A 72,089-nucleotide genomic window follows, 5' to 3' on the forward strand; every position below is an offset into this window, starting at 1 on the left:
TTGTTATCGGTGTCTGAGATATGGCAGGAGTCTTGGCACACATTGAGTTTGTGAGTGGTACTACAGTTATGACAGTGATTTTTGTTGTTTCTGAGTATATTGATATGTTACAGGAGATATCGAGGTTACCTCTAAGGAGATATGTTACAGGAGATATCGGTGTGATACTAGGTACTGCACCTGTATCAAAGGTACCTTATCGGATGGCACCAGCTGAACTTCAGGAGTTGAAGGTTCAGATTGAGGGTTTACTTAAGCAGGGATTCATTAGATCCTATACTTCTCTTTGGGGCGCACCGGTATTGTTTGTAAAGAAGAAGGATAGTTCACTTCAGTTGTGTGTGTATTATCAGTAGTTGAACAAGGTGACCATCAAGAATAGGTATCCCTTGCCTAGGACTGATGACTTATTTGATCAGCTTAGAGAAACTACAATGTTCTCTAAGATCGATTTGAGATCCGGTTATCACCAGTTGAGGGTGAAGGAACAACATATCCTAAGACTGCTTTCAAGACCAGGTATGAACATTATGAGTTTGTTGTCATGCCTTTTGGTCTAACCAATGCATTTGCTGCTTTTATGGATTTGGATTTGATGAACCGTATGTTCATCCGTACTTGGATCAGTATGTGGTAGTATTCATGGATGATATCTTGATTTACTCCAAGTCTTTGGAGGATCATGATAAGCATCTGCGGATTGTACTACAGGTTCTTAGAGATGCTAAGCTGTATGCTAAGTTCGAGAAGTGTGAGTTTTGGTAGTAGGAGATCAATTTCTTGGTCATGTAGTTTCGAAGAATGGAGTGTCTATGGATCATTCTAAGGTTGAAGCAGTGATGAGTTGGAGTTGCCCCACTATTGTTACATAGATTCGTAGTTTTCTTGGTTTGGCTGGGTATTATCGGTGATTCATTAAGAGGTTATCTAGTATTGCTTCTACTTTGACCGGGTTGACCAGGAAGGATATGTTCAGTTTTTGTGGACTGAAGAATGCGATAAGGAATTCAATGAGCTGAAAACTAGATTGACTACCGCTCCAGTGTTGACTATTCCCACTAGTGGTGGTGGTTTAATCATTTATAGTGATGCATCTCATCAAGGTTTGGGGTGTGTGTTGATGCAGCATGGCGGCGTTGTTGCGTATCACTCTAGACAGTTGAAGATTCATGAGAGAAACTACCCCACTCTTGATTTGGAGCTGGCTACTGTAGTTTTTTCCTTAAAGATTTGGAGGCATTACTTGTATGGTGAGAAGTTCGAACTTTTTTCTGATCATAAGAGTTTGAAGTATTTATTCTCTCAAAAGGAGTTAAACATGAGATAGAGAAGATGGATGGAGCTCATAAAGGACTATGAATTCTCCTTAGAGTATCATCCAGGAAAGGCCAATGTAGTGGTGGATGCTTTGAGCAGGAGATCGAGGGGTATAGCTGCTTCTACAATGGTTCAGGAGTGGCTTATGTTGGAGACTAGATCTGAGTTTGACCTTGAACCATCAGGAGGGGAGCAGAGGATCTTCCTTGGTAGTATTTCTGTGCAGCCTACTTTGATTTCCAAGATTATTTAGGGTCAAGTGTAGGATGATTCCTCATGTGTAAAGTTGATAGAGTTAGCTGCAGAGGTGAGTGATGGTCCTTCTGAGTGGGCTGTTGGATCAGATGGTAGGTTAAGATTAAGATCGAGATTGTATGTTCCGGATGGTGATGATCTCAAGGGGGCAGATTATTCAGGAAGCACATTGATCTAGGTATACTGTATATTCAGGGGACACCAAGATGTATAGGGATCTATGAAGGCAGTTCTAGTGGAATAGGATGAAGAGAGATGTAGCAGAGTAAGTGTCACAGTGTCTTACCCGTCAGCAGGTGAAGGCAGAGCATTAGAGACCTGCAGGTATGTTGAAGCCATTACCTATCCCTATGTGGAAGTGGGAGCAGATCTTTATGGATTTTGTGACTGGATTACGGAGGTCCAAGCAAAGTCATGATTCAGTGTGGGTGATTGTTGATTGTTGACCGTTTGACGAAATTGGCACACTTTCTCCCTATGTTGACAACATACTCCGTAGATGCTTTGTGCAAGTTGTATGTCAAGGAGATAGTGAGACTTCATGGAGTGCCAGTATCGATTGTTTCTGATCAGGATGCTCAATTTACTTTGAATTTCTGAGGTGCTTTCCAGAAAGCCATGGGAACTACCTTAAATATGATTACAGCTTTTCATTAGTAAACTGATGGGCAGACTGACATAGTGAATCAGGTGATGGAAGATATGTTGAGAGCTTGTGTCTTGAACTTCAAGGGAAGTTGGGAGGATCATCTGTCGTTGATTGAGTTCACCTACAACAACAGTTATCACTCCACTATCGCCATGACACCATATGAGGCTCTTTATGGTAGGCCATGTAGATCTCCTATTTGTTGGGCAGAAGTTAGGGATGGAGAATTCTTGGTCCTGAGATTATTCAGGAGACTACCGAGAAGATCTCTATTATCCGAGATAGGATCCCAACGGCACAGAGTAGACAGAAGAGTTATACTGATTTGAAGAGGAGACAGGTAGTGTTTGAGGTTGGTGACCATGTGTTCTTGAAAGTCTCACCCATGAAGGGTGCGGTGAGATTTGGCAAGAATGGAAAGTTAGCACCGAGGTATGTTGGGCCTTTTGAGATTTTAGAGAAGGTTGGAGATTTGGCGTTACATTCTAGTATGTCTGGTGTGCCAAATGTCTTCCATGTGTCCATACTGAAGAAGTATATCCAGGATGAATTACATGTGATAGATCACAGTACTATCAAGGTGAACCTATTTGTATCTTGGATGGATCGACAAAGAGGCTTCGAATGAAAGAAGTTGACTTGGTCAAGGTATTGTGGAGTCACCATGATGAGGGTGATGCATCATGGGAGTTAGAGTCGGACATAAGGATTAGGTATCCACAACTTTTTGTTGACTAGTGTACTAGAATTTCAGAACAAAAATCCTTTAAGGAGGGTATAGATTGTAATGACCTGGATTTTCGTATTAATTTCTTGTATTTTTCTAGAAATTAATAAAGGTTCCAGTTGGTACAAATTATTGTTTCGGTGCCTTGTTCTTATGTTAATCGAGAAATAGAAATTATTTCGGGCAATTATTCACTCGGAATGCTTCGATTCAAGGGTTGACTTTTTATACATTACGATTTTGTGAAAACTTCCTTCAGGGAAATCGTAGAGCGCGTCGATACGAGTTCGTGGACATACGGAACACGAAAATCAAAGTTCGTATAAAGAAGTTATGGCCAATGAAAAAGTTTTCAATTTTGGATAAATAGAAAAATTTAGAAATTTTTTCAGAAAACCCTAAATTTCCAAAAAGGAAATCCGGATCCGAATTTTCTCTCCTGAGCCACCACAGACCTGTTTTCCTTTTTCGCCGTAGCTTCACCGTCCAGCAAGCCATCGGTCTCATTCAAACCACCTCTTCATCCTCTTTAAGTCTGTGGTGGTGGTGCCTGGACGACGCAGCAAGGGTGGCGGCGCGTTTTCCATTCATAGTGATTTCTCGGTCCTCCAGCTACATCTAGCCATGCCACTAGTCGCATTCGAAAGCACAGGAGACGTACATCAATCCTTCTAAGTGGCTTGAATCGATTTGCAGTGAGGAAGGAGAATGGATCAAAAATCCAATTTCAGGTTTTTTTTTTATTTCTTGATTTTTCGAGGTAATTTCCGCCCAAATGGCTTACAATCTGACTTCAGTGTAGTTGTGAAAGTTGTTGTACATATTGTTGTGAAGATTTTGGCATAGGTTTCATGACCCAGTTTGGGGGTTGCCGGCGGTGGCGCATGGCGGCTCGTCCGGCCAGTTTTTGGGTGTCTGTTTCCATGGTTGTCATCTACTCGTCGATACGAGCATGTTGATATATTATGGGGTCAAGTTGTGACCATTTGAAGGATGCTAGATTTTGGCGTAGTTTCGGTTTTCCCGGTTTGCGATCCACAAGGATCCGACCGTTAGATCGTCTTATAATTTTGATAAATTGATCCTAGAAGTGTTCTAGAGACCTTGGAGGTCTCGGATGAAGTTTTGTTTCGATTGACGAAATCTTCAGTTTTTGGTTCAAATGCTCGGTTCAAATAGTAACCGCTTTCGTTTTTTAATCGTGTGCTAAGTTGAGACCTTATTTTACTTAGGTGATTGACAGAGTGTGTCCTATAATTTATCTCGACTGTAAGAGAAGATTTAGCGGGGATTAGAGGTGAATAAATCTTAGAGAGTTCATTTATGAATGGAGTTCCTTTATTATTCGGAATTATTTGTTTAATTGTGAATTTTTTTTTGAAAATAAATATTTGTTTTAAATTATATGAATTTGATGATCTATGATTCATAGGTAAGTTGAAATGAAATTTTATTATAAAAATAATTTTTCTCGTGTTTTCCGATTGTGAACTATAGTTGGTATTAGTGACATTCCTGAGTGGATGACTGTGTGTGTGTGTGTGTATACGTGAAATATATATCTTGATGGTGTGACATTGTGTGAAGTATAATAATTGTGATTTTATTCAGATTATTGTTTTGAGCATTTACTCTTTTCGGGAATGCAATATATCATGCAATCGTTGAATTATATTGTGTTGAAAGAGTACCTTGAGTTGGTTGTAATATTTTGAGTCATGTGGGACTTTTCAAATGTTTTTTGTCTGAGAGCCTATTGTCACATTGGTGATCAAGGCAAGAAAACCGGGAACCATGCCTTTGGCTGGGTGAGTGGTTACGATCAGTTAGAGGCTTGGGGAATAACTTTATGTTATCGTTCTCATGAGTACATGTTTATAAAAGAGAGTTTTGTGTGTTTCTTCTTTTACTGTCCATGAGGGACTTGGGTTCTTACTAAATTGTGGAGTTGATTTGGTTGCTTAATTTATTCATGAGTTGTGGAATTGTTGTTAAGTATGCGCGTGTTGTTTGTGTCTTTTCAATTAAGTTTACTCATACGAGCTTAAAAAATTTATCCGGTTTGTTATTGCAATCCGGTGCACTATTCTATGATGTAGGGTTATTCTTGCAGGTCAGGACAACCACAGTTGAGACCGCAGCGTTAGGTTCATGACCTATTTTGTTATCGTACTGCTGTATATAGTATGCTCTTAGTGAGCGTTTACATTTGTATTTTGATACTTTCGAGTTATGTAAATACTTGGTGATGTAATATTTGACTCTAGTGATTGAATCTGTATTGACATGTGTGGACTCGGTTTATTTTGTTACTTAGTTTAAATGAAAAAAAATTCTAAGCATTTTGGTGATTTGTTGAGTTATCGCATTAATTTCATATTTGAATTTCTTTTATTCGAAATTCGAGGTGTGAGAAATCGGTTGCCCAGGTCCTATTATATGTTCCTTTTTTAGATTACATTTGAGAATTGTGTGTGTGTGTGTGTGTTATGTTGGAAGAGAAAGGGAAAATGATTTTTCTTTCTCCCTGATGAAGTAATTAACAGTGAATAACATATGTTAAAATAAAAAATCTCAAATATGTTATTATGCTATTATCTTGATGTGGTCTTGTATTAACCCTTAGATTATTTGGATGAAGAAGATTTTATGAAATTTACAAACTTCACGATCTTCTCATTTTAGAAGAATTGGATTCTTTACAAATTATGTTTAATAATTATTCCTATATGAGTCTATGAGGTGAAAGTAAATATTGTTCATAATTATGACGTATGGGGTTTAACACACACATACATATGAAGCAATAGTGGAAGAACTAGTTTGGGGGCATTCAGCACCTCCTTTCGTTTCATTAGTTGATTACTTGTTTTTCTTAGGGGAATCAACAGGCATTCAACAGTCTCCTAGTCCTCTCTTAATCTTTCTAAGTACTATTTCTTCTAAATAATTGTAACCATATAATTGTTCTCTTCATATTTCAAGTATTATTCCTTCTAAATAATTTTAACCATATTATGAAATAAACGTTTTCTTACCCTATTGCAGGTTCCTTACAACAATAAATTAACAAGTTACGCTCACATTAGTCAATGAGTGTTGGCAGGAATGACAAGACACTTATTTGAATAAAATTTCCACTCAAGTTTAAACCCCAACATTCACAAGTCTCTCATTGATAGATTACTGTGTACTGGGATTCTGCGGGACTCATGTGATTGGGTCGTACATGACTCATGTGGCACTTGTAAATAGGTCAGCTTCTAAAGAGTTTGGATCATCATGAGGCCCAACCGCTTGATGTCTGTGGAGTTTCAAGTCGGAAAACCTTAGGCCAACAAAGTCTAACTGCTCTTAAGCGGTAATTGGTGCTAAACCCAGATTTTAGTTAGATTCATGCGGACCACGAGTGGTTCAAAATGTTTTTAGGCTTGTGGGTTGCCTCCCCATTCAAGTACCATTTGTTCTAAATAATAATAATAATAATAATAATAAAGTTACGCTCGCATTAGACATTCTACCAACCCTAAAATATTCTACTGACTTTTCTACATATCTAAATTCATGTGCCACTGAAATCTAATGCCATCAAATCTTGATCAGTGCCGGAAAGAGCAGATAGTTGTGTGCATGTGTGCCAATCAGTTTTCGTCGATGAATTTGCTTAGTCGGCTTCAAATCTTCTGAATTTGCCAATCAGTTGTCTCCCTATCAAATTTCGACACGTGGCATTTGTTGTCTCCTCAGCATAACCACCTCTAACCAGCCTACTAACCCCGTGTGTATCTCTAACCCAACAACTCACCCCAAGTTGGCCATCGTAGATACCTCCTAAGTTCTTTGTTCTCAAGAGAGAGAAAACAGATCTGAACCCAGTTCCCTCCCCCTCCTCTCTAGCCCTGATCTTCATCCTTCCGGATCTAGATCGATGGTTTGAGGGTAGGGGTGTGGCTCTTCTTTCCAGGCGTTGTCCCTGTTTTCCCGTTGTTTTTTCGTTTTCTTTGCGTGGAGTTCTCCCTAACTAATCCTAGTCCGAGGAGGTTGAGATGAGGAGTGGCGTTGCCGGCGGAAGGTCGGGGGCGGTGGCCCGACCAGATTGGATGGGCGGAGCGTTGGGCGATCTGTCGTCGTCGGCGGACGTGTTGAAGCTGGGCAGGACTTGGCTTGCAGATTTTGGGTGTTTCCAGTTCAACACTATATACTTAATTATCAACTTATTTTCACATTGATGTACTGGCCGGGAATATATAAGCAACTGACAAGGAATACTCAATTTATAATTTTTTTTTTCCAGTACCAATTTTCTTCAAGATTTTGGATATTTTTCGGTTTGTTTGATATTTTCTACTTCTGTAGGAATACAAGTTACAATTTATTCATTGAAATTTTTTGTTTTGAGCTAGTGTGTTTAGATCCCTTTGTAGTAGTATTAATCTAGATGGAACCAAAATCCCTTTTGTGACTTTGGATATCTCTCACAGACTCTCACGGAGTGGTTACTTCAGTTGGAGCAATTAACTCCCTGAAGACAAATGGCCATGGTTTCAATCCCAGCATTCTCAGCTGTACAGTCAGTCGCTATACCCAGAGATTATCATTCCTTTGCGATTGTGAACTTGGCATTGGCTCTATTCAACTTGAAAAACCCAAAGATTCCAAAATTTCTGAAAACCCAGAAACCCCAGGCTAAAAACCAGTTGGGTTAGAGATACACACGGGGTTAGTAGGCTGGTATGGAGTGGTAAGGCTGAGGAGACAACCAAATGCCACGTGTCAAAATTTAATAGGGAAACAGGGAAGAGGATAGGAAAATGGGGACAGAAGATTTGAAGCCCTCTCTGACGTACTAACTGATAGAACAATCCTCATTTCCACAACACCACAAATTAGCCTTTCTCATCTTTCTTGTCTACGCCTCTTAAATTCGTCACCACAAACGTCATTTTGAGTTTTTGACTCTCCGCTCTCTCACCCCTTCTACTTATATAAACTCTTGACATGCTCCTCCCATCTCCAAGTTACATCTTACATCTCCCAACATCAAGAACTTCCTCATCTCCAAGCTCAATCCATAACTCGTACAATTTTTGCACCAAACATCCCTACACGTATATACTTCTAGTCGCAACAACTCCACTCTGCACTACGCGCCTCCGCAACGCAACCACCACCATGACGCAACACCGCTTCCTTCTCATCACATTCCCCGCTCAAGGCCACATCAATCCTTCCATGCAATTCGCAAAGCGTCTCATCAGCACCACGGGCGCGGACGTGACCTTTTTCACGGCCACATCTGCGCTTCGCCGCATAGGCAATGGCTCGTGCACTCCTCGTGGCCTGACTTTTGCTCCCTTCTCTGACGGCTATGACGACGGGTTTAAGCCCGGGGACGACATAGATCTCTACATGTCCGAGCTAAGGAGCCGTGGCTCGCGAGCTCTCGCGGATATCGTGGTGTCTAGTGCGAACGAGGGCCGCCCTTACACTTGCATGGTGTACACCATACTACTCCCTTGGGTGGCGGTAGTGGCGAGTGAACTTCACCTCCAGGCTGCGCTCGTTTGGATTCAGCCCGCCGCAGTGTTCGACATATACTACTATTATTTTAACGGCTACAAAGACCTCATCAGAAACAGTGCCACGGCTAATAACAGTGACCCTTCCCATGCAGTAGAATTACCAGGACTGCCACTAGTGCTGAAGAGCCGTGACCTGCCCTCCTTCATGGTGGATTCGAATCCGTACAATTTCGCTCTCCCATTGATCGAAGAACAGTTCGAACTGCTACGAAAAGAAAGCAAGCCAACCATCCTGGTGAACACGTTCGATGCACTTGAGCCGGAGGCGTTAAAAGCAATTGACGAGTTCAACTTGATCGGAATCGGGCCATTAATGCCATCTGCTTTCTTGGACGGCAAGGATCCATCCGATAAATCATTCGGAGGCGATCTATTCGAGAATTCAAAGAACTCAGCGTACCTAGAATGGTTGAACTCGAAGCCGAAAGAATCCGTCATCTACGTCTCGTTTGGGAGCATTTCCGTGCTGTCCAAGATTCAAATGGAGGAAATTGCAGAAGGGTTGTTGAAATCTGGTCGTCCATTTCTGTGGGTGATTAGAGAAAACCAAAAGAACGGAGAAGGTAAGGAAGAGAAAGAAGAAGACAAACTGAGTTGCAGAGAGGAACTAGAAGAGCTTGGGATGATAGTCCCGTGGTGTAGTCAAGTGGAGGTTCTGTCAAATACTTCATTGGGTTGTTTTGTGACACATTGCGGCTGGAATTCAAGCTTGGAGAGTTTGGTTTCTGGGGTACCAGTGGTAGCTTTTCCTCAGTGGACAGACCAAGGCACAAATGCCAAGTTGATAGAGGACACTTGGAAGACAGGAGTGAGGGTAGCACCGAATGAGGAGGGTCTTGTTGTGGGTGAGGAGCTTAAGAGGTGTTTGGATCTGGTGATGGAAAGTGAAGAGATGAGGAGGAATGCTAAGAAATGGAAGGATCTGGCAAGAGAGGCTGTGAGTGAAGGAGGGTCTTCTGACAAGAATTTGAAGGTCTTTTTGGATCAGATTGGAGATGGTTGTTTTCTAGCCTAGAAAGATTGATGCATGTACGTTGACAAGGAAAAGCTATATGATTGCTTAGTGTACCTTTTTTTGTTCACCACACACCACACCCCCCCGCCGCCCCCAATTTATTTTATTTCCTTTAGTCAGGTGTATGAAAGAATAGTTTGCTAGAAAATGTAAACTAACATTTTCTTGGAGAAAAATGTAAACTAACATTTTCTTGGAGAAAAATGTAGTCGTGATGATAAAATAAATGTAAACTTTTTCTGAAAGTGAATTACTGGAGAGGAGTTTGAAATAAATAACTTGTTTTTGCAATATGAAAGTGTACCTTTGGTCTCTGTTGTCGCCACTTTGCACATAAGTTTTCAATGGATTGATAGGCAGTTTTGGCAAGATTCATTGCACATTAAGAATTCTTCCCAAACACTTCTTTGATTGCGCAATCAACGTACATAGATTTTCATATCTTTAGATGACAATTCCCATATATAAGTCCAAGTACGATGTTTAGACCATAATTTTTTCTAAATATATCATTATTTCTAGATAGTTACACATTCTTAACTTTTTAATAGGCATCTCTATTTTTAACATTTTAAATCAAATTTCATGAGTAGATGAAATGATTAAAAGAGACATATATAGAAGGTTAGAAAAAAAATTCAAACAAAATACACTATCGATCTCTTCTCTGCATTTGTCTTCCCAACATTAACTTTGCAACACATGAACCTCACCATCACAAACCCCGCTATATTTGTATATGCCTAAAGAAAAGATCCACATGAAATGGTTATTTGTATATGACAAATAAAAGATCCACATGAAATGATTATTTTTATTCAAAATGTGAAGATCGATGAGATAATTATTCAATTCCTAAATTATTATTCACCTCTACCATGTGAACACAGATGGAGCATTTCTACATTCAGCAACTCATGCAGGGGTGGGAGGTGTCTTGCGGAATGAAAAGGGTGTTCATTGCTGGATTTGCTTATCATAAAGAGTATCCACTTCTGCAATGCATGTGGAACTTCTTGCAATTAAACATGGGCTAGAATTGTTGCAAGCCATGACAGTAACGAATGTTATTGTTCAAAGTGATTGTCTCTTGGCTATAAAGGTTATTTGTGAGGAACGTGAGAATTTCACAACTCTAGGCAACTTAGTGGACGATATCAAGGCTCTTCTTCATCAGTTGCCTTCGATTGGGATACAACATGCTTATTGAACCTCCAATAGAGTAGCCCACAGGTTTGCAATAAGTTATGATTTTGATGCTAATGCCCATACTGAATGGTTGTCAAACGCTCCAGAGTTTGTTTTGGATGCCTCATTTACGACTGTAATCATATGCTTCAATAATAAAAGTTTTTTTTTCCTCAAAAAAAAAAAAAAATCTATCTCCTTCCAATCTAATCCTACATTTCCATCAATCTCCAACCAGCAAAGTCAACAAACAAGATAAATGTTATAAACCTTTTATCCAAATTTCAAAACGCATCTAAATAAAAGATTTTATTTGGGTCACGTGTTGCTATCTTAGGTCTTCGATCATGCTGTGTAAAGCAACTTTGATATTTGACACGAGGTCGGTTGACTATGGTGCTAAATTGATTGATGATGGATGTTGGTTTATGAGAATTGAGGGTAGTTTAGATATTTTTGGGTTGTGTATTTAGTAAAATGCTAGAAGAAAAGATTGCATATGTGGTGTATTAAGTAAGGGATGTGTATTAAGTTATTAGGGGTGTGTATTTAAAACTACTCTTTTAGATAAGGGAAAGATTGTAAATTCTACCATATGTCTAGCGTAACATGTAGCTTTCCTCAAAATTGCTAAACCTAAAAGCTATTGATCCTAATACTTAAAGTTATTGGCCAAACCTAAAAGCTGTTGACGAAAAGAGCTACTGACCCCAATATAGAGACCTGCTGACCCATTGACCAACCCGTTAGGCCAAACTTGGACTATTAAGAACTCCACGAAAATTACACTAGCTGTTTAATATTAACTCAAATTTAGCCTTTTGGTTCATTTCAGTGTTACATTTGTATCGTGCCTTACCATATGTAAATGCAATTAAGATGGCCACGAACGATCACTGTCTTTCACGACCTGACCCAACACTTCGACAACGGACTAGCTATTCTCAGTCTTTTCACCTAGACAGACAGACAGACCATAACCCTAGCACTCCTCGATCTCTTATCTCTATCTCTATTAATAAAGCGAGCAGCCGTTTACTGTTCATATTGGGAAGCTTTCGAACTTCCGAAATTGACCTTGGTTTGGCTAACGTGAAAGACATTAGCAAAGTAAACGCAGAAAGCATGCAGAAAAAAAAGGAGAGGAGGCGGATAGATCAAGGAGGGTCTTGATCTGGGTTGTGCCGACAGGAGGAAAGAAGATATAGAGGAGGGAAAGGAAAAGAAGATGAAGAGGAAGAGTCTGGATTTGGATTCGCTTTGATCGAAATTACCCGACACAAGGTAGGGTTGAGAAATTATGGGTTTTGGGTATTGGAGATTGATGATTAAGGTTTTTGATGGGAGAGATTATTACGTGAAAGAGTGATTGAGGAGCGAAAAAAACCGAAAATCTTTCAAGGATTCGCTTAAGGAGCTTGAAGCTAATATTCAGTTTGCCAATACTTTGTAAGACTCTTTTTAGTCTTTTCTTTTGCTCAATCTTCATCCATAGTTCATTTTTCTCAGTTACATGGATTGATTCTGGGTGATACCCAAGTTTGTTTGTTTGTCAAGATTTTGATGGAATTTGGTCATCTTGGGAATTTGATCTGTCTAATTTTGCTTTCGAAATTTAAGTTTTCTATCTCATTTCTTGTGCTATGCAAGATTAGCTTTATAGCTTGTACATGTTGAACGTCTGGGTATATAGTTGTGTAAATGATTATGCTCTAAACCCACAATTCACAATTGCTTACGACTTGTATACTGAATTCTATAAAGGAGTGAAACGTTGATTTGTGCTGATAGAACAGAGTATTAGAATGGTTTGAGGAATGAAGTTTACTTTAGCCACAAACAAACATGCTATGATTTTGTATTAGAATTCATATCAAATTACAATCTCAATAAAAGTATCCTATTTCAATTACAATTTGAAACAGAAATCCATTCTTTTAACATTGCAAAACCCATTCAGAAGCCAAAATCAGAACAGTCATCTAGAGTCGATGTGTGGTAATTTTTTTTTAGTTCTTGCTAATAGTTTTTTCCCAAGTGCTGTGTAAGTGAACTACGACTAAAGTGATCCATGGAATTTGAACCGTTAATCACTTTTTTTGTTGGGGTTATAGGCTGTCCATTTGTTGTATATATGTTGATTCATGATAGGGCTCGTCAACAGGCCGGGCCAGGCCTTATTATATTTTTAAATAATGGCGTGCCGCGATGGGCCGGGATTTATTGTAAATTGAAGGATCTAAGCCCGTCCATATAAAGCGGGCCTTGCGGGCTTTTTTGAGACGGGCCTTGTGGGCTTTATTTATAATAAATATTTAAAGACACTAATTTTTTTATAAATCTATATTTATATATCATACATTCCAAAGAGCAACCTCTATCAATTCAAATAAAATGGGAAAACCGACCGTTGAATGTGATTATTACAATAAATTATGGGTGTGATTAAAAATTTAGTCAATTTCACCATAGTTTCGAACCCGATCGGATTGGTCAACCATAGTCATTTGTATGTTTTCTTGGTTGACCGATGACATAACGACCGCGAAACGTGCTTATTTTTTTACATCACGTTTGTAAATATTTCATCGATGGATGTTCGTGGACATAAGATAAAAATTTCAATTTTAATTACAAAGACATTGGTCTATACCAATTTGCCTCCTGAAGTAGTCTAACTTATACATTGCATTTAAATTGTTGAGGATCATTCTAAAACAAACACAAAGTGAAAAATGAATTTGGAGAAACCAACCGCTCGATGGAGAGGTTGTAATGTTTTATGGTGGTTGTAAAAATTTCAGCCAATTTAGTTTTCGTTTCGAATTCGATCAACTAGGTCAAACTTAGTTACTCTTATAAACCTATATTTATATATCATACACTCCAAAAAGTAACCTCTATCAATTCAAATAAAATGGAAAAACTGACCGTTAGATGAGATTATTATAATAAATTATAAGTGTGGTGAAAAATTTAGCTAATTTCACCATATTTTCTAATCCGATCGAATCAGTCAACCGTTGTCATGACATGTAGAATATATATGCACATATTCAATATAGAAGTATGAGAACGTCCAATTTCACCATAAGCCAAATTACAACAAATTCACACTTACACAAAGAGACACACACACACACACACACATAATGATGATGTGGCACACTGAAGATTTCCAAATTTATGTGCTGGGCCTTCTAGATTCCCGTCAAAGCTGAACTGCCTTCACTTAAATTGCCATAACTCCTTCTAGGAAAGTCAGAATCGCAAACCGTAAAATTCTTCAGAAACTAGACACATGGGGCTTTCTGTGCATATAGGGTACAGCTCCTAATGCTTTCCGAGAAGTTCTCAGTAATTCAGCGAAGTTCAGTTCTAGACATGAACTTGTAAAAGATGTTACAGATTCCAGTCCAAGCAGAACTGCCTTCACTTAAATTGCTATAACTTCTTCTAGAAAAGTCAGAATTGCAAACCGTAAAATTTTTCAGAAAATAGACGCATAGGGCTTTCCGTGAATATAGGGTAAAGCTCCTAATTCCATCCGAGTAGTTCCTAGTAATTCAGTGAAGTTAGGTATTCTGTACAACAGTTTCTGTGTTGCAGATTCTCTTTTGAGCTGAACTGCCTTCACTTAAATTGTCATAACTCTTTCTAGAAAAGTCGGAATCATAAACCGTAAAATTTTTCAGAAACTAGACACATGGGGTTTTCCGTTAATATAGGGTACGACTCTTAATTCCATCCGAGAAGTTCCCAGTAATTTAGCTAAGTTGGGTGTTTTGCACAACAGTTTCTGTGTTGCAGATTTTTATTCAAGCTGAACTGCCTTCACTTAAATTGCCATAACTCCTTCTAGAAAAGTCTGAATCACAAACTGTAAAATTCTTCAGAAACTAGACACACGGGGCTTTCCGTGCATATATGGTATAGCTCCTAATTATATCAGAGCAGTTTCCAGTAATTCAGAGAAATTAGGTGTTCTGCACAAGAGTTTCTGTGTTATTTATATAATAATTTTTGTTGGCAGGCTTTTACAGGTCAGGCCTAACGGGCTTTCACGGGCTGGGCCTATGGGCAGGGTAGGGTTTCAAACCCCTTAACCAAGCCAGGCCCTCTACCCACGGGGCCAGGCCTATGGCGTGCTTTTTGACGGGCTGGGCCTGGCTTTTGGCCCACCGGGCCGGCGGGCCTCCATCGGCCCACTTGATCTGCGGGCTTTTTGATGAGGAGACTGATGGATCTGTGGCCGTTCGAGAAATCCCCGATGCCGCCGACAGAAGACTAAGCAGGTTTATGTTCAAAAACAGCAAGAAAAGCCTGACAATGGGAAGCAAGTGATTGTTGATAGTACTCCTCCTACGAGGGATGATCCTGGAGAGGGTCCATCTTTCGCTAGGAAGTCTCCCCCTCCTAATCCTATTGCAACACAACTATTGGAGAATGGTACTGATGGTAATGTTGTTGAGCATGGAGTGGTCAATATGGAGCCTAGGGTTACTAATGCTCAACGAACAATAGTGAATATTAATAGTGTTGACCGGAATGTGGTAGTCATACATGTACCTGAGATTGAAAATGGAACTGTTTTGGGTTAGACTTTGGCTGAGCCTGAGCAGAGGGAGGTTGGTTGTACATTAACAATAAAAAATTCGGTGGATGAGGGAAGTGACGATGATGCTACAACAAGTGGGACATAAATTTCAGATAGTGAGTCTGCTCACAGATCTCCTTCCCGTGAGGTTGTCTCTTCTGTGCCTATTGAGAGCTGGTATGATGAAGCTGAGCGAGAGAACGCCTTGTTTACTGAAGTTGTCTCAAAGGCTCGCCGTAAGTCAACACCAAAAGCCTGAAAAAAGGAAAGCCGAGAGGCTTACATTCACCGAACGAAGAATATTTCTCAATGAAGATCTTGTATTGGAATTTGAGGGGTATTGCTAATGACCCTACTCAAAATGCTTTAAAGAAGTTTGTGCGAGCTCATAGTCCAGAGATTCTATGTATTTCTGAGCCTTTTGTGGACTTGGCTTCTATTCCAGGTTCCTACTGGCATTCTTTGAATTTGGTTCTTGTTTGTACAAATGATAGAGGTTTGTCTAGACCCAATCTGTGGGTCTTTTGTAAACCATCACTCCAATCATCTATACAAGTGCTCCCAGCTACTGATCAACAGGTCTCCTTCCACGTCTCGTTTGATTCAGTTACTAGTGTGGTCACTGCTGTTTATGCTAAGACCACATTGGTGGAGCGTCGTAGGTTGTGGTTTGATATAGCAGATGTTAAGAGCATATTTGTTATGGGCCTTGGTTAGTTGTTAGAGATTTCAATGCTATTTTAGGTGCCCATGAGAAGAAGGGAGGAGCTCAGGTTTGTAATCGGTCTTGTGAGGAATTTCAGGCAATGTCTGATATTTGTGAGTTAGTCCACATTGATACAAAGGGGGCATAATTTACTTGGGCTCGAAGAAGAGGTCTTCGAGGTAGTGTAGAGTTATGGTTGGACATGTGTCTTGCAAATTTGGAGTGGTTGGATTCATGGTCCCAGTTTGACTGTTGTACACTACCTCGCATTTCCTCATACCATAATCCTTTACTAATGTCTTTCTCAAAAAATTTTGGGGCATGTCAAAGCTTCTTCAGGTTTCGAAAAATGTGGATTGAACACTCTGATTTCAAGAACTTTGTTAAGAATTGTTGGGGTTCAAGTGATACTCATGGTTGTCCTTTATCGGTTTTGCAACATAAGCTTCGAGTTTTACGCAAGGCACTTCGAGCTTGGAATTAGGAGGTTTTCGGTGATATTCATCGTAAAGTAGGTGCTGATCTAAATGAGTTGGCACTCATTCAACAAGAAATTGCAACTTCAGGAGAATATGATGATCAACTTGCCAAAGAAAGTGTACTGCAAGCTAATTTGACGGAGTCGATGCGTATCCAAGAGATGTTTTGGCGGGAAAAGTCAAGGCAGCGTTGGTTAGCTGAGGGGGATAGAAATACATCTTTTTTTCATTCTACGTGTCGTGTTCGTAAGACCCAGTCTTCCATTGCTATGCTAAGGGAGAGTGATCAGGTATTTGATGATTCTATTTCCATTCAAAATCATATTGTTGGTTACTATACTGATCTGTTTGCTCACTGAGCTGATTGCTAAGACTCTGGGCTAGTTTCACGTGTTATACCTTCTCTGGTTACTGTTGAAGAAAATGAATGGCTTATTGCAATGCCTTCCTCAAATGAAAAATTTTCAGTGGTAAAATCTATGGATCCGAATAGTGCACCAGGGCCGGATGGTTTCAATGGGCATTTCTTTATCTCATGTTGGGATATTGTAGATCAGGATGTGATTAAGGCGGTTCAATATTGTTTTCAGTTCAGTATTTTGCCATCTTCCTTCAATTCCAGCATCATCATATTAATTCCAAAAGTGGAGCATGCAGATTCTATTAAGCTGTTTCGGCCCATTGCTTTATCGAACTTTGTCTTCAAGATCATCCCAAAAATCCTCTCCTTACGCCTAACAGAAATTGCTTCTAGAAATCACCAGAAATTGCTTCTAGAAATTGTTGGGGTTATGAATGGCATGTTGCCTTGCTTCGTCAAATTGAATCTTGGTGTCGAAATTTTCTCTGGTCAGGCTCAATTGATAAACGTGATGTTCCTTTGATAGCTTGAAAACTATGTTGCTCTCCTTTCAAGGAGGGAGGTCTAGGGCTCAAGCAGCTTCTTGTTCTAAACCGTTCCCTTCTTCTTAAAAAAGCATGGGAGGTTTTTTCATTTTCCGCATAGGGATGTCGTTTTTAAGGGATCGGTTTTGGAAGAATGGTTGTTTAAGGAAATCGTACACTTCTTCTTCTATTTGGTTCGGTGTTAAACGGTTTTGGAATCATGTGGTAGAGAATGGGCAATGGATGCTTGGTTATAATTCTAAGGTTTCCTTTTGGAGAGATAATTTTGTTGGTCACCCTTTAGTTGATTTTTTTGGTTCTCATGTGGCTTATTCTAAAGACCGGGTTGCAGATTTTCTATTAGATAGGATGTGGAATCTTCCAAATCTTCTTCAATTTCATTTCCCAGGTTTATGTGATATTGTTCGACAAATACCCATTGCAACAGATCCCTAAGTTGTTGATCGTTTAGTTTAAATTCCTTCGTCTTCAGGGGACCTCACGGCTAAGGATGCATATTCTTATTTATGGCCTCATCTCCCTCCATTGGCTGGGAAAATTAATTTGGTCGAAGTTTATTGCTCCTCGTATGTCTTTGTTGGCTTGGAAGGTGTTAAGGGGTCGTGTTCTCTCCGATGATTTTCTTCAAAGACGGGGTGTATCACTTGCTTCTTGTTGTGGTTTATGTCGACAAACTGGTGAGTCAATGAGCCATATTTTTCTTTCTTGCCCCTTTGCTTCTGCAATTTGGCATCACATGGTTAACAAATTTGGCCTCACCGGGTTTCCTAGTTCAGTTCCCGAAACATTAGCTATTAGCTTATATCATGGTTGTAGTGCTCAATGGAAGGAGTTGTGGTATGCTTGCTTTGTCTCAGTTTTGTGGTTCATATGGGGGTCTAGAAATAAAGCAAAGTTTGATGGTCAGGTCACTAGTGTTAATCATACTTGGACCTTAATTTCTGGTCATATAATCTCTTCAAGCAAACTTGCTACTGGGTGCATGCATAATTGATTGGTGCTCAATGCAGACCATGCCGTGAGCCACGCGTAGTTGAGGTTAATTGGCATCCTCCCTCATATGGTTGTATAAAGCTTAATACTAATGGGGCATGGAAGAGTAGCTCTAGTAAGGCTGGCTATGGTGGAGTGTTTCGTGATTATAGAGGTCAGGTGGTTGGTGCTTTCTGTTCAAATTTAGAGATGCCGAGTTCGGTTGCCGCTGAAGTAATTGCTGTTATTCAAGTTATTGAATTGGCTTGGGTGAGGGAGTGGAAACATATTTGGTTGGAAGTGGATTATGAGATTGTGCTTAACTTCACGCGCTCTCCATCTTTAGTACCTTTGCTTACACCGTATCTCTCAAATGCAGTTTCACTCGTCGCATATCTTTCGTGAAGGTAACCAAGTTGCGGATGCTTTGGCAAATCATGGTGTCAACTGCACATGTTTGGTTTGGTGGGATATACCGCCCCCATTTATTACTTCTTTTTGTAGTCGTGATTGGTTGGGTCTTTCTAATTTTCGTTTCTGTTAGTTGTTTGTCTGTTTGGTTTGTAGAGACGAGGTTGTTTCTGTTGTCCTTCATTTTTCGTGATCTGCTGGGGTAAGGTTTATGTCCCCCCGAGTGGCTATCTTTTTTTTTTTTTTTTCTAATAAATTTCTGTTCATCGAGGTTTACCAAAAAAAAAAAAAAGTTGAGAAAGCATTCACCCGCACTTCCGCACGCGCGATAACGCATTCAGGAAGGCTAGTCCTATTAACAAAAACCACAAATTGGTTCGGCACAGTGTGCTGTCCAGGAGGACATTTCGGGCTTTAGATCTAACTTTGTTGTGGCTGCCTGCTCTCTGTAGCTTCGCCAAGAGCTCATAGTGCAATCGTTCTTACCCACCAATGGCTGTGTATACATGTTCTTGTCGTTTCATTTTTGACAAAATGGCGATACAAAAAGGAGGCAAAATGGCAACAAAAAAACGAAAACATAAACACAAACAAACAAAATGGGGGCTTGTCCAAGAATCAAAATAGCCAATCAGTGAGGACGGGCGTGTTTTTATTTTTATATTTTCTTTGTTAAAGTACTCTCATACTTTGAATTTCACTATTGAAACCCTTTGCATATATGAGCTGATTTAGAGCAGTCAGACTATTCATTGTAATCTGATGCTCAATATCAAACAACCGAAGTCACCCTAATTGGACTATATTCATACACTTGTATGCACGCTTCGTTATTAGTCAGTTCACTCAGTTGTTGTCATTGACTTTTCTCATCTATCTCAAACCATGCCATATGCAACCTATTCCACTCATGTGTGCAATTGCCAATTGATGGATCTTAAGGAGAAAATTTTAGGTGAGACGCTCATGTCATGTTATCACCCTAACTGCACAATATTCATACAAACTTGTATGCGCGCTTCGTTATTAGTCAGTTCACTTAGTTGTTGTCATTAAATTTTCTCATCTATCTCAAATCATATGAAACCTAGTCCACTGGTGCTATTGCCAGTTGATCAATCTTAAGAAACGAGAAAATTTTAGGTGAGACACTCATGTCATGCACGCAATGTTTTAAAAGGCTGAGGCGTAGCCGAGGCGTAGCCGGGAGAGCCTCAGCAAGGAGTTTGCCTTGAGGCGTAAGGCGTAAGCCTTACGTATAAATTATCTGTATTCACGTATAGAACTAGTCTTATATATAGAACATGTATTGTAACCAAATAAACATTATAAATTGTCATCCATTCATAATAAACAAGTACTAAAACCATATGATTCAACAAAATCACCAAACCTAAAATAAATCCCAAGATATAAAGTTGAAAGACCAAAGAACAAGAACAATTATTGAAATCAACTTCAGTAATCAAATTAACTAGAAAGTTTTTTTTTGCATATATGTTTATGGTTGCTCTGGTACTAACCGTACTATAATGCTCGACTGCGCTGGTCAAATGTGGGAACCCCAAAAGCAGTTGTCAAATTTGGGAAGGAAACAAGGGAATAGAGTTGGGTTTTGAGCAAACTACATTAGTAACACTAGTCATGGTTTTAAAAACAGTAAAGGGCAATGTTATTATACCTTGGCTTTGAGGATGGTTCCGTCAGCAAGATGCACCAGCAGGAAGTTCACTTGCAAGGGCTTCCAACAGCAACTTCCTTTTCACACAACGATTTTCATGGTCTCCACTGCCGATCCGAATTCAACACTAAACTCGCCGATCGGATTCTATAACCGAAGCTCCAATTCGCCTCTTTCGATCGATCTGTGCGTGTGTGAGAAACTGAGAATCAGAGACAGACAGAGAAATGAAGGAAAGCAATATGAATGGGAGAGAATGAGACTGAATTCGAATGGGAGCCAAATAAACACAAAACAACCAAAGAAAGCAATGAAAGTTGAGAGAAAAGCAAGATCGTACCTCCTTCTTGTTCCAATTCTTCAAAAAACATATTATTGCTCTTCATGATTAACTTTTCGAGTAAGGGATTGGGTCTTCAGTGTGAAGAGTCGGGAGGAGGCTGTTGAGGGATTTGGGGCTTCGCTCGGGCATAATACGCGACCTAAATGAATATCAACCCTCAAAACACCAAAACGACGTCGTTTTGGTGTGTTTAAAAAAAAAAAAAAAAACTTTCAGGCATACGCGCAGCACGCCTTAAGGCGCGCTTTCTCCGCCTTCCACGCCTCCATCTCCGCCTGCTGCGCCTCAGCGCCTCATCTGGAAAACGGACTCACTTTTCTTCACGCCTCACGCCTTTTGCGCTTGAAGGCGCGCCTGACGCGCGCGTTTTAAAACACTGCATGCACGTCCTACTAATTTTATCTAGAGATATTGAAGTTACCTCCTGCTAGCTAGTTAGTACCTCATTAGCAGGACGGCGGCCTCGCATAAGTTTTTCCCATTTAAGGACAGAAGAGTTCATAAGGCCAGAAATTAGCCTTTCTCTTCTTTAGTTTCCAGCTTTTCAGTTCGTCATCACAAACGTCATTATTTTCCTACAAGTCCCTTACTTAAACTCTTGACATCCTCTTCTCACCTTACATGTTCCAACATTTCGAGTCTCACTTATTCACTCAGCCCACCAATCCATTATTTGTATAGTTAAGACCTATCTACAATACACGAGCCACTTCCCTGCCAACAACCACCACCATGGTTCAACACCGCTTGATTATGATAGCATATCCAGCTCAAGGCCACATCAATCCCTCCCTTCAATTAGCCAAGCGCCTCATCCGCACCACTGGTGCGCATGTAACCTTTGTCATTAGCGTCTCTGCTCACCGCCGCATTGGCAACGGCTCAACTACTCCTAGTGGCTTGACCTTTGCTCCCTTCTCTGATGGGTACGACGACGGGGTTAAGCCTGAAGACGATAGTCAGCATGCCTTTAGTGAGCTCAAGAGTCGCAGCTCGCAAGCGATTGTGAATCTTGTCGAATCTGGTAGGAACGAGGGCCAACCTTACACTTGCATGGTGTACACTTTACTTCTCTCTTGGGTCGCGGAAGTGGCCACTGAGCTTCACCTCCCCAGCGCTCTCGCTTGGATTCAGCCAGCCACAGTCTTCGACATATACTACTATTACTTCAACGGCTACAAAGAAATCATCAGGAACAATACCGGTGCTGGTAACAATGACCCCTCCTTTGCAGTAGAATTACCAGGATTACCGCTATTGTTGAAAAGCCGCGACCTTCCCTCCTTCGTTCTGGCTTCGAGTCCGTACATATACCGGTTTGCTATCTCATTGTTCGAAGATCAGTTCGAAAAACTTGGTAAACTACGCAAGCCAATCATACTGGTGAACACGTTCGATGCACTAGAACCCGAAGCCTTAAAAGCAATCGACAAGTACAATTTGATCGGAATCGGGCCTTTAACGCCGTCTGCTTTCTTGGACGACAAGGATTCATCTGATAAATCTTTCGGATGCGATCTTTTCCAGAAATCAAAAGACTCCACCTACATGGAATGGCTGAATTCGAAGCCGGAACAGTCGGTCGTTTACGTCTCGTTTGGGACAATTTCCGTGCTGTCCAAGATTCAAATGGAGGAAATTGCAAAAGGGTTGCTGGATTCTGGACGTCCGTTTCTGTGGGTGATTAGAGAAAACCAAAAGAACGGAGAAAGTAAGGAAGGAAAAGAAGAAGAGGAACTGAGTTATAGAGAGGAACTAGAAGAGCTTGGGGTGATAGTCCCGTGGTGTAGTCAATTGGAGGTTCTGTCAAATCCTTCGTTGGGTTGTTTTGTGACACATTGTGGCTGGAATTCAAGCTTGGAGAGTTTAGTTTCTGGGGTACCGGTGGTGGCATGTCCTCAGTGGTCAGATCAATGCACTAATGCAAAATTGATAGAGGACACGTGGAAGACAGGGGTGAGGGTAGCACCGAATGAGGAGGGTGTTGTTGTGAGTGAGGAGTTGAAGAGGTGTCTGGATTTGGTCATGGGAAGTCAAGAGTTGAGAAGGAATGCTAAGAAGTGGAAGATTTTGGCGAGAGAGGCTGTGAGTGAAGGGGGGTCATCTGACAAGAATCTCAAGGCGTTTTTGGAGGAGATTGAAGAAGTAGATTAATTGCATGGGCAAAGAAAATGTTTGTTTTCGTTTTTTTCCTTTTTCTTTGTTCCTGGTTTTGTGACTCTAAGTCGTTTTCTTTTTCTTGGTTTGCTTTATATTCCCTGAGGATATTATCCATCGATCTTTTCATTTTCGAGTAATTCTTAATATTTTTTAAGTAATAGTCTAAATTCTTGAAAAAGTTGTTATACTTAACATTAGATATACTTTTGATCAAAAAAAAAAAAAACATTAGATATACTACGAAAGAATGTATAGTTCTCATACTTGGGGCTTCCACAACTCAAGTACGAAACCTAAAGTTACACTAACAATCTCTCCTAATTTTGAAACGTCTTACATTTTTCAACATATAATTCATTGAATACATTGCTGAAGCGAACCACCAAAAATGGTAATTGACATAGCTTTTCTTTTATTTTCATGGAATTTTTAATTTTTCCCTATTCAGAAGTATACGCTTAAAATTTAACAAGTTTAAGTCGTGTGTAAGATATATTCATCTGCGTTTCCATAAGTACTATAGTACCATAAGGATCATATGAGTGATTGTTTTTAAAATAGCTCTTAATTGTCTCAAATATTCAACTTATGTAACATGGGCACGTAGTCATCTTTAACCAGGCTGGTCTTAGAAGTTTTGTTTGTAATTTAATTTTCTCCCAATTATAATTTTTTTTTAAGATGAATAATGATTAAAAACATTTTATCATACTTCCCTTGTTTTTTTTTTTTGAATAGGAATTGATTTTATTAATAATCAAGCCATAGAACGCTCACACAGCTTACACAAGTATGTAATCGAGGACCAAGAAAACCTATCTAAGCCTAGCAAAACTCATTAAATACTGAGGGATGCTCGTTGAAAGCAAGCCTAACTAAGCAAGACGATTATATTCAATCTTCAGGAGATATTATGTTTTTACTTACTCATATTGTCAAGCCAATATTGTGACCCATAAATTAGCAGATAAGGGAGTTGTGACTCATAAAATAATACGTTTTCAACGAGGGGGCTGTACCTCTTCTTTTTGTTTCTAATTGATGTAATTTTGAAAAGTAATTCTATTCATACCTCTCATATCGGTCATTGGACCTCCTACACTATTTTTCACCATTAGACTTCCAATTTTACCCAATTTCCTTTACTCTCTACACCTCCCCTTCTTCCTATACCCATGAACCCCAGTCCGTCTCCACTCTCCACCTACACAAACATCATCTCCAGCAACCCAAATACCATCTCAATTGGTTATTATCGCTCAGCTCAAAAAAAAGAAAAAAAGAAAAAGAAAAAGGCAGAAAACATAGCGGCATTGACTGTCTCCACCTACACAAACATCATCTCCAGCAACCCAAACACCATGTCAATGCTTATTATCTCTCAGCTCAGGAAAAAGAAATAAAATAAAAAGGCAGATAACATATAGCAGCATTGGCCGATAGCTTTCTGTACCAATTATCCATAGTGCAATTTTTTGACTCTCAAATTATTAGTTATGGTTGGATCAATTAAGAACAATGTACTTTTGTTTATTTGAATTCAAAGAGACTAATAGCAAAGGGCTTTGCTTCTACACAGTTCGTAAATAATAAGCGCCTGAGATTTGCAAGAAAAAAAATGCAGAACACTAGGGTTGTGGCAAAGGATTCAAATAATTATATGGTCTATTCAATCTATTGTTTGTAAAACTGTTATCAAATATAAAAAAAATTGAGAGGATGGAAGTCGGGTTGTTCCTCACGAACGAGGGAAAGAAGATGATTAAAGAGGTGAAAGAGTTTTATTTTGTTTGTGTTTCTTTGTTTGTAAAAAGGGTAAAATAGGGTTTTAGAATATTCAAAAATTAGTGAAGGTCCAAATGTCAATATATTAGGTATGAATAGAAGCACTCAATTTCGAATTTGGAATGAGTTGATTTCCTAACTTAATAAAAAGCTTCCAATTGGTTCCAAAAAAAAAAACGTGGGGTACTTTTGTTCTTTCTTTGTTGGGTAGGAAAAATATTGAACTCTTTAAATCTTTAATCCATTCAGATCGGAAGAAAACAAAAGGTTTCGATTGCTTATCTTCTTGTCCTCGTCCACTTGCCCTGCCTCAAATGTCATTTTCAAGCCATGAGGAGGATTACGACCAATATCAACTGGTCAGCATCTAACATTCCAATCATTCAGGATTCTACGTACTACCAACTAGTCTGCTTCCAACATGAATGCACTTTCTATTGTTTGAGCCAGCTTCCTGGTGATAACCTACATATGAATTATCATCGATCTCTACAAAAACCAACCATGTGGTCATCAAACAATTATCAAACAAAAGAAAGAGTTCGAACAAGTATCATTATATATATGTTTGATTTAGATGTAACATTTATAAAATGATGAGAGTTATGTTAGGTGAATTACTTTTTTAAGCACCCACTTACATTTCACATTATGTATGTGGGAACTCATCTCACACAATTGTGTATTTAATACATTAGACTCTGTGCTAGCTACATCAACTGCTACATAAAATGATATCTGGTTGATACCTAAAAGAATTGTTTATCTAGCATTGCTCAAAAGTCGAAGACAAATTGTGAGCTAAATAAAGACGAAGATCATGAACTTACAATAGATGAGTCAAGAAGAGAATGATGATCAACATTCTTTGTTAAAAATGAACTCTCTGTTGCTCTTAAACCAATTATTGTCAATAAGATCGTTGGCATCCCTCTTCCAATTACAGAACCTGTTTGACTCCAAAACCAGTTGACTTGCAAACTGTCTCTTTTGCTGATGTGATTGCGCAGGCGTGCCAGCACCGTGGGGTGCAGTCGTCGGGGAGTTCCTTGACCTGACCTCTTGAATCAAGCACTGTGGACGAGGAGAGCACCAACCTCATCACAAGGCTCTTTTATCTGCCTTATGGAAAAGGACTTCTTGCCTTACGGGTAAGGGCTTTGGTTGTGATCTCTCTGCGACACTGAATCGATACTCAAACGTTGTAGGTTGAGCAGAGCAATCACCGGGAAGTTTGGAGAAAGCACGAGTTTTGCTAAAACGTGACTTTAGCTTTGCTGGGTTGCGAGAACGTTACCCTTGCTTCGCTGATAGTATCAGTGGCAGTAGCACTAGTAGTCGGCTCTTAAAGAGACTAGGACTAGCACTACGGTCGCCGGGTTTCAACTAGGTTGAAGGTATGCTCCGGGGAGGCTTTGATAATCTGTGCGATTAGTTGATTTGAGAGTTGTCCTTGATTCGTCCTTGAAACCTGGTATTTATATCTAGGTTTTCGACTGCTCCTTGCCATAGAAGGATTATTGATTGAAGTTTCCTATTCAATCTCTGCTACTTAACTCCAATAAGGGCTCGTTTTCCTTATGGATTACGGAATGGGTGAAGCTATAACCCAAACCCAAGTATGCTTATTTTTGGGCCGCAGGTACCGGCCCGCTATGCTAAATCCACTAAAGGATCTTGCCAAAATTACTTTTGGGCTCAAACAGAACCAATTACAAAACAGCAGGATGAGTATGTCTGGGGACCTTCTTCTAACAGGAAGTTAATTTACTATCAAGTCAGCTATATGGCTGCAGGTTTTTGTTACTAAAAAAAATAATCAAATAAGTTTGATTAATAAACTCCAGAAACTGAATATCTAACAAAAAGTGAAAATGTTTAGCTGGCTATACTCCTCAGAGGTACATTAAAAATTAGGGATAGATCGACTTTCAAGATTTGGACTAATTCAAGATAATTTCTGTCCACTTTGTCAAGAAGACAATGAAACTGCCAATCACTTGTTTGGCTAATGCAAGTTTGCTAAAGAAGTTTGAAATCGTGCTGGTATTGTACCCTCAGTTGACTGGGAAGAAGGCTACCTTATAGTGTTTAAGGAGCTTTTCTACTCCAACCGTTTTGTGATGTGCTGTTTCAAAAAATTATTACCATTTGTTGGCAACTTTGGAAAGCCAAAAATGATGTGGTATTTCGGAATGTCATTGCTAACCCAGGTTCTATTGTTGCAACTGCAGCTACTACAATGAAAAATTCAAATGAACAGCTTATGATCACTAGTGCTTGTTTGCCACTTATAAATGAATTCAAACCTCGTTAAGTGACAGCCTCTATCTAGAGATCATGTTAAGATCAATTTTGATGGCTCAGTTTGCAAAGACTCAGCGTCAAGAGGGATTGTAATTTGAGACTCCCTTGGCAAACCTCTCCTCGCAACCACTAGAAATATGGGAAACACAACTGTACCTATTGCGGAAGCCACTGCTCTTCGCAATAGTCTTCATGATGTTGTGGAGGAAGGTTTTTGAAGATTGTCATGGAAGGCGATTCAAAACTTGTCATTGATGCGGTCTGTGGAATTATCAACCCACCCTGGAGACTACTTAAGATTATTGAAGACATTAAACGATTGGCTTCTCATTTCCATTCGATTTCTTTTAGACACACTTTAAGAGAAGCAAAACTTTGTAGCTGATGCGATAACAAATCTAGGACATAATTCTCCTCATGTTGTAACTTGAACCAATATGGTCCCAAAGGAAGTATCTGCAACCTTATTGTTTGACACTGTAAAACCCCGGTTGTTCTAGAGGTTTTATTTTATAAATTTCTTTTTCTCATCAAAAAAAAAAAAAAAACATTGTTCGCTAAAAATTAGTAAAACTATATCCTCACAGAAAATGGAAATGATTGGTTATTGACTAGTTGGTAGTGGTCGTGGTTCTCATGGACGAGAGAAACAGACTTGTTGAGAAAGATGGGGAATAGATGAGGACAAGCAAAGAAGTATAATAACTTTTTCTCATTTGATTAATGGGCTGAAAAGTTCAGTCGAATAGGTCGAAAGGTTTTTGGTTCTTTAAGGTTTGTAATCAGTGTCGGGGCGAGTAATATAAACTAATTAAGTGGTGCACTTACAAAAAGAATTCATTAAACTTATTGTTGTAAATATTATTATCTATATGGATGTCCATGTAAATACTCATTTGATGTAAACCCTACCTCTATATAAAGGAGGCTAATGAGACTGAATGATAACACTTCTACTTCCTCCCAACTATTCTCTCTTCATCTTCTTCCTACTTTATAACACGTTATCAGCACGTTTTGCTCTATTTTTTTTTTTTTCATTTAACTTTATGATGATCCATGAGGTTTATGGTGCAATTCTATTGCCTTGACCAATAACTTCGATCTATGAGTTTTCTTTTGTCTTTTCTTTGCTCAATTCATAATGTTAATTGTTCTATTTCTATGATCATGATAGAAGAGCATTCATCTCATAGACGCTCGTATCTAGGAATAATTGGGTTTTATGTTTGCGTCAACGTACAAATCCAATATTTGTTTTTCAGTGGGTATCAAATAATGATTGTATCTATCTACTTCTAGTTTTTGGTTTTCTAAACCAAGTCAATGCATGTCCTTTTACGTTTGGTCTTTCAAATTCAACAATCAACATATACAAATATGCATCACTTTATGTTCCAGTGCATTTAATTTATTTAATGCTAATTTCATCTGCACCTCTTCGTCACCTGCATCTGGTAATAACGTTTTCTCTATTGCTTCTCATACGTTCTTATTGGCCATGGCCATGAGAGTGATTATATGCTACTGTTTGTTATCAATCACTATTGATTGCACTAAGGTCTATTATTTCAATTTATTTTATCTTTTTATGGTCTGTCCATATGTATATCAACAACTATACATCAAAGTTTTTGTGATTGAAGAACCAATCCATTGCACAAACGACCACTACCTATGGTACCCAAGCATTGGTGCACTGTGACAATCAACATATCTTTTTTGATTAGATATGTTCATATATTTATGATTAATTGATTCGATTTGTTTATCCGATTCAGGGGCTCTGAATTGCAATCCAACGAGATCGAAACCTGAAGTTTTCTGATCTGATTACCTTATGTTCCTCAAAGCTTCTATAATTATGAAGGCTAGAAGATCTTCCAAGTTATATAATTGAAAACCACATGTTTTCTTAATCCCCAATTGTATGAGGGCCTGAAGTTTCCCCAACTTTTCTGATATTGGGATTCCCTCCTCCATATGATATGTGGTTTTGAAGTTCAATATTGGCAATGGAGGTAGCTATACATCTAGGGCACATTTACTTAGAAGGAAATGAATGATTACGGGGTAAAAACATTCCTGCGTTTACTAACACATAAAGGAATCGGAATGATTCCGGATAAAAGAATTCATGCGTTTACTAACACATGGAGGAATCGGAATGGATGTAGGTCCCACATTCTTATCAGGAATCGATTCCTGAATACTCAGGAATTCGATTACGAAAGGAGGAGATGGGTTTAGGAATCATTCCTCCGGAATCAATAACGATTCCTTTCTTCTCCCATTCCACTTGTCTCCGATTCATGATTATTTTCCATTCCAAGTAAGTAAACGTGCCACTAGCTTGAGGTTCTACATATGATACCCTCGTGCAGTTAGAGGAGAGAGAAAGGATATCATAACCAGACCAGAAGTTCTATGTATTATTCATTTATGGAACCAGAAGTTTCCATCGTTAATATATTTATTTATTTTTTCTTCACCGCAATATTTCTATTTTATTGTATATCTTCATTACAGTACATATTTTTTTTGTTATTTATATGGGCCAGCAGCCCTATGTCTCGAACATATGAATTTCGAATGTAATATTTTTGAACCAGAAGTTCAAAATTTCATAGTAGAACCTGAAGTTCTAACAGTAAAACTCAAACCCGAAGCTTTGAGTATAAAATATAAATTAGTTAAAAGTGAACTTGAAGCTTCACTTTGATTACCTCGAGCCTGAAGTTTTGAGCATCAAATTTATTCGAACTTGAAGTTGAACATACGAAATCTTAGAACCTGCAGTTCTAATAATAAAAAATTCGAACCAGAAGTTTCGAGTGAATTTTCGTATGTCAATTGATACGTTTTCTTCTTCTTATGCTTACCTAAAACTTTCTTATTGTTATCTTATAAGTGTACAAGAAGTTCACTCCACCTTAGAACTTGGAGTTCTAAATTGTGCAGACTCGAGCCATAAGTCTTGAGTGAATATCTAGACAATTTATCATAAAGTTTTAATCTACCTCAAACCTGAAGCTTTGAGGGGATTATTTTGACACCAATTTATAAGTAAGCAGACAACCAACTGTTGGTTATTCATTTAACTAACGAATACAACGAGTATATCCTTTGAATACAGGTATGTAATTTTTTTTTATTAATATCATTTTTTTCCCTTATCATAAGTTTTGAGAAAGTGATCCACTAAACCCAAATTCATGATTGTGAGTTTTGTAATTAAAAGAGATTGGAACATGTAGTTCCTTGATCCTTAATTACATAAGGACCTGAAGTTCCTCAATGATTATACTCCCTAGATGACAATCTAAAGTCCCTCACTTATAAAGTATGATCGTAAAGCTAATCATCTCAGATCTTACATATCTGATTACTGGCTCTAGAAGAGCACATAATATTATTACTAAAGATGTACAATCTCGCACTACCATGGTCTCATTGTATAGTAAGAAAGCCGATTGACATGGCTACACCATGAAATGCCACCAGAAGTGGAACATGATGAGAAAAATCATGAGTCAATGCAAATACTGCCCTAACATTCATACATGTGTGGAAATTGAGAAATGGGGCGTGTCTACAGTACACTATATGGTGGATCTTTCTCAAGCCACTTTCAAAATGGTACTAGTCAAATTAAATTTCATTGACTAATAAGAACATTGAGATCATCACACATCCTTGATGTCTTTTGCTTACAATAAGCAAAGTTGAAAACACTATTGTGTTATTCCACATATTTATTGTAACCTCTAGAGTTTTCATTGAAACTAAATGTTTCTAAATCCGATTATCTAGGAACCTAATGTTCCTTAAGAGGTCGTTATAAATGAAAAAAAATTGAAATCTCAAGTTTCTTGGATCTTCAATTATATGAGGGCCTGAAATCCCTCCTCTTTATGACTACACATTTATATGTGACATAGAACTTGAGGTTCTCCACATGATAAAGTCACTCTATTATTATGGATTATAGTTTTCAACTTGGAAATTTCGAGTATATCATTTCGGCTAGTAGTTCAAAATGAAGTTGGTCCATTCCAATTATCAGTATTCGACAATTAATATATACTGAAGCTATGGTAACACCCATATCAAGAGTTGTAGATCTTGATCTATGGCTCCAAGTTACAATCATGTTACCAAATTTGAAATATTGTTGCATTAATTACCTCCTACATAGTTAGAGAAGACTTTATGCCATCAGATATATACTGTATCAAATTTTCTGCAGTATAGTAAGGCATATGATGTCATGAACCTGAAGTTCCTTGAACCAAATACACTATTTGGGCATGACTGGTTACATCATATTTTGTCTATCATGTTGCATGGAATCACTTACAAGTTTTGATGACTGCTAACCTTATATACCGCATATTTGCGAGTTGTCACTTTAATGAAACAATCCTCCTACAATGAGGGGGAGAAAGATTGTTCCTGAAGAACGATATGAATTGGTGTGAGATATTTATCCACCGTCTCATTTTGACTTCGAGAAAAATCAAAACTAGTGAATTGATAAAAGAAAGTGACAAAATTATATGCTAAATGGAAAGGCATCTGCTTGGGTTAAAGTCCTTGAGACCAACCGTATTAATACAAACAATGTAGACTCCATTTGATTTGTGGGATGCAAATGTATCCAATTGACATGGTTCTCCTGAAGAGAATGTCATTAAACAATATCACAACTCGTAATATGGCTACACATACAGAGGGTGTAGGTACGCCATTAGGAAATGATGTCTTAGTGATACAATAATAAATCAATATGGTTGATGCTAATGGACAAAACATTTTTTTACCTAAAACTTGGTTTGGGTTCGCCACTAGCCAATGAACATCTTCACTCCAATGAAAGTGATAGATTTTTGAATGCATCTTTTGAGCATGGTCATAATAAGACAGTCTTCCCGCCGTTAGGGGGAGGAAATACTACTGTTATTTGAATAACGGCGTGAATTTGTGTGGATTGTATCCACCAGGTCTAAAGTTTTAAACTCCCAAAACATGGAAGATTATACAAGCCCTATAATGCTCTATATGAGATTAAAAGTAAAAATATCCACATTCGCTATATATTTCATCTATGAGAGATGATTGTCCTAGAAGCGACAATGTATGCTCTAGAAGTGGCATGGGTACCCAATATTAATAAGCTTATTATAGCTAATGCATGCATATAAGAATGTGTGGGATCTATGATTGTTGATCATCGATGATAATTTACATTTGGTAGCTACCAAAAATCTTTAAGGGCTGTATGGATGCTATACCACGTTTCACTATGAATGTCGACAAAGTATATTATTGGCCAAATTGGAAAGAGGCAATTCCAATGAAATTGAATAATTGAAACGTGCTAAAATACTTGGACCTTTAACCCTACATGGTACAAAAGGGTATTTATCAAAAGTGAAGATAAATCACTATGACACAATGTCTATTTATCGAGACATGAGATTATGAATATCTTCCCTTATAGGAATGACAATTTTCAATAAGTACAGTGTTACATATAGCTGTTATATTGACGAGAGATTTATGGCACGTTGTCATCATATATTATGAAGATCTAAAAGCAAAATCTCAAAAGTAAAGTGTCATTATAAGCGTATTGCTTATCAATCCTCAAGGGATTCAAATACATGAATGGTTCAAATGCAAATCCATAAAAGGTTGAAAGAGCCTAAAGCTCACTCATGGAATCAAAGAGTCTAAAGCTAGCTCATATGTACTTATTTCGTTCTAGGCAACGAGATCTAAATTGCCTTAATGAGTACTATGACGAGACTACTATCGAATTCGAATTATGATTATAGTGTTGCAATATATTCTAACTTTCGCAAAGTTATGAATTACATAAATCTCTTGAAGAGCTTATATGAGAAATATCAATACATAAAGATATTGATATTTATGGCTAGGTATGCCATGGTGATTTTTCCTATGTTTTAAACTATACAAAGATAAATGTATCCGTTTCTTTATATTGGCTAGCATTGTTAGTATTGCTTTAACTTTGCAGGTATGAAAATTTGTGATGAGCCCCTATATGCAAAGCACACATGGTCTCACTTCAGTGATAGACACATACATGGTACATGTAGCGTATCGCATACATAAATGAGGCTTGCAACAATCAGGGGGAGATTCTCATCAGGGGAGCATCCAGAAGCATGCTACCTAGGACATATGTGCGTTGTGCTCTTTTTGTCCTTCGACCAGGGTTATTTTTGTCCCACTGGGTTTTTGTTACTTGGCAAGGTTTTTAACGAGGCAACAATAAGCGCGTCCAATATCATCATTCATTGGTGGACATTCAAGGGGGAGTGTTGTAAATATTATTATCTATGAGGATGTCCATGTAAATACTCATTAGTTATGTACTTTGATGTAAACCCTACCTCTATATAAAGGAGGCTAATGAGACTAAATGATAACACTTCTACTTCCTCCCAACTATTCTCTCTTCATCTTCTTCCTACTTTATAACACTTATAATATCATAAACAATATATCTTCATCATTCTATTTTGGTCCATCAAAACCCTTAACCGCTTTTCCGTAATAAGAACTCTCACAATTATATGAAGCTAAAATCAAATCTAAACGGGAGCATAGAACCCAGGATGTCCTCACATAGCTCTGTGATTGTTTGTAATTTTGGTTTTAATGAAAATTTTGTTACATGCACTAAATATATGGAAATTTCAAAATCCACAATTAATCTTATGTAAAATCCGGTTTCATAGATACCAGTAAGGTAAAACAATGAAAATTTTAATAATTTTAAATAAATTTAAGCCAATTAGCGAATGGTTATATTATATTTCCATATCAGATAAGTTCAAATTTCAAGACAATTAGAGAATTCCTTTAGAAATTAAAAAGGAACACATGCGCACACGCACACACACATAGCAGGGTCCTTCTAGTGAGAGATCCATTTTTTTGGCCATTTTAAGGGATCGTTTATTATGCCCACTTTTCGGTCATATTTCCACATCTCAACTGTTCAGCTTTTCGGTCTATATGAGTAGATCAGCTCTGCAAATTTTTAGCCAAATTGATAATCATTAAGGTATTCATAATTGCGATTTACAACTATAAGCATAAAAGGTTCAGGTTGAGATTTGGTTCGTCCATTTAATCTAGTTTAATACCATAGCAATCATCGATTTGGCTGAAAATTTGTAGAAGTAATCTATACATTAGAACTTAAAAACCGAACGGTCAAGATGCAGAAATGCGATTAAAAAATAGGTGCCAAGAGATATCTCTTAAAATGGTCGAAAAAGGGTTCCCCTTAGTGGAAGGACCCTCATATATATATATGTGTGTGTGTGTGTGTCAAATATATATCAAATATATACATATATATATATATATGTAAGGCCTTACCTTTATATATATATATATGTGTGTGTGTGTGTGTGTGTGTGTCAAATATATATCAAATATATACATATATATATATATATATATGCGTGTGTGTGTGTGTGTGTGTCAAATATATATCAAATATATACATATATATATATATATATGTGTGTGTGTGTGTGTGTCAAATATATATCAAATATATACATATATATATATATATATACATATTTTTTTTTTATTATTTTTTTTTCAAATTCATTGGTGGTTAGGCTCATATATACGTCATGCATGAACTGAATTGTTGCTAAAATGTTGTAATTCAAGACAAGTTGTTAAAGTGTGTCTGTGTAGTATTTAAATTTTTGTCATCCAAAAATAAATTTATATAAAAATAAAATATTGACACACTTTTGTTAACAAAATAGTCACAAAAACTGCACATATATAACACTATAGTGAACGAGAATCGCATGAGATTACAATCCGTAAAACATCGTCATGCAATCTATATATCCAATAAGAAAAGTCACTCAGAAATAAACATAAACTAATAATTAATTTTCCATGAATATATATGACCAAATGTCAATATAAATATATTCAATTTTATATGCAATCGATTATTTTCGCAGTAGACAGGCATTAATCGCTTTAGGCTAGCAAACAGTTACGTCCAATGTCATCCAAAAATGCCTTGAGATTGTTATCAGAAGATCCACCTTCACTCACAGCCTCCCTTGCCAACTCCTTCCATTTCTTAGCATTGCTAATTGCTTCTCAACTCTTCACTTCCCATGACCAAATCCAGACACCTCTTGAGCTCCTCACCCACAACAACACCCTCCGCATTCGGTGCTACCCTTACCCCTGTTTTCCACATTTCCTCTATCAACTTGGCATTTGTGCCTTGGTCTGTCCACTGGGGAAATGCAACCACTGGTACCCCACAAACCAAACTCTCCAAGCTTGAATTCCCCCCACAATGTGTTACAAAACAACCCAATGAAGGATTCGAAGGAACCTCCACTTGACTACACCACGGGACTATCATCCCAAGCTCGATCTTCTAGTTCCTCTATGCAACTCAGCTCCTCGTCTTCTTTCTCTTCCTTACCTTGTCCACTCTTTTGGTTTTCTGTAATCACCCAAAGAAACGGACGTCCGGAATCCAACAACCCTTTTGCAATTTCCTCCATTTGAATCTTGGACAGCACGGAAATGCTCGCAAACGAGACGTAGACGACAGACATTTCTGGCTTTGAGTTCAGCCATTCCAGGTACGTTAAGTCCTTCGACCTCTGGAAAAGATCGCTTCCGAATGATTTATTGGACGGGTCCTTGCCGTCTAAGAAAGCTGATGGCATTAAAGGTCCGATTCCGATCAAGTTATACTTGTCTAATGCTTTGAACGCCTCAGGTTCTAGTGCATCAAACGTGTTCACTAGTATGATTGGCCTGCTTTCTTGTCTGAGCTTCTCGAACTGTTCTTCGAAAAATTGGACAGTTCCGTTGTACGGATTCGTAGCAACAATGAAGGAAGGAAGGTCGCAGCTCTTCAGCGCTAGCGGTAATTCTACTGCATAAGAAGGGTCGCCATCAGCAGTAGTATTGCTGTTGATGAGGTTGTCCTAGGGAAAATCCCTCGGCATGTCTTTCTTCAATGAAACTTTCTTTGATAGATACTCAACTACTACCGTCGTTGAGGTTGGCGGTAATGAATTTCTCCCTTGGATCGTCGTCTGCTCGTCTGATAAGGAGCAGGCGATACCCGCTCTGATACCAAATGATGTGGGAAGCATGAACACAATAGCAAGAGCCTCCGTCAATTTTCGAAAGCCATATGAGATGAACTAGAATCCACTAGCAATTACCGGCACAACGGTAAGAAACATAGAGGAACCTCTCTAATATTTGATTTTTTTATTTTATTGATAACTTGAATGAAAATTACAATCTAAGATGTAACTTATATAGGCACGTAGCATAAACCTAATACAACCAGAAAACAAAAAGAACAATTTATTATAGACTAAAAGTAGGAAACCTTATTAAATCTCATTAAATAAAAAACAGAAATAGAATACTAGATACTAAAGAATATTACGCAAATATGTATTTAGAATCCCAACTAAGATTTTGTTCGAGAATTCCGATATATCCAAAAAAGTAATTTATGATTAATTCCATCATTAAGAAATCTATTTGAATACAAATTTCCAATATTCAAATCATTCTTCTTAATGTGAAGACATTTCTTTCTTTTCAAGATTCTTTGTTGAAATTGGGTAAAATCTCGTCCTACATCACATTATGTGTAGATTTATACTTCATTTGTAACTTGGTTGATCGTCTTGTTTAACCTTAAGCTGGTTCATCATCCTATTTAACCTTTTCAAGAGCAATTGAGGTAGATATCACAAAGGATATATATAGATTTGACTCTCTGCAGCCTTGCAAACTGTGGTTTGATTCTTGTCACGATACCTTTGTATCCGGAAATTGTAATGCTAATATTTAGAAATAATTTGTTCAAGAAGGATTGTGGTTCATTTATGCAATTCTTCAACAGGCTAACCAGAACTTTGTCTCTTTATTCATATCTTTCACAGTATTTACAAGTTCTGATACAATTGAATGATCTGAATCTACTCCAATGCTCTATACGAACGACCAAATGAGCTCTTTGTCATCACGACAAGCTTGGTCTTCCTAAATTTTGTTTTAACTGATTTGTTTTTCATCTTAAAAACAAAACCAAACTAGCTGGAGAAATCATGTATGCATATATGTTTTGGTTTAAATATGCTTGTCGGACACCGACCACGTCCTTTCTCATCTTTTTTGTCTCAACCATGTCCAAATCGTCATCTCAAACTTCATTTGTTTTCCTCCCAATCCATTATTTAAACTCTTGATATACTATCGCCACTGTTAATGTTTAAGATTGAGCAGTGGCCAAGTCTCGGTTAACGCTGGTCCGATGGGCGAACTGCTACTTATGATATTCTCAGAGCTTCCGCTACCTGTCAAGAAATACAAAGGGCATCAGAGGAAGACCTCGTTGGGCGGTCTTCTCTTCTCCGATGACTAAGTTAGTCAATGTATTTGTGTTGACAAAATAACAGTAGGTAAGTAGTAAATGCGTAATTAATGAGGAGAGAGGAGATAACCTTTTATAGGTGGGGAAGAGGCTGACCTCTTCCATGTTTTCGATGTGGGACCGATATGCTTAAGTTCCCAGCTTTTGGAGCTTCTAATGCTATCTTGACGCGGCGTGTTGCGGCGTGTTGGCAGTGATCTGGGGGTGAGCTGATGCTCAGGCGGTAGTCTACTTGGCTGTGTTTCCATAGGCACTCCGCTTGTGGGAGTTAGTACCGTTGGTGGTAGCATGAGCGTGGCTCATTATAGCTAATTATGCTTGGCAAATGCTCATGTAAGTACAAGTCCCCCAAGTCCCCAGTCAAGGAGGGCAATCTTGGTTGGGGAGTTGCCTAAGGGTTTGAAGCGTTACTTTCGCTAGACTTGCAAAAGCATAATTAGCGTTAGTGCGTTGTCAACCATGAGCCTACTGAGCAAATGCTTTATACCCTTTCAGGTGGGCCCCTGCTAAGCCCTCCCAGGGAGTCCCCCACTCCTCGGCTAAGATAAACCTCCGTTTGGTCGATGTATTGTCTGTTAGGGGAGCTACGCTGAGCAAGGTGTTGGGTAGCGAGCCCAATCTTTGATACTCGAGTGGTGGGGGTCAAAGTGCCTGATTAGGGCCGTCGTAGACTGTTAATGTGTCCCCGTGTCCCGGAGGGACGTAGCTTGACTGTAGCGCTACGTGGCGGTCGTTGTCAGAATGAGGCGTTGCCTCGGGAATCGCCGTTGGCGGAAGTCCCTCCGTGGATAGTGATCGGCAGGTAGTGTCGCGAGGACCTGACTGGTTGTAGCTCAGTGAGCGATGTTGCGCTCAGCGGAGACTTTGTTGCTTTCAAGATGAAAAGGGAGAAGTCCTGCTAGCGGAGTTGCGCTTAGCGGAGACTATCTCACTTGCAAGACGAAAAAGGAGAAGTCCCTCTAGAGGAGTTGCGCTTAGCGGAGACCGTCTCACTTGCCAGAGGAAAAAGGAGAAGTCCCGCTAGCGAAGTTGCGCTTAGTGGCGACTGTCTCACTTGCAAGACGAAAAAGGAGAAGTCTAGCTAGCGGAGTTATGCCTAGCGGAGACTGTCTCACTTGCAAGACGAAAAGGGAGAAGTCCCGCTAGCGGATTTGTGCTTAGCGGAGCGTCGGTGATTGGTATACTTGCCCCTTTTGACGGTTACTTCAGATAGACGCTTCGTTTGATGGCATCCGACACGTGGTTGTCATGTATTGGGTTAGCATGTGGGATTACGTCCCTGCAGCACGCCCGCCTCCTCGCCATTAATGTGAGTAATTATAGATTTTGTAATCAAGGCGATGCCTTGGTTAATCCAGATAGTAAGTGCGATCGTGGGGCACGTTACTGCTGTCGTGCGATGCCGTTTTTCAGCAAACAGCCTAGATTGGTTTGATGTTGACAAAAAAGATAGGGAAACCACAGTGGTTTTGACATATTCTTCACTTCAAACTCAACTCGTCGTCTTCAAGCCTTGCCTTTTGAGAGCTGAGGATTGTGCCCTGCAAATCGAGTGTTGTTCTTTGCGGAAAGAGAGTTGTCGCCGGGCAGATAATCACCTCTAAGCTCATTGAAGGTTCTGCTATTTCAGGTTGGTAATTTGAGTCTCGCCCCTATTTTATTGCTTCTGTCAGTTTTTTTTTCTTGCGTTTGCTATTTGAAGTGATTTCTGCCATTCCCCGGTGTGTTATGAAGGTCTAGAATGATTTTTGGGGATGGGTTTTGGTGTTTGACAAAGAGTTGAGGTTTATGGATTTTCTAGATGGTCGAATCTGGATTTTTGATGCATATGTTATGTGTTCTTGTTTTGGCACTTCCTAGGTCTTCTGGTTATGGGTGTTCTTGATGTTCTTAGCTAAAATTTGACATAGGGTTAGTGTAGATCTTGTTGGAACTGACTGACTTGGGTTCTAGGGTTTGTGATGGCTAACGTCATAGATATCTCGAGCGGTGAGGATTCTGGGTCTGATGTGTCACTCAGCGGTTCAGATAGGATATTATTGATTTGTTGCGTCTGTCTGCCCTTACAGGAACCTCACCGCCAGAACCACTAGACATCAAACCCCTGCAAATCATACCCTGAGAGGTAGTGATGGGCCGTGTTAGACGTCCAGAGAGTTCTAGGGTAAGGGAGGATGTTGCCGTTCGTAATAGGCGTGAGGAAAGGCTAGCAAGCAATAGCGCCGCTAGTGGTTCTGCGGGCGGGGAAGAGATAGAGTCGGCGTGGGTCCTCCGCGGTGGTACTGCCGTTGATGAGGTGGGAGGGCCGATGTCAGCGGTCGTCGTTAACCGTATCAAACGGGTGTTTTGCATTCCTGGCGTGGTGAAGTTGCGCCCTCCAACTGCTGAAGAAAAGGCTTCCATTCTGCCAGCGGGGTACGCTACCATACACGCGGCCATCTTCTGCCAAGGGATCACTTTTCTGCTACTGCCTAATCTTCAGATCCTGGTGTGCGAATTTGACCTCTCTTTTGGGCAAATTTTCCCTAATATGTGGCAGTTACTGATGGCGCTCAACTCGTTATGGCGCTTGTCCGGTTGTGAGGTCCAACCATGGCTGAGGTGCTACACTTTTATGAATTGGTATACGTTAAGGGTCAGGGCTGTAGCGGACAGGTAAATCTCATTCGCTGCCAGGGGGCATTTAAGTTGATAGAGAATTTGAAGGATTCGTTGTCTCCTTGGCGAGCGACCTTCTGTGTTACGACGTTGGGGTGGGAATACGACCGCGGGGGGGGGGGGGGGGGGGGGGGGGGGGGGGGTGAACGACGGGGTGCTGACATTTAGGATTAAGTTAGAGTTCCAACCAATCTGAGGTTGTTGCCAATCTCCGTTGACAAAATCTAGCAGATATTTTTTTTTATGCTCTCGTGATTTTTTCTGATCATTGTCTATCTCTTCACAGTGGGCCTGCATTTTAATTTGACGCGCGAGGACCAGTGCGCGTGGTGAGGATAAAGGGTTGTTGGCGGAACCGCAACCTGCTCAATCTGCGCTTGCTCATCGAGTGAGAGCTGTTGGTCGACCTTAAGCTAACACGCGTCGTTGGTAAGTATCTCTTGCCAACTTGTGTTTGCTAACTTGTCCTATGCTGACTAGAGTTATGCTTGCTTAGATACACCGCCGGGTAACAAAGCCAGTCACGAGGCATTTGAGTAGGCCATGGATCGTGCGGAGATTAACAACTTCCTGTAGAGCATGTATGCCGCCGGGCTAGCAGCCCAGCAATCCGTTGTCGATCCTCCAACACTGTCGGTGAGCCAGTCGGAGACTCTGACAGTGATGCCCATGCCTTACCACTCACATCTCACTCTCGTTGGCCAGACCATGGCGTCGATCAATGGTGGGGACGAGCAAGAGGCCCCTAAAGGGAGCAAGGCCCCTTTCGCTCTTGTGCAGCCGAAGGAGAAGGCGTCTGCCATTCGGCGCGGGCCCCAAAAGGAGAGGGTGGTGCCCACGAAAGAACCAATGTTTATTGTAGGGTTGGAGCTGCATGTAAAGTCGAGGCCTGTCACCGCTGGTGCTACACGAGCGGTTCTGGAAAGGAAGTGGTGGTAGAATGACGCCGATGAGGGAGATGAGGCGGCCGACGCGGAGACCATCGGGGCGAACCAACAAAAGAAGGCTAAGCAGGCCTCGCAGCCAGTGACTATGGCTATTGCTGGTGAGGTGCCGCAAGGCAGTTTGGACTCGTTCTCTGCCTATGCGGAGTTTCTGACCGATCCCGAGAGGGAGTTCTTGTTCCATCTCTGCGAGCGGCTCTGGTTCGGCGGACTAGATGGGACCGTTCGCTCGATGGCAGTTCAGCAGTTGCCGTTCAGCTCGGCATTTGGACATCTTTTTGTTACGCTGCACGAGCAGTTCCTGGTGACGTCGAGCCAACCTCAGATTGAGCGGCAACTGAGGGTGGAGATCAAAGGTCTCCAGAGGAAGTTGTAGGAGGCCTAAGATAAGCTAGCAGAGACTGAGTGGCAGCTGACCAAGGTGAAGTGCGATGCTTTGGATGCCCGTGGCAAGCTAATTGTTGTCGTTGAGCGGGACATTGAGCGGAACGACCGCATATCCCAGCTAGAGCAAGATATTGCCTTGCTGAAGGACCAGCTGGCGGCGAAGGTTAAGAAGGTTAAAATCCTTCAGCGGGATTCTGTCGCCAAGTCCACGGAGCTAAAGAAATTCGAGGATGAAGTTGCCCGGCTGGGGAGTGAGAGGAGCCGCGCAGAGGCCGCCGCCGTGGAATCATTTAAGCAATCCTCAGCATAGAAGCAAGAGCTGACCGAGGAGGTGAAGGCTGGTGCCGCTGCCAACCTGGACCTGCTGAACCAGAAGGGTGCCATTGACTGGGTCAAAGCGTCCCAGTCCGCCAGCGCATCGAGGCAGCCGCATGTGTCAGCAGGCGGGTATGCTGCTTCTCAGACTGGAGATGCATGTTTTGGCAGTGGCAAAAGTGATCACGGTCGAGCAGATGCATCTCAGGGGACTCCACCTACTACCCAATCCAAAGTGTCCCGCGCAGAGTTTATGGCGGCCCACACTCGGGAGGATGGCACTATGGTGACGCCAAGTCCCACCGCCCGTGGTTCGGATCAGACAAGTCGCCTGGTTAATCCACAGCCGCCAGCGGGCTAGGAGAATGTTGCTGCTGCTCCCAACAATCCATGAACAGCCCCGTAGCTCTTTTTTGTAATGCCGCTGAGGCTTTTCTTTTTGTTTGAACAAATTTTGTAAGACTTTTCTTGGGCGGGGAGTCCCGACCCCAAATATTTATGAAGTATGGCTATTTGTTTTTGAAATTTTTGCCAAGTGTGATTGTTGCTTGATAGCATGACTGCGTTATTTGAATGTTAACATACCAATAGAGTTTTTAATGTGCTTTTGTTAATCAATGAAACATTAAAGGAATTAAAATTGGTCCAAGTGCATGATGTAGCGGACGTTAGGGGTGGGTAAAAACCGACCCGGGACTAAAAAACCAGCCGAACAGGGCCGGAAAAACGAGTCGGCGACCGAACCGCTTGCAACATACACTTAAAATGACATTCACCGAACCGCACCGAATCTTTCCGGATCGGGACCGGTTTCACACTTCACACCGACCGAACTGACACCGAATTATAACACAATTACCTTTTTTTATTAACGTGTTGTCACTTTACTAGTGGGGGAGGTTTGGTTTACTATGGACCTTTCTACACACAATCTTGATCACCTAATATAAACCTAATAACCCTAGCTGACAGCCACTCTCTCTCTCTCTCTCTCTCTCTCTCTCTCTCTCTCTCTCTCTCTCTCTCTCTCTCTCTCTCTCTCTCTCTCTCGCAGCAGCAGCAGCAGCCTCCTCATTCTCTCTCACCCTCTCATTCCTTTTCTCTCAATTCTCTCTCACAAAAATCTTCCACAACAAAAAATTTAGTGACTATTTATGTTCATGATCTATAGGTCATCATTAAGCGAGTCCGATTTTCATCAAAATCTATTGGTAAGCTTCTATTTTGAATATGTACTAGGCTACAGATCTGGGTTTTAATTGGATGATTTTGGGTTTGCTTTGTAAGGATTTGGATTCAAGGATTGATTATATTCATTTGCAAAGAAAAGACGATCTGCACAAACGAATATTTATGAGTGTTGTTCGACTAAGAGTTTGATTGTTAGGCTATTGAGATCAGTGGTGAAGTTTTCTGCTCTAATACTTTTGTATGCTTGTACCAGGATCAGTGGTTTTCATACTCATCTGCAGGAGCCAAGAGATTAGAAGCTGGGAATTGAAAGTCGTCCTCCAACCTTTGATATATTTATGTTGTTATATTTGTTTTAATGAACTATGATCCTTTGGTTCCTTTGATCTGTGAAATAAGTTAATTTGTTCTTACTAAACAAACAATTACCGAAGAATTGGTGTTAAGTTAATCTATTGTTGAAGTGTAAAACAGAAAATTGAAGTTGAGCCTGGATATTGGACAATTGACTCAAAGAATTTTGTTAAAAAAAAATAAAATAATTTAAGCCCATTAAAAAAAACGTAACCGAACTGGGCCGAACCACAATTTTGGCCCACCGAAAATATCTGTACATCTCATAAATAATCGGGCTGCGGTTTGAATTTTGGCCCAATCGAAATGGGCGGTTCGGAAACGGTTTGGGCCCAACACTGATCCGACCCGACCCGCGCCCACCCCTAGAGGACGTTGTCTGCTGATCATTGCTGGCGTTGCTAGTTGGCTTTTGTGCTAGACTTGGTGACAATGGTTTGAATAATTCCTCGTTTCATTGATAGCTGACAGATCAGCGTTTACAAAAGCGGGGTTGTACCTGTTGGGTAGCTTCCCTTAGCTAAATATTGAACAAAAATTTAGCTAAGTCAAGATGCTCTTGGGTAGCGGCATGATTATTTGTAATAGTACCGAAGGTGTTCGGTATTCCAATGGTGGGTGGCTGTGACGCCATCCTTGTCCATTAAGTAGAAGGTGCCGGGGCTAACGACTTCCACTATTTTGTATGGTCCTTCCCAAGTTGGACGGAGTGTTGTTGGCGGTGGAATGACTTCCTTCATTACCCAGTCCCCTAGTTGGAGGTTCCAGGCTTTGACTCTGGCGTTGTAGAAACGTGATACCCGTTACTTGTTTTGCAAGTTGTGCAAATGGGCCTTGTGGCGTTTCTCCTCGAGGAGGTTTTTGTCGAGGTTGATGCCTTTGCCATAGGTCTCGGAGCCTAGCCCTGGACCCTAGCGGTAGGTTGGGTGACTTCAATGGGTAGGACGGCCACAGTTCTGAACATCATGCAGAATGGTGTTTAACCGGTGGCGGAAGTTGGCCCACAGAACTTCTGGGAGCTTCCCCGCCCATAAACCCTTAGCTTCATCGAGCTTCTTTTTTAGCAGCTTCTTGATTATCTTGTTTGCCCCTTGGACTTGGTCGTTGATTTGGGGGTGAGCGACATATGCCAAACTCATCTTGGTGCCCAGGTTAGCGGTGAAATATATGAGTTTCTTGTTGTTGAACTGTGTGCCGTTGTTTGTGATGATTGTGTGGGGGACGCCGTAGCGAAAATATATGTTCTTCCAGAGGAAGTGAGTTACCTTGGCGGTAGTTATTGCCGTCAACGGTTCCGCCTCTATCCACTTGCTGTTGTAGTCGATGGCGACAATGATGTACTTGAACTGGCCCTTGGTAGTTGGGAATTTGCCAAGCAAATCCAGGACCCACATGGAGTGGATCCATGGACCTATAATGATTGAAGGGGGTTCAGCCGGGGCATGGGGGAGGTCAGCATATTGTTGGCATTTGTGGCAAGACCTTGACACTTTTCTGGCGTCGTAGCCGAGCGTGAGCTAAAAGTAGCCCTGTCACATTGTGCGATTGGCCAGAGACTTGGCGCCGGAATGGTTACCGTATTCTCCAGCGTGTATCATTGCTAGCACGACCTTTCCTTCCTCCTGGGTCAGACACCGAAGGTTGGGGTGGGTGAATGCTTGGCGGTAAACTTGCCATTCTGGATATTATAGCAGGTTGGTCTCCGCTTGAGCTGCCGTGCCTCGACCTTATTCCCTAGCAGTGTCCCATTGCGCTTGTATTCGATGATTTCATCCATCCAACTGGGATTGACCTCAATGTTGAAAATCTCTGCTAGGGTTTTGGTGATGCTTGGCTTGTCAAGGCACTCCACCTTTGTGTCCGCTGGACTTTGGTGTGGTTGGGCCGTTGCTAGTCTTGCCAATGAATCAGCTTGATGTTCATTTCCCTAGGGATCTGTGTGATGGTGTGAAATTTGAATTTTTTAGGAGTATCTTGACGTACCCCAAGTATGTCGCTAACTGCTGGTCCTCGGCCTAGAAGCTGTCGTTGACCTAGTTAACGACTAGCTGAGAGTCGCTGAATATTTTGACACTGTCAGCCCCCGAGTCGATGGCGAGGAGTAAGCCGGCAATGAGCGCTTCATATTCCACCATGTTATTTGAGGCTTTGAAATTAAACTTTAACAAGTATTCTACATTTAGTCCCCCTGGTCCTGTCAAGATGACTCCGGCGCAGCTGGCTTTGGCACAAGCGGAGCAGTCCAAGTGGAGGTTCCGGTCTGACTGCTACTGGGGGTTGGTTCCCCAACGGTTACCATTTCTGTGTTGGCCTCTTCTGCCCTTAGGTTGGGTTCATCCTGACGCTTGGTGAGGTCAACGATGAAATCTGCCACCGCCTAGCCTTTCATGGCAGTCCTTGGCTTGTAGTCAATATCAAACTCGCTGAGCCCAATGGACCACTTGCTGAGGCACCCAGAGTGTTCAGGGTTTTGCATTACTTGTTTCACAGGCTGGTTTGTTAAGACATGAATTATGTGGGCCTGGAAGTATTGGCGGAGGCTACTAGCAGCGACAGTGAGTGTGAGAGCGAGCCTTTCCAAGGGGTATATCTTGTCTCTGCCCCGTTCATGCCTCTGCTAGCGTAGAATACTCAGAGCTTCTCCTGGCCCTCTCATCGTATAATGTCGTAACTTCCCGCTGATGGTGATACCACCAGGCAGATGTACAATATTCCTTCAAGCTCTGGAATGCCGCTTCAAAATTTGGTGTCCAGTCAACTTCTTTCTTGTGGGTCCTCTTCAGAACTTTGAAAAATGGGAGGCACCTGCCAGTGAGTCTGGAGATGAACAGAGAGAGGGCAGTTAGTTTGCCTTGGAGGCTCTGAACATGCACCTTCCATTCCAGAGCCTTCATGTTAAGGATGGCTTACACCTTGTCAGGATTGGCCTCTATGCCCCGTTCACTGACGATGTAGCCCAGAAATTTGCTAGCGGTGAGGCCAAAGAAACATTTCCTGGGTTGAGGCGCATACCATAAGCCAAGAGAATGGCGAATATGATTATGAGGTTTTCCACGTGTCCGCTGGCTTTGATGCTTTTGACTAACATGTCATCCACGTATACCTCTATTATCTTACCGAGATGCTCAGCGAACATGGCATTCATCAACCGCTGATAAGCTGCACCGGCGTTCTTCAAGCCGAAAGGCATGACTTTGTAACAGTACAGGCCCTTGTCGGTGGTGAAGGTGGTGTATTCCTGGTCGACGGGGTGCATCTTGATCTGATTATAGCCGGAGAAGGCGTCCATCATGCTGAGCAGCTCGTGTCCAGCAGTTGCATCGACCAGTTGATAGATGCGGGGTAGCGGAAAGTTATCCTTTGGACATGCCTTGTTAAGGCCTTTGAAGTTGACACACATCCGCCACTTTCCGCTAGGTTTCTTGACCATGACCAGGTTGGAAATCCACTGGGGATAATTGACGTGGCGAATGAACCCAATGCCCTAAAGCTTGGCAACCTCTTCCCCTATTGCACGATATCTCTCTTCATCGAAGGCCCTTCGCCGCTGCTTGATAGGATAGAAGGATGGTTTAATACTCAACTTGTGTGTGATGATCTCAGGGGAGATGCCCGACATATAAGCGTAGGACCATGCAAATACGGCGGCGTTGTCATGTAGAAACTGAGTGAGTTCAGCCGCTATTTCTGGGGGTAGCTGAGCGCTGATGCGGATTGTCCGCTCAGGGTGCTCGTCATAGATGCTGATAACCCTCAAGGATGTTTCTGGGTTGATAGGCTCCTTTTTCACATATTTCTCTTCGTCATCCTGAGGATCCTCAAAAATATTGGCCGCTGGTACACGGTTTCGTACCGTTAGGATCTCATGGCGGCGTGTCGACCGGGTCACCGCTGTTAAGTAACATTCTCATGCCAACTGTTGACTTCCTTTGACAGAGCCTGTCCCGTTAGGTGTAGGGAACTTCATGAGAAGCATGTATCCGGTTATGATGCACTTGAGTTTGTTGAGTGCCAGTCGACCAATGATGGCATTATTTGAACTGAAGCAATTGACAACGATGAATTCCATATGTATTTCTGCTGTACATGGACTAGAGCCGATGACTAGACGCATGTAGTCAGAACCTAGCGGTTGGGTGCCGTCACTAGAGAAACTGAGCAGTGGCTCATGATCTTAGAGTAAATTCCTATGTTGCTGGAGTTGGTTGTAGCAGCCATTGAATATGATGTTAACAGCAGATCCGCTGTCAACAATGACCCTTCCCACTGACCATTTATCGAGCATGGCGTCGATCAAGAATGGATAGTCGTGGGTAGATATACTCCGCGCTCCTCCTCCTCTGAGAAGGTAATGGGTTCCCAACCAGACTATGGGATTTTAGCGGATCTCTCATAGCGGATGTTGCAAACTTCTTTGGAATGGTTAGGGCGTGCATAACGCTTTCTTGCTGTATGAGACATGTTGGTGATCGGAGCATCGCCTTCGATGGTGTTGATGTGGCGCATGGGTTTGATGTTGGCGACCACAGGTGGTGGTTGGCACCCCTTGAATTGTTCCATCTTACCATCACGGTACAAAGTCTCAATAGCTGTTTTGAGAGCGTTGTAATTGTTGGTGTTGTGCCCGCTGTCCTCGTGGTATTTACACCATTTGCTGGTGTTTCTTGGTTTTCCCATTCTTGGGTACTTTCTTGGGGGTGGCGGTGGGATCTGGTCTTTGCACTGGTTGTATATCTCTTCATACGAGGCTGTGAGGACTGTAAACACTGCGTACCGCTAGGAGGACTCCGTCTGTTTGTTACGGTTATCCCCATGGGATGAGTGGTTACCCTTGCTGTAATGATGGTCCTTCTGCCGCTTTCTCTTTTTATCCATTGGCGGCGTAGCAGAGGTTTTGTTAGTGGTTTCCTGATGGTTGGAAGCGGGCTGAGCGGACTTTCCAGGTGTTGGCAGTGACGGTGGGGTTTCTCCATATTTGATGAATTCTTCCTATGCATGGATGACTGCCTCGATCATGACATGGTCATACGCAGCATTTGGATGATTGTAATTGAGGTGATAGAGAAATGGTCCTTTGAGGAGTCCTTTCTTGAAGGCTGCTAATGCCATTGTTTTGTCAAGATCGCGGCACTGAGATGCTGCCACCTACCACCTGGTGACAAATGCCTTCAATGTTTCCTCTGCGCCCTGCTTGACGTTGAACAGTTGAGTTGTGTTGGGATGTCTGGTGGCCAACAGGATGAACTGAGACTGGAAAGCATTTGACAGTGCATGGAATGAGTCGATGGATCCTAGTGGGCATTCAACGAACCAGCTCATTGCCTCACTATCAAATGTTTCGCTAAACAAGTGGTAGAGGGTGGCGTCATCAAATCCCTTGTTGTTAGTGACTTTTTTGAATGTGTCCATATGGACGAAGGATCAGTCATGCCACCATAATGTGACATTTTTGGTGTCTTTGCATGTGCTGGTCTGACGGCTTGCAGGATTTTGGAGGTGAATGGCCCTGGCCTGTACCTCAGAACTCAGCTTTTGCACTTGATCTGGCAACGACTTTTTGCTTTTTGCTACGCCAAGTGACAAGGTTCCCTCCAACAAAAGTGAAGTACCCAGATGTAGAACGTCTGTCCGTTTTATCACCAGCCCTATCTGCATCTGTGTACCCAACAACTTCCAATTCATCTTTTTTCTGAAACAGTAACCCTTTACCTGGCGCCCTCTTCAAGTACCTCAAAATACGAAAGACTGCATCCATATGCTCTTCACTAGGACAATGCATAAATTGACTAACAACACTCACAGCATAAGCAATATCAGGTCTAGTATGTGAAAGATAAATCAACCTTCCTACAAGACGTTGATACCTCCCTTTATCAGTTGGCACTTGATCAGGATAGATAGCAAGTCCGTGATTCATCTCAATGGGTGTCTCGATGGGTCGGCAGTCCAGTATCCTCGTTTCAGCAAGTAAATCAAGAACATATTTCCTCTGTGAAAGTGAAATCCCCTTCTTAGACCTTGCAACTTCAATACCCAAAAAATACTTTAGTTGTCCCAGATCCTTCATTTCAAACTCCTTTGACAAATACTTTTGCAATTCATTTATCTCCTTCGGATCATCTCCTGTAACAATCATGTCATCAACATACACAATAAGAGCTGTAATCTTACCATTCTTGCGCTTGATGAACAAGGTATGGTCAGAATTGCTCTGTCTATATCCAAAGGCTTTCATGGACTTTCAAAATCTTCCAAACCAAGCTCTTGGAAACTGCTTTAGGCCATACAAAGATTTCTTCAATTTACAAACCTTGCCAACATCACTTGGGTAATTCTTAACACCTGGGGGCATATCCATGTACACTTCTTCCTCCAAATTCCCATTAAGAAACGCATTCTTCACATCAAACTGGTGCAAGGGCCAATCTTTGTTTGCTGCAAGTGAGATTAGAATCCGGACAGTATTAATCTTTGCCACAGGTGCAAAAGTCTCCTCATAATCAATCCCATAGCGTTGTGTATATCCTTTGGCAACCAACCTCGCTTTGTATCTATTAATAGTTCCATCTGCATTAAGCTTCACAGTAAATACCCAACGACATCCTACAGTCTTCTTTCCAACCGGCATAGGTACTAGCTCCCATGTTGCATTTTTCTGAAGAGCTTCCAATTCTTCATTCATCGCCTTGGTCCATTTTGGATTCGTCAATGCATCCTGCACGTTACTAGGAATAGATACAGTAGATAATTGATCAACAACAAGTGCATGTGACCCACAAATCCTATGGTTAGACATAAAATTAGCTATAGGATATTTAGCTTTGGCTTTGATATCTGGTTCATATTGTTTCTTAGGAATTCCCTTGGTAACCCTTTGTGATTTCCTAGGTTCGACACGTTCTAACCCAGAAGACTCATTAAAGTTTAGGGGTACCTGAGGTGGATCATTCTGACTGGGATCTTCAGTTGGTGAGGCAGAAGGGGGAATATCTTGTGTGTGAGCTTCAGATACGTCTTGATTTTGTTTCAAATTATCCAGAGAAGTCGTCTCTTCTGTCTCGGAATTCACAACGCTCTGTTCAGCAGTTTCAGCAGTTGCATTCTCTGTTTCGGAATTCACAACACTCTGTTCGGCAGTCGCATTCCTTGTTTCGGAATTCACAGCACTCCGTTCGGCAGTCGCATTTTTTGTTTCGGAATTTACAACACTCTGTTCGGCAGTCGCATTCCTTGTTTCGGAATTCACAACACTCCGTTCGGCAGTCGCATTTTCTGTTTCAGAATTTCTACCTTCAAATCGTTCCTCCAAATCTTCCAAGTCTTCAAAGACATCAAAATCAATAATAGAACAAGGATTCCCTTCATAATCTCTCTCCCCCTGAAGGGAAGACTGAGAAGTTCCTCCTGAGTAATATGGCTCTGATTCACGGAATGAGACATCAAGAGATATATGTATAGTGCCAGTAAGAGGATCATAACATCGATAACCCTTCTGGAAGTCAGCATAACCAACAAATATACACTTACGGGCATGGGGATCAAGCTTGCTACGTTGAGGCTTGGGAATATGAACATAAGTTGTGCATCCAAACACCCGGGGCTCCAAATTAGGCATAGAAGGGATGGTCAAAAGTGTATGAAGCTTCTGATGAGGATTCTGAAACTCAATCACCCGGGAAGGAGTACGGTTGATAAAATATGCTGCTGATTTCACTGCTTCGCCCCAATAGGACCGAGGTACATTCATGCCAAACAAGGAAGCACGAACAACTTCCATCAACTGCCTGTTCTTCCGTTCTGCTAAACCATTCTGTTGAGGAGTATAAGAATTGGAGGTTTGATGACGAATTCCATGTGACCGGCAAAACTCAATCATAGGGCCATTCACAAACTCTCCACCATTGTCAGACTGAAACACTCTGATGGATTGTTGATACTGAGTTGCCACCATTTTGTGAAATTCGGTAAACATTCCAAATACATCACTCTTATTCTTCAGTAATGACACCCATGTCATGCGAGTGCAATCATCAATAAATGTTACAAAATACCGAGCTCCAGAAAGAGAAGGAATTTTCGCAGGACCCCAGACATCGGAGTGAATCTTCATAAAAGGAACAGGACTTTTATTAAGACTTGGTGAATATGAAATAAGGTGACTCTTGGCCAGTTCACAGATGTCACAGTGGAAATCCAAATCACTAACAACTGAAAACAATTGAGGTTGCAGCTTCTTAAGATAACGAAAGGATAGATGACCTAAACGGCGATGCCATAACCATACAGCTTCCTTCGCATTCTCTACCCCGTTGATCTGATTAGCTTGTCCCAAAAGATGCTTCTGTTTCTTTCCGGTCTCTGTCAGATCCAGATAGTATAATTTCCCCCTTCTAACACCATAACCAAGAATCCGTCGAGTCAGAATGTCCTGAAACACACAGAAAGACGGATAGAAGGTCACAATACATGCAAGAGCTAAAATAACTTGACCAACAGACAGGAGATTATAAGCTAGTGATGGAACAACTAAGACAGATTCAAGGGTTAAGGTATCAGATAAAGCAATAGAACCTTCTCTGGTGACCGGAGTTGGAGTACCATCAGCAGTAGAGACAACGTCTTAAGGGGAAAGTCTAAGGTTTTTCACAAGACTTGGGTCATTGGTCATATGGTCAGATGCACCTGTATCAATTATCCATGTACTATTAAAAGTAACCTTACCCTTCATACCTGACTGCGCTACATTAGCGGAGGCATTGTCTAGGTAAACTTCCTCTTTAGTAGCAACAGCGGCCTTGCCCAGATTCTTTCGATGTTTCTTGGTGAAGTCCCACCAATCAGGGTAACCAATCACTTCATAGCATCGCTCCTTTCTATGACCTAATTCCCCACAGATAATGCACCTTTTGTTTGCATATGGATTTGGTTTACCTAGAGGACGGTGTGGAGAAGGTCCTGAGAAGCCTGGAGGAGGACCCTGTTTGCGTTGGGCCATAACAGAAAATTCGGTAGTTACCGAATGCCCCATAGCCTGTTTCTCTGATTGCATCATTGAGAAATTCATGATTTTCACAGGATTGGATTTTCAAGGGTTTCAAGATGGATATGAATGTTTTGGAAAAAAAAAGGTAGGTTGATGGTGGTTTGAAATTCAGGATGGTTTGATTTCAACGGTGGTGGTACGCAGCGGTTTGTGGTATTCTTCGGGATTCAGGGTTTAGGATTCAAAGGATGCAGCGCAAGTTCAAAGGATTGAACTAGGCTCTGATACCAAGTAGAAAAGAATACTTCAATTCAGGGTTAATTCGATAATTCTATTCATCCCACAATGGGGATATATATACAAATACAAAGGAGTAGTCTAACTCTAATAGGAAACAATCTTTCCATAATTACAGGATATTCTAATTAAATAAAATCCTAATTACATACATATTTACAGCGATTCTACACCGCCATTATGCAATACCGCTTCATTATGGTAACATTTCCCACTCGAGGCCACCTCAACATTTTTCATTCGCATCACTGGTGTACATGTAATGTTTGTCACGTCCCTCTCTGCCCACTACCACATTGGCAATAGCATTATTACTCCTAGTGGCTTGACTTTCACCGTATTTTTCGACGGATATGACCAAGGGTTAAAGTCCAGGGACGACCTTCAGCATTTCATGTCCGAGCTAAAGCGTCGTGGCAAGCAAGCGATCACGGATCTTGTAGCGTCTAGTGCAAGTGAGGGCCACCCTTACACTTGTCTATTGTTCGCTTTACTTCTTCCTTGGGTGGCGGAACTGGCACGTGAACTCCACCTCCCAACCACGCTCCCTTGGATTCAGCCAGCCCAAAAAAAAAAAAAAAACATTGAATATTGGATATTCACAACACCGGATTACGACGACTTCCGAACAACATGTTTCATCAAAAACAAGGTATGCTCAGTAATAATTGACAGTGGTCTACGGGAGAACTTTGTTGCAAACAAAGTTGTGGATTCTTTTCAATTACCTATAGTGAAGCTGAGTGATCCATACTAGATTCCATTTGGGGAGGATGAATATGCACAAGTAACAGAGGTTTGTAAAGTTCCTATCTCTATGAGAAAATTTTATAAAGAAGAGATTACTTGTCATGTGATTGACATGGATGACACTTATGTGCTTTTTGGAAGACCATGGCCTGAAAGCGTCAATGAGGGTTATTGCAAAGACAACACACACTACACCAAAAACGTTAACACACAACACATTTTGCACAACGGAAAAAAAAAAGTGTTGTGTGATGAAGAAAAGTTAATCACACAACATGTTTAGTAAACTTACGTTGTATAAGGTGGTTAAAATTCTGAAGTTTTTGTTTAGAAAGTCATTGCACAACGGTTACAAGAATAATCTGTTGTGTGAATAAAAAAAAAATTTGCGGCAGATTTCCCTCCTAGATGGACTCAAATTTGGCTCCAAATTGTACAACAGTTTAGTTATTTGTGTTGTAGGAGTATACTTGCAAATCATCATACAATGGTTTTTAATGTGCCGTTGTGCAAGTAAGTGGCAGAATTTGGAGAAGTCTCCAAAATGACATTCATTCCCCCTCAAAACAAGCAAATTTGGCTTCAATGGTTTGTCATGCTTGCAACTTCCTACAACATAATGAACTATTTCTGTTGTGTGAATCAGAAATGCCTAACGTGAGCGCCAAAACTGGCATTTTAATTGCACAAGCGGGAAATTTTCATCTTTTGTTCCCTCAGCTATGTAGCAATTCAGACAACGTAAATGTATCTATACGTTGTCTGAGTAACTTAAAAAAAAAAAAAAAAAAAAAGCTATTGCTTAATGCCTTAGACAATTGAGGGCACATTTAAACAAAGTTGCTTGGCTATTTTTCATAACCTCTCGATCTCTTCTCTCAGGACGCCCAACACTCACAGCTCTCCATCTCTCTCGTGAAATCTATGTCCTCCTCATCGTTGAACTCTCACGTTCTACTCTCTCTCTCTCTCTCTCTCTTTTCAGATTGCTCCTCTCCCTATCTCACTCTTAGTGTTCTCTCGCTCACTTCTTCATCCAACTCTCTTCTTTACCCAGAAATCATAGTCTTCCTCTCTCTTTCATTCTGAAATCCCAAATAGGGAAACCCCAATCTTAGATTCCCCGAAATCAACCAAATCTCTATTGGTCGAACCCTCAATCTAAAACCCAAATTTCATTGACCTAACTCTCGTCTCCACAATTAGCCGGATTTACACCGCACAGCCATGGGCCAGGAACTTGATGAAGAACAAGCAGCGCCGCTGGTCATCCTCCGATGGCAAGATTTGGGCGAGTTGCTAGAAAAACGAGCTGATTATTAAGGCTCCCGAAAAGGCGAGAACGGGGGTGGAAGATGGTTTGCAGAAGATTGCTCAAGAACAACGGTGAATCTAGGGTTTTTTAGAAGAATACCCGATATCCATTGCTAGTTCCAGGTGAACTCTCTGTGAGATTGCACAATTTCAAGAACTCCCACTGCTTATTTCTGGGTATGATTCTTTTTCATGTTCTTCCTAGCGATAATTGGCAATTTTTGTTCTTTTTCAATTTCGTCAAATCTCTTGGTTTGATAAGCCTTAGTAATCTAATTTCTGTTTTACGAATCTCATCGATATAGATCTATTTTTCTACACTTGGTGGAAACAAAAAGGTCAAGAATTTAACTAGAATATACAGCATGGCTTCTTGACAAATAACAATGGCAACTTTGTTGTTCAAGATGCATGTGATGTAATATGGCAGAGTTTTTAACTGATGCATGTGATGTAATATGGCAGTTCCAATACATTGAATATTGGAACTGGGTTAACGAGATGATTACTTTGTGGCAATTTGATCTTTGATTGTTGACAAGAAAAAGGTGATTACTTTGTGGAAGTTGATGTGTGTGTGAAAATGGGGAGGTAAGTTATTCTGTTACTTAGGTTGGACTTGCAAGGATAGGTGTTTATTATATGTCAGAATGGTCACTCAATTCAGCAATTTTTTACATGCCAATGAGCAGAATTAAAAAGTTTCTTTGGCTTCTGTAGAAAACAAGGAAGGGTAGGAGACTGGGAAATGGAGGATTTCAAACATTTTTACCTAAACACTTGGTGATTTAATTCTGCTCTACTGTTCAAGCCATTCTTTTGCATATATTAACAGAGGGAAAAGGGTTTTTCTTAATGTTATTTGATTTGAATTTTTTTTTTTGAATTATAAAACACAATTATGACATGATTACTGTCATGTCAAAAGGGTGAACTCATTGTTAAGGTGGTTGAATTTCCATAGAGACAGCTCTACAATACTCAATATGTAGACCCATAATATTATTTTCGTTTGGTGCAGAACGTCTTCAGTTTTGCTTTTGGGCCTAGAGTTAATTCAATTAAAATTATATCTTCTTCTGTTTTAGAATGTTTCATAATATCACTTTGATTTGTGTTTTGTCTAGAATCTCTTCTTTCTTGCTTCTGGGGCCTTTTTATTTGCTGATCTCGGTGAGTTGTTTGTGTTTTATTTTCTATTGAGAATGGTATTTTTTTGTTTTGATTATGCTAAATTTAGGTCTAATCAATTATTTTTTATATTTTGTTTCTGGTTTTGCTATTCTTTCTCTTTCTACTGCTGTTGCTGCTATCCGAGTTGTTGTTCCCCCTGCATGCATAAATTGGCTCTTCCTTGCCTATTTCGGCGAGTTGCTTTTTATGTTGTCTGTTTTTTTTCCTTGGTCTTCATATTTTTGGTTTGAATCCTTTTGAGTTTGCTTATTTGCATAAGGAGTTTGTGTTATATGCATATGGTGCATATTTGAGCCGAGAATAAATTAGTCAGTTGATGCATATGGTGCAGAAATCTCAAACTGCAGAATGTCTATTTGAAATTGCAGAATGGTTGAATCATTCATAGCAAAGTCATTGAAAAGCTATATATTTCTTGGTCTAAAGTTAGCTAGATGTCTATAAATAAGTTACTGGAAAAAACAATATTGGAATTTCTTTTGCTTCCTGATGCTGTCATTTTGTATTATGTTCATAATGTTTTTCATTTCTCATCTTTTTTGCTAAGAAATTCTAATTACCTATGTGATTTGTTTTATGACTTTGCAGCATTGTTCTTTTACATGGAACTCCAGGGACTAGAAAAACCGCTTTATGTAAAGCATTAGCTCAAAAACTATCCATCTGATTTAACTCCAGGTTCGTGGATGTATCACTTTTCTCTCCATTAAGTCATGTGTTTGTATATTTGTAGAATGCCCGACTCATGGTTTTATGATTTACAGATACCTACAGTCCCAATTGCTTCAAATTAATGCACATTCTCTATTCAGCAAATGATACTCTGAAAATGGCAAGCTGGTATGTAGTCGACACTATCACTGAATATGACTGCTCTTTGTAAACTAAAGTTGGATTTGGACCACGTGCTCTTTGTAAACTAATCTGCTAGTGATCTGATAGTTGTTTTGATTGGTGAAATTTACTGTTACTGTGATTTTTTTTTTTTCATCTGGCTTGACTATAAATGTATGATGATATGCAGATGAAGTTGAAAGTCTCGCTGCTGTTAAAAAATTTGCTTGATCGAGTTTGGAACCTTCAGATTCTATTCAGGTACCATGCTCTCCCTTTTTCCTTTTGCAGGCTATTTTCTAAGCTTTTTCATCAGATGTAATACAAAAGATCAAAATTAACATTTTGCATTCAGTTGAGGGTCAAGTTCAAAAATTCAAGCTTTTCCTAATTCCCTTCAACCATGGCATGTGCCCACAAGCCCTTGACTTGGAGTTACAGGACAGTAGTAAACTAGTAATGGTAGGTATCATAATGAACATAAAGTAGAGGAGTAGTAACGAGCTAGATCCCTAAGGATTCATAGAGTCCTTCCAAACTGTACCATTGAAAATAAGATGAGACAAAAAGAACAAATATAGCACTATCAAAACTGAGATTTGAGGATGGCATTGTCAAGCTATAATTCATGTTATTTCTTATCCTTCATTTGGTTTGGAAGACCTCCATCAATACTATGTTGTCCCTCACCTTTGGTTACATTCACCAAATTGTATAAAGTGGTGAATGAGGCCGACAGATGTATGAGTTTAATTTTTGTTGCTAGAATGAGGCAAGATTAATTAGACTACAGAATACCATTTTGATTAAAGAAGCAACTGAATGTGCAGATGGACAGAAGATATGTAATAATGTCATTGTATAAGTTTCATTCTTTAGAGTATTTGGCCATTTAGCTTTCTTTCTTATTTTGTTCAGGAAATTACTAAGGCCCTTTATGCAGTTATCTTGCTTCGCTTTTTTTTTTTTCTCTCCCTACTTGACCAGCTTGACTTACTAAACCTAATGCTGACTATAATACTAAACAATATCCGTTTCACCGGACTGAGATTATAGATGAATAGAGGAGAAGAGAGATGCAGGTATTACCTATGGATTACTGATGTAGAGATTAGTTATCAACTTTATCTGATTCGGAGAATTTCTGGTGGTAGTATATATCAATTAGTTATCAGCTTTACGAATCATATCGAATCTCATCGATATACTCATGCATTTCACTTTTGTTTCATACATAAATGATCACTATATCGATTTGAAGTTTGTAAGTAACATTGGTTGGTATATATTAGCATGTATCAATCAAATCATATTAAGAGTGTACCAAATGACTAATATACAACTCAGAGATGTATATGACTTCTATTTGGACAACTTGACTTGCAACTTTCAATATTTAAATCATAAGCATAACAATTGGATATATGCACTTTTGGATGGCATGCAAAAGGTTGTGTTCAGATGGATAGAGAGTAATTTCAACTTTCTAAAGCTTATTTGTTTGTATATAGGTTCTGGACTGGCTTTTTTGGCTGAGGTGTCTTTGGTTGGACATTTGGACAGAAATTGCAAACCACTCGCTTCAACTTTAAAGGTTTGACACCATGGTTGCACAGATTAAGTTCCTGGAATAGTGGGAAGACAAGAGTTTGTATCAATATGTTGGCTATTGAAACCAAGTTCCTGCACAAACTCTATATGTGGCATGTTTTACGTAGTTGTATCAGCTTTTGGGAAATGCTTTTAACATTAAGAGATATATGGAATAGGTTTGATTACTCATTTGAGCATTTGCAATGTGTTTTCTTTCCAATTGATCAACGATCTAGACGTACCATTATTTACGTAATAATGGAGCATTAATTTTGCCTAATTCTAATCACACAATGATCAGGTAACAAAAATGGGACAAAAATACATTGTAATCAATCATATCACACATCGGTTTTTAACGAATCAGTGTCTTCTGATTTACACTCAGACAACAGAATTAATTGAACTCTGTTGTCCTACAAGTTAATCACACAACAGAAGCAATTAAACCCTGTTGTCCTAAAGTTAATCACACAACAGATATAGTCTAAGAACTGAAGTTTGAAGAGTAATCAGACAACAGACAAAATAAAAAAATGTTGTCTGACATGCTTAACATACAACGGTTGCAAACTGGCACTGTTGTCTGAAGACGCCCCTCAACTGTTGCGCAGCTGCTCTGGGCATCTGCCGAGCTATCACACAACGGTTATAACACATACCTGTTGTCTGTGTTTTTATCACACAACTGTGTTCCACCGTTGTTTGATTTTTCATCAGACAACGGCTCACTCTACAACGGTGGGTCTTCAAATCACACAACGGTTTTCTGCCATTGTCTGATAACAAAATTGGTATAGTGACATTTATTTAGGTGGGAGTCGCACAAAATTAAAATCAAAACTGGAAGGAAGATCATCAAGAATGACCATCTTGAGGTGCGTGGAAAGAAACATGATTAAGAAGAATGATTTGAATATTGGTAATTGGTCGAGATTCAATTAGGTTTCTTAATGATGGAATTAACCAACAATTACTCTTTTGGATATATCGGGATTCTCAAGCAAAATCTTGGTTGGGATTGCCTAATATTGTTTAGTATCTAGGATTCTATTTACGATTTTTATTTAATGAGGTTTAATTAGGTTTCCTAGTTTTAGTCTATAATAAATTGTTATTTTTGTTTTCTAATTGTATTAGGTTTATGCTATGTGCCCTATATAAGGCACCTCTTATATTGTAATTTTCATTCAAGTTATCAATAAAAATAAAAAACAAAATATTAGAGAGGTTTCTCTATGTTCCTTACGGTTGTGCCCATAATTGCTAGTGGATTCTAGTTCATCTCATGTGGCTTTCAATGCTTGACGGAGCCTCTTACTATCGTGTTTATGCTTCCTGCGTCATAATGAATCCACATCAATTAAACCAGGGTGAATTGTCAAACAGAAACGAAATCTCACTAGAAGTCCATTTAATTTTGAAACCATTTGGTTAGGCACAAAGATGTAAAAGCTTCAGTGCACAATGACAGCAAACCTGCATATAACAGATCAAGGCCATTGAAGGTAAATCCAAACAGCCAAACCCGATAAGGCTTCAACCTATTTACAGAAGGAAGGCACACTCCTTAAATTTGCTTTCCGCAAAAACAAAACCAAAGTCCATCTTTCATTCGTAAAATGTCTACCAAGTAGGATTTGGACTCAATTGTATGGATATACATGTAAAACTTGAGGGTACTACTTGTAGCAAATGAAACTCAAAAAAATCTAGACGTGTTTTATATCAATCTAATCGCAAGATATATCAAGTATACTCAATACGTAAAAAACTTTACACTTAAACTTATAATCCTACTTTACATCAGAGGCGATGACAAGCTTTGTACCCAAAAAAGAGAGAAAAGAGTTGATGACAAGTAAATAAAAAAAAAAGTCAATGACAAGCTTTTACTAAGTTTCATCTTCGATATCCTACAGAATAGCACCACGTACTTTTGCCTTGCGGTATGCAAGCACGACCCGATTGACAACTTTTGTTGATTTTGTATCTCAAGTGGCTTGTTTTTTTGGAGAGTTTTGTGCACCATTAATGTTCGAAGAACTGATCCTTTGTATCTTTTGCCTCTTAGTATACAACTCGAGTTGGCTCTAGATGCTGTCATTTCTTTCCTTTTCCGCTGATACCACTTTAGACAATTGTATAGACTGCTCATGTTCTTCAACATAAGACTCGTTGATTCTTTTGAACTCTTTGAAGAGATGAAGAGAGAGATTTGCAATAGCCTCAATAGCAGTCGAGCCCACAAGCTTTGTTATAGCAATGGAAATTTTAGGCATTCCTTTAGCCTTCTGAGCAACTAACTTTGCAGCTATAGCACCATCTGAGTTTGAAGGTCCCTCCAAAACAAGTTTTGTATCTTTAGATTTTATGGAATTTACAAGATAGTCTATGAACTCCGACCAAGTGCCTCTTACTCCAATGTTGTCTTGCATATCATCCAGCTGACTAACCAACCGAACAGCCTCCCATGTATTGGAGTGGAAATCAGTGACGTGGATTCCGAGGTGCAAAGAATCTGGGGCATGGAGGTGGAACAAGATTGAAATATAGAGTGGAAATCCAACAAATTTTATCACCCATCATATGATTGAAATATAGAAATTAGCGACTGAATTTGGAACACGGTACCTAATTTGAGGCCGGGAAGTCAGTTGCGGGCATCGATGCGAGCAGAGCAAAGCGGAAGAGTAAAGCTCAATTGAAACTTAGGGCACAAACAAAAAGTTCGTTTAACACCATCCAGACGATGCCGTATTGAGTTTTCAAACAACACAGTCTTTTATTTTTTTTATTTTTTTTTAAATAAGGACTAGTGCGACTACCCTTAGACCTTCACTGATGAAACAGATGAATACAAAGGAGGGGACATAAAGCCTAAACCTCATATTACAATAAACCTCAAGAAGACCTCCTGAATAATAACAGGAGTCATCACTACTGCAATGTATTCGAACATGCACCATGTAGCAAAGAGTGTCATATTGACTACTCCATTTTCTTTACAAGAATGGTGGCATATCAGAAAGTTAAAGCAATGCCATAAAATCAATAAAGTAGCTTTCCCAATATGTTGACGATCAAAAATAAATCCGCCAACACGACGTTTCATCCTACCACTAGGAGGTTGCACCAATTTCATGATCTGCTCCCTCACTACGGCAGACAATGCATACTGAGTATGCAGCCTGTTATCGAGTCCACATTACCTTACCAAGAGTTGGTAGGGATTTATTGTAAATAAGATACACCTAAACTTGAAACATATTAATAAATCTACATAAAACATAATATAATCCCACCAGCAGAGGCCCAAAGAGTGGAAATAGGCCCATAATCCATGGTAAGCCCACAACCCAAGTTGCCCAATATTTGTCAATCTTGCCCAATCTAATTGGCGGTAGTGCAATCATCAAACCACCATGCCAGATTGAGGCAAGTGCCATGACAGTGGACCTGGACTGTTGCTGGAAAACCATTAATACCAGATCTAGTAACCATCAACACCTGTTGCTGATTCGTCCTTGATTTCAAGATATAGCCGGAGCGCCACCTTGATTGACCATTCCGGCCTCCCCCAGGCTTCCTCCACCTCGGCGGTTGCAGACTCTTCCTTGGGCTCGACGGTTGCAAATTGGGATAATAGCACCAACGATCGATCTCGTCCCTGCCTAAACTCCACTGCGGACCTTCACCGGGGGACTGAAACACTAAATCTACTAGTCCGACGACAACGTCCAGAAGACGTGTCGCTGGACGGAACATTGGGACACCAACGGTTCTCTCTTCTTCGAAATCGAAAACTTCTCCTCTGAAAAATGAGGAGCAAAACGATGAAAATATTAGATTTAGTATTTTTTTTTTAAACGAAACAGTCTTGTATTTTATATTTTATTAATATTAATTTATTACCATAGTTAATACATGTACTATACGCGTATAAATGAAAATAACTTTAGTACAGAGTATTGAAAGTGTAGACTCAATTTCTTTCACGTATTATTAAGTTCGACCTTTTTATACATGTATTATATGCATGATTATACGCATTTTTATGCGGGTAATTATATCTAAAATACTAGAACTAAGCTAATCCTTGAGTTAATTATTATGTAATTAATCTACTTTTATTTATTTTGTAGGAAATAAGTAGAGTTGCAAAAACGAGAAAAGAATGACGCGAAAATGGTGAAGATTTGAGTTTTCGACAAAATGACAAAATTGTGGATATGTTAATTACTTAATTAAGCTTAATTACTTAATTAAGCTTAATTGGTTAATTAACCAAGACACAAAACGTGCAGCACACAATGAAATTATGGGTTGATTACCCATTGATTAATTGCTCACTTGATGACACGTGGCAATTTTTCCTTTTCATTCACTTGCCAAATGCTAAGAGCAAGTTCACCCGTTGGGTAACCAGGTCACCCACTATTCACTGTTTTTTAGTGTTAATTTCACCATCTGCGTCACGAGTATAGTGTATTTCGTGCCCTGGGTCACGAGCACAGTGTATTTCGTGACCCAGAGAATGAAAATATACACTAAAAAGTAGTGAATAGTAAGTGACCCGGTGACCCAACGGGTGAACTTGCTGTAATAGTACGTGGCCCTTATTCAACTAATCATCAAATCCTTACCTCTTCTTCCTTTCACGAACTGAAGGTTCCCAGATATTTATCACACTTGCTCACGCGCAGATTTTGTTTTGCTTTTGGCCCACCAATTAAGTGTACATGTAGAGCTTATCTATTTCTTTAGCTCGTAGACCACACAGCCCAGCCACATATATATACTCCTATACTCCTCGCCCAGGGTAGAAACCCTTCTACAGTGCCGCACACTTGGGGGCAGCCTTGGGCTGCTCTCACTTACCTCTCCTCTCCATTTTTTCTCTTTTCTTTCTATTTTGTTTTGAGATTTGAAGGACTACTCACACAAAGCTTCAAGGATCTATCAAGGGGCTCACTCTCTACAAGGTTCAAGATTTGAGTATTTTGTGGGGTTGTAATTCAAGGCTAGTCATGCTAGCTTCATAGCTATTTGTGACTATCCTTGTTTTCTCCTACACTTCTTTACTCTTTTCCCTTTGAATTTTGTATCTTTGATGTTCATAATTATGGGTTGTGAGTAATTTCCTTGTTGGGGTTTAGGGTTGTGTCCCTAACCCAAATTTTGTATAAAAGATGTTTAATTTAATGTAATGACGCAATTTCATATGATGGATGCTTATATATATTTTTGTTGGGTTAAAATGCATGTCTAGGAGGCTAGTCAACTCTAGGGTGTGTATTTTGAGCATGTCTAGGACGGAGTTAGAGGCTTGACCCCCCACTAATTCCTAAGCTAGAAACCTTCAATTTCGTATTCGAGGGGTTATAAGCATGGTGATTTACACCCGTTGCATGATTGCGCGGGCGGGTCGCTTAGTAGTCTAATTCCTCGATCTCTGCGCCTCTTGATGTGAATTAGTGACCCTTGAACCAGCTCTAATTCATACCAAGTGAGTTCCTACGACCTTTGAACCGGAGTAGGAATACCATGAAATGGAATTTCGGTCCTTGAGCCTTGAACCGCCTTGGATACGACTACTGCCAAAGTAGGAAATTTGCATCTATATTAGATTAGCTTCCGACACATGAGATTTGGGTGAAGGAACGTCCCTAGCACCCAACATTCTCATTTTTATTGTTTACATTTCATTTTTATTTTTATTGCTTTACATTCATTATCTTTTTATTAAGTTGAAATCATCTCCCAAATATTGATCTCTTCCACTCATTTGTGCATATCCACCACTACGTTCTTAGTTTTGATTAGGCTTTGGTGAAAATCAAAGTCGAGCATTGCTAAGGCTTTGTGCCTTAGATTAACATATTTATTTATTTTCTTTGTTTGCTAAGTGTCTTTATTTCCGATTACCCAATGATTGTGGGTTAGCCACTAATCCTCGTGGTACAATAAACTTTGGGCATAATATTTCCCTATCTTGACAATGATACGTACGCTTGTGTAAATGTGTATCAAGTCAATGCATATACGTTTTATACAGACCAAAAATATAGGAAGTTGAAAAGAAAAGAAAAAATTAAACATTAAAGACTTAAATCTTTAAAGCAATTTGGAAGATTCCCCAAGATTAACTGGAATTTGGAAGATTCAAACTGTATTTAATTGCTGATGGACTCATGACTATTAGAGTTCTTATGCACTACAAAGTACAACAATATAAAAAGATAAAGCATTAAAGCTTGATCAGAATTTCATTCTTGGAATTGTTAACTCTTCAAACTAGACTTGAATTTCTTATAAAGACTGGAGTTGTCATTGCATCAGATATGATAAAGACTTATTTTCAACCATATGTGTTTTTTTTTTTTTAAAGAACCATATGTGTTGTTGGATATCAACTTTAACTTGTTCTTGTTGTCTAAGTATTAGTTTACTGGTGCTTATTAGTTATTTTTCTACAAAAATAGTGTATTATATATCCGTATTTTTGAATCCCTTTTTTACTTATACACATATAGTTCAAAGTTATAAATTTGCCGTATTGAGTTTTTTTTTACCATAATCATTAGATCAAATTAACCGAATAATATACGTACATTTCTTTGCCGAATCATACACGTTCCCTTTTTTTACTAGCTATGAATTATTACTATTACTATTTTTTCTTTTATCAGTCTGTTACCTTCAACCAAAAATTAAATCAGTCCAAACTAGACTCTTGATCAAAATTTTGGAGGCAAACTTACCGGCAACGTCATCTCACTTAATTGAGTTTTTTTTACCATAATCGTTAGATCAAATTAACCGAATAATATACGTACATTTCTTTGCCGAATCATAAACGTTCCCTTTTTTACTAGCTATGAATTATTACTATTACTATTTTTTCTTTTATCAGTCTGTTACCTTCAACCAAAAATTAAATCAGTCCAAACTAGACTCTTGATCAAAATTTCGGAGGGAAACTTACCGCCAGCGTCATCTCACCGAATTTAACCCTATCATCAGTGTCACACACGAGTACACGCACTGCAACAAAAACAAGCATAGGGCACCATCGATTAAGGGTGTCAATTACCCATATTAGCCACCGAAAACGTAAATAGCCGTAATGGAGCCACCGAACTAATGTCAGTCCCCTTTGGTGGGGTTTCCTATAGCTCATAGAGCACCATTGTTGCATCGGTGCTCTGTTTTCTACTTAAAAGTCATGGCCCACTTAAAGACTGCAACTGACACAACTGATGTCAACTCATTGAATGTATAATATTATAATCACCATAATAAACTGATACATCAGCGTGAAAACCAAACAGTGTTTTAAAAAAAAACAGAGGCGCCAGTAAAAATAAAGCATTTATTTTACATCTTTTCTTTTTTCCACTGGCTCGCCCCATCTTTTGGATTGTATAATTACAGCTATTATAGTACAAATGGAAAACCTCCTAGAACACTTGTGAGAGACCATGCTAGTATTCCATAGTTGTTGTAACTGCACAATGGAAGATGACTTATTTAACATGTCCACCATCATCTTCTCGTTAAGATGCCTCTTCATACTTGAATCTGTAGAGGAATAGAAAGCAAAGCTACTTAAATTAGTTCCCAGAGAATATATGTTTTTTTAAGGAATCAAAACAGAAATAAATAAATAAATAATAGCTTAGCTTAGCTCTCATGTAGCTTCTGATGTCAACCCTGAAATCACTATTTCATTCTCCAATTCTATCTCTCCAACTTCCCCCCATGTAGGAGCTTTCTTAACATTGCAGTTGCTTGTTTAGAAATTCCTAAAACTCATGTACAATAAGTTAAACTCACACACATAATCGCTGAAGTCTGAAAACATAAAATAAAAAACTGACAGTTTCATATGAAGTTTCTGGAAATAGTGATATATAAATGAATCTAATCGTCACACTAAAGCCAACAATGTTCACTTATTTCGTACACCATAAAATCGGTTTTACTTGATCCCATCTGCAAATGTCAATAAGATTGGAAACATATCCTTCTCGATGATCTGAACAACAAAAGCAATTAAATGGAGTGGTTTAATTAATGAGCCAGAGACATATTACCCTAGAAAAGATATAGATTACTAACTTCAATAACAAACTACCAAAGACAATATATACTCAATAGAAACCAGAATAACTTCAATGGAAAAAAATGAGCTAACAGAACCAAAAGCTGTATGCTGAAGAGCCTTGTTGAACATATCAGGCAAAAGTAACCAGATAAGAAAAAGGTAATAATTTTCTAGTGTGTCTTGGGACATTCTCCGAGGATGGGAACTACATAAGTAATTTAAACAGATCAGGTCATCTTCCTACCACTCAAAATATTTATGTAACTACCAAATATGGACAACCAACCTTATAAGAAGTAAAAGGAATCACCAGTAGGTAATGGGAATATAAGCAGGACAAGACGCTTTGAAATACACTAAACCTCCTTTGAAGAAGAATCAGAAGTTAACATAAGCCAATTATTACATAACAAGTAGGACACATAATCAACTTGGAGAACTTGCATTCAATAGTTCAATATACCACGTGATCCTGAACTACTGGGCACAGAAGAGAATGTAGTTTAACAGAAGACAGAGGCTGCTAGAATATTTGAGTTCCTGTGTTCAAATTTTAGTCTATTTTATAAAGACCTTGATCAAATCCCTGAGCTCTAGGTAAATAGGATCAGCCCTGCTCCACCCCGTGGCAGCAAACATGTTACTACTGACCCCATTAGTCATTCATAGTTACGATTAATGAATACACAAGGTAGAATTCCAAATCTAATCAAAGAGTGAGTTACTAAAGAAAGTATGGTATTTTCAATGTTTGTGAACATATATGGCCATATTATTATACCTGCATAGCTTCTGCTAAAACCAACAATGCTTCACATTAGTTAAGCATGGCCTTCTCTTGCACTGCTACAACATCAAGTTCTGAAACCAAACCATTCAGCCCCTCCACCTGCTCACATAAGTGTAAACTTTCAAACTTTAGGTACATTCTTTTGAAAGATAATGTCCACCAACGACAAATTTTGGTTGCAGAAGACATGAAACCTCTAAATTGGTTGGTAGCTAGTGCTACCCAGTACGTGTCAACAAAAGTATAGGAAACAAAAGGGGTTGAAAAATATCACTACGTCCTCTTCATACTTGGTACCGGAGGCGGGGTAAGCCAAGGTCTAGTCCCTTGCTTTTGAGTCATCTCACCTCCCAAGCGTTCTCTACACTTGGGGGACTTATTCATACCACTTATCACAAGTGGAGGTAGTACCCAACCGGGACTCTCATTGAGCTTCACGCTCATACCTGTCGTGCTATGGTCTATTAATGGAAATATTGAAATTTTTCGCCTATTGTTGATCGCAACGATTAAATTTCTTTTACATCCCATTAATAAGACCATAGGACAAAACTCACACCCACTCAACATGAGCGAGCTCAACTCTTACGTTCCCGTTACACATAAGCCAAACAATCGGGTTATGGCTTATACGTTTGGGTTAAGTAAGTTAGCGTTCCTTCCTCTAACCTACCCTTCGGGGACTATCATGGTCACGCCATAGTCTCGCTAGTATTGTCAATGGTTACTTCGATACCGGAGCTTCATTCTCAGCCTTACCGGCTTCGTCGAACGTAACCTAAATCCAAATTCCTGTTTTACTAAGTGACTTGGGGGACTCAGCGAGTAACCACACTCCCGGTCCTAACACATGTGCATCACGTACATACAACACTTACTTATCATTATGTTTTACCGTGTTCATCACACATCTTTGCATCATGCATCTTATAAACGTTCATGTACCTTGATGCATTTGACTCAAATGTCACTTCGATTGCCCTAGCGCAATCAATATGCTTTTTTGTGCACTCTCATCTTATTTGCAGGTACTAGCTTCATGAGGGCCCCGGGGCACCAACATACCTATAGAGTCCCTTCTTACTTACGGAGTTGGGGGACTAGTATGGGTATGGCGTTCAACAAGGTCATCACTCATACTTGGCGGCATCACATTTAAACTCCCCAACCAAGAAGCGCCTCTTACTCGGGGACTTGGGGGACTTGTACATACCACCTATATCACATACCGCCAAGCATAATCAACGACCTCTTAGGTGGGCCCCGCGACATGGCTAGTCCCACCTACGACATGCATCCGGTAGTCCGACACCCGAGCTACCTCGCTATGGTGGAGGTCGGCCGGTACCTCGTAGGGAGGCCACCCTCCCATGCTCTCCAAGAGGCTTCAAGGGAAGCAAATATGTGTATTATTGTCCCACATCAAGAATATGTAAATAGAGTGGAACTTCCCTTAGCTATAAAGGGAAGTCCTCCCCTTCTTAGAGATGATGGATCCATGATCCCCACACTTGTATCATTACAAAGGTCACTTGACCTCACTCATAGTAAAATACCCAAGTGGACATAGCCTTGCCCCAAGTGCAAGGTGAACCACTATACATCCGGTGTCATCTCTTTCTCTCTCCCCATCATGCTTCTTAGTTACCGTATTCTTCAACAGAAACAGTTGTAGAATTAAAAGAACATAAATCTCAACCTTGAGAGCAATTAAAGAGCATAATGGAGGATCCCATTGCCTGCCCCTTTATTGAATAGATCCAATTACCTGCCGGACTCACTTGATTTAGTGCCTAAATGCATAACTAAATCAAATCAAACCATAAAAAATGTCTTCTTTTTAATGTAGTTCAATCAGCACCTACGAATAACAAGGAAACCTAATTTCAAAGACCAATTGGTTCCGTATCCACTAAGCCACCTAAAAATCAAGGGTTTATAGATAAATTACAAGCTAAGTTTAATTAATTAGGTTTGATGGAAGGAAAATCGGAACTTACAGTAATAGAAAAGCACGAGGACATCTATCTTATAGGGCGATAGAGGATCAAATAGCTTACTTGCCAGAAATATGGTGGCGCGTGTTGGCGCGTCCGGCTAACTCTAGCAACTGTGAGCTACGAAAGCAGACGGCTTTCGTATGTAGATCGAATCCAAAACCCCGAAAATTCTTAGATCGTCATCCTTGAAAATGCTCGCATCATTTTCATCCTTGAAAAAACTATCTTCAGCAATCCTCCAACCATGATCGCAGCAACGGATGGTGGTTCGTAGAGCAGTGCACCCTGGTGAACGAGGTTACAGAGGCCAAACATGGACGATGTCTCTAAGAAGATTCAGTCTTCAATCTGGTTTTGAGAGAGCGAGCTAGGTTATATTTTGGTAAAGTGATCGACAGTGTCAAGACTCTTGCGTGTTATGGATGTTGGCCTATTGGGTGGGTTTCAAATACAATAAATAAACTATAAATTTGGTAGAAACTTTGGTTTTTCTGCCATCACCCATTCTTTTCATCTGACCAGAAACAGGAGAGCCATGCTTTTGTTGAACAAGACATGTAATTTGGGGGCAAAACCCGTAAATATTTGTAACCAAACAATGCCCAGCCTTGCAATTATGAATTATTTAATTAAATGTTATGAATTATTTAATTAAATGTCCCCATTGGGCCACCGAAAACTCACTGATCAAATTAGACATTCAACATTCGCACCAATTCCGAATAGTGGTCAAAATTGGTGTCCTATGAGCCATTTTGTAGTAGTGACGACTACTTTTATTTGAAAATTTATTAAGTAATATATTAGAGAACTCCTTTAAAATTGAAAAGGAGCATGCACTTATGTGTGTGTGTGTGTCAAATTCAATGGTGGTTAGGTTCATATCTACGTCATGCATGAACCAAATTTTGTTGCTAAAATGTTGAAATTCAAGACAGGTTGTTGAAGTGCATGTGACTGTGAGTATAGATTAAATTTTTGTCATCCAAAAATAAGTTTACATAAAAATACAAAGGTGACACACTTTTGTTAACGAAATAGTCACAAGAAATATACATAAACACTATAGTGAACAAGAATCACATGAGATTATTACAATTCGTCAAACAGCACCAGACAATCTATATATCCAATAAAAATAATCACTCGGAAAGTAAACATAAGCTCATAATTGTCCATGAATATATATGACCAAACGTCAATATATATACATTCAATTTCATATGCAATCGATTTTATTTTCGCAGTAGATAGGCATCAATCGCTTTAGGCTAGATAACAGCCACCGCCAACGTCATCCAAAAATGCCCTGAGATTGTTATCAGAAGATCCACCTTCACTCACAGCCTCTCTTGCCAACTCCTTCCACTTCTTAGCATTGCTTCTCAACTCTTCACTTCCCATGACCAAATCCAGACACCTCTTGAGCTCCTCACCCACAACAACACCCTCCGCATTCGGTGCTACCCTCACCCCTGTTTTCCACATGTCCTCTATCATTTTGGCATTTGTGCCTTGGTCTGTCCACAGAGGATAGGCTACCACTGGTACCCCAGAAACCAAACTCTCCAAGCTTGAATTCCAGCCACAATGTGTCACAAAACAACCCAATGAAGGATTTGAAAGAACCTCCACTTGACTACACCACGGGACTATCATCCCAAGCTCTTCTAGTTCCTCTCTGCAACTCAGCTCCTCGTCTTCTTTCTCTTCCTTACCTTCTCCACTGTTTTGGTTTTCTGTAATCACCCACAGAAACGGACGTCCGAAATTCAACAAGCCTTTTGCAATTTCCTCCATTTGAATCTTGGACAGCACTGCAACGCTCCCAAACGCGACGTAGACGATAAACTCGTCTGGCTTTGAGTTCAGCCATTCCAGGTAAGCTGAGTCCTTCGACTTCTGGAAAAGATCGCCTCCGAATGATTTATCGGACGGATCCTTGCCGTCCAAGAAAGCCGATGGCATTAAAGGCCCGATTCCTATCAAATTGTACTTGTCTATTGCTTTCAACGCCTCTGGTTCCAGTGCATCGAACGTGTTCACAAGTATGATTGGCCTGCTTTCTTGTCCGAGCTTCTCAAACTGTTCTTCGAACAATGGGAGAGCTCCTCTGTACGGATTCGTAGCGACAATGAAGGAAGGAAGGTCGCGGCTCTTCAGCGCTAGCGGCAATCCTGGTATTTCTACTGCATAGGAAGGGTCACTATTAGCAGCAGTAGTATTGATGTTGATGAGATCTTTGTAGCCGTTGAAGTAGTAGTAGTATATATCGAACACTGTGGCTGGCTGAATCCAAAGGAGCGCGGTTGGGAGGTGGAGTTCACGTGCCAGTTCCGCCACCCAAGGAAGAAGTAAGGTGCACAATATGCAGGTGTAAGGGTGGCCCTCGCTTGCACTAGACTCTACAAGATCCTTGATCGCTTGCTTGCCGCGACGCTTTAGCTCGGACATGTAGTCCTGAGTTACGTCCGCGAACCTTAACCCTTCGTCGTATCCATCGGAAAAGGGGGCGAAGGTCAAGCCACTAGGAGTACTTATGCTATTGCCAATGCGGAGGTGGGCGGAGAGGGACGTGACAATCGTTACACGTGCACCGATGATGTGAATAAGACGCTTGGCGAGTTGGAGGGAAGGATTGAGGTGGCCTTGAGTGGGAAATGTTACCATAATGAAGCGGTGTTGCGACATGGCGGTGGTCGCTGATAGGAAGGCGCGCGGTGCAGTTTGGAGTATTTGCCAGTTACGAAAAATATAATAGATTGGTGAGCTTTAGGTAGCGTAGTAAAGT

At 40.1% G+C, this 72,089-nt stretch overlaps 4 protein-coding genes and 1 pseudogene across 4 annotated transcripts in view; 2 read left to right on the forward strand and 3 right to left on the reverse strand.

Annotated features, from left to right (window-relative positions):
* The first annotated feature begins 7,850 nt into the window (after positions 1-7,850).
* LOC112197234 (phloretin 4'-O-glucosyltransferase-like) lies at positions 7,851-9,795 on the forward strand. Its single transcript, XM_024337853.2, has one exon. It carries the CDS (start codon positions 7,947-7,949, stop codon positions 9,543-9,545), a length of 1,599 nt encoding a protein of 532 aa, XP_024193621.1. The 5' UTR covers positions 7,851-7,946; the 3' UTR covers positions 9,546-9,795.
* An 11,475-nt stretch (positions 9,796-21,270) lies between these two features.
* On the forward strand, positions 21,271-23,121 carry LOC112201079 (phloretin 4'-O-glucosyltransferase-like). The gene has a single exon (XM_024342092.2). It carries the CDS (start codon positions 21,561-21,563, stop codon positions 22,980-22,982), a length of 1,422 nt encoding a protein of 473 aa, XP_024197860.1. The 5' UTR covers positions 21,271-21,560; the 3' UTR covers positions 22,983-23,121.
* A 12,014-nt stretch (positions 23,122-35,135) lies between these two features.
* On the reverse strand, positions 35,136-36,376 carry LOC112199211 (annotated as a pseudogene).
* Positions 36,377-60,491: 24,115 nt separating this feature from the next.
* Positions 60,492-63,292, reverse strand: LOC112199212. Its single transcript, XM_024340257.1, has 2 exons — positions 63,280-63,292; positions 60,492-60,919 (listed from the first exon to the last, which is right to left on the reverse strand). The coding sequence occupies exons 1-2, from the start codon at positions 63,290-63,292 to the stop codon at positions 60,492-60,494; spliced, it is 441 nt and encodes a 146-aa protein (XP_024196025.1).
* Positions 63,293-70,327: 7,035 nt separating this feature from the next.
* LOC112197676 (phloretin 4'-O-glucosyltransferase) overlaps positions 70,328-72,089 on the reverse strand; it is a 1,810-nt gene continuing 48 nt past the window's right edge. The window contains exon 1 of the mRNA XM_024338441.1: positions 70,328-72,089. This exon is cut by the window's right edge and continues 48 nt beyond it. Coding sequence (XP_024194209.1) covers positions 70,565-71,989 — 1,425 coding nt within the window. The 5' untranslated portion in view covers positions 71,990-72,089 and the 3' untranslated portion in view covers positions 70,328-70,564.

This window comes from Rosa chinensis, chromosome 4 (assembly GCF_002994745.2).
Source record: "Rosa chinensis cultivar Old Blush chromosome 4, RchiOBHm-V2, whole genome shotgun sequence".
Classification (NCBI taxonomy): Eukaryota; Viridiplantae; Streptophyta; class Magnoliopsida; order Rosales; family Rosaceae; genus Rosa; species Rosa chinensis.

Excerpts from the sequence above, each read along its gene's own strand:
- LOC112197234 (XM_024337853.2), top strand. The coding sequence starts at position 7,947 with ATGCTCCTCCCATCTCCAAGTTACATCTTACATCTCCCAACATCAAGA.
- LOC112201079 (XM_024342092.2), top strand. The coding sequence starts at position 21,561 with ATGGTTCAACACCGCTTGATTATGATAGCATATCCAGCTCAAGGCCAC.